Source organism: Apteryx rowi, unplaced genomic scaffold, assembly GCF_003343035.1.
Source record: "Apteryx rowi isolate R43461 unplaced genomic scaffold, aptRow1 scaffold_67, whole genome shotgun sequence".
Lineage (NCBI taxonomy): Eukaryota > Metazoa > Chordata > Aves > Apterygiformes > Apterygidae > Apteryx > Apteryx rowi.
Genome location: NW_020450949.1, coordinates 2,931,594 through 2,992,541, shown reverse-complemented (window position 1 = coordinate 2,992,541; position 60,948 = coordinate 2,931,594). Strand labels below are relative to the sequence as shown.

The 60,948-nt window shown below is 36.4% G+C and overlaps 1 protein-coding gene across 1 annotated transcript; it reads right to left on the bottom strand.

Annotated features, from left to right (window-relative positions):
• Positions 1–3,288: 3,288 nt before the first annotated feature.
• On the bottom strand, positions 3,289–53,715 carry CFAP74 (cilia and flagella associated protein 74). The gene is given in 39 exon segments (XM_026085445.1): positions 3,289–3,432; positions 4,655–4,789; positions 5,506–5,633; positions 6,455–6,593; positions 7,675–7,829; positions 8,153–8,282; positions 9,179–9,331; positions 9,603–9,722; positions 10,460–10,515; positions 10,904–11,013; positions 11,419–11,553; positions 12,567–12,721; positions 13,409–13,513; positions 13,989–14,265; positions 14,942–15,075; positions 16,328–16,501; positions 17,089–17,176; positions 20,370–20,498; positions 25,319–25,440; positions 26,552–26,674; positions 27,396–27,508; positions 28,841–29,000; positions 31,006–31,179; positions 33,154–33,243; positions 33,731–33,797; positions 37,178–37,296; positions 39,504–39,677; positions 40,766–40,951; positions 41,854–42,064; positions 43,999–44,156; positions 44,628–44,730; positions 46,057–46,167; positions 46,726–46,899; positions 48,078–48,182; positions 50,049–50,131; positions 50,133–50,157; positions 50,924–51,070; positions 52,453–52,537; positions 53,583–53,715. Coding segments are annotated over 39 exon segments (5,130 nt in total).
• Positions 53,716–60,948: the final 7,233 nt, after the last annotated feature.

Below are 60,948 nucleotides of genomic sequence, written 5' to 3'. Positions count from 1 at the left end.
TTATGTCCTTTTCCCTCACAGTCCAAAACCAGCTGTTGCTTATGAACACTGGCGTAGCAGCCTCTGTGTGTCTTTTGTTTAGTAGCACAATCTGTTTTAAAATACCTTGTTGCAAGTTCCAAATCACATCCAAGAAAAGTTGGCTCTAAAATCTGCAGTGATGTCTCACTCCAGCTTTAAATTTGTGCTCTGAGTTATCCTTTCAGCTCCTGCCAGTGACTGGCACATGAGTCACTGCACAAAACCAGAACTGCTGTTATTCAAAAGACTCCTTTGAAACCCTTTTTCATTCTGCTTCATATGCTAGAAAGTCTTTGTTTAAAGGAAGTGAATTTAAACTGCATCCAACAACCTGAACAAGCATGACATGGTATTAAGTCACCAATTTTTCTTACAGCATTATAAGTAGTAAAGGTTTATTGATATGTGCAGTAGAGCTCTTGTTCTGTTTCTCTTTCCTTCCTTATGAAACTCTTCAATCATAAAAGACTTATGGTTTGCAACATCATTCCTTCAGAATTGGCCAAAACTGGCCAATGCTATTAGGCAAGCTAAATCTCCTAGAAACTGATAAATCAAAACGGGCAAATCCCTTTATGGGAACTGACAACTCAACATATGATTTTCTTTTGCCCCTTATTTGTTGTTAGAGATTTAACTGTTTATCACAACAAGTTGTAACTTATTTGTATTTCCTCTTCCTTTTAAGCAAGAAACATGCAAAATAAAATGAGTAGTAACCAGCTAGCTGTCTTTGCACTGAAACGTATCTAATAAAGTGCTGTGTATGTAATGGACCTTGGTGTATGACATTCTCTTTCAAGCTGTTTGGTGTGAACACACTACTAAGGAGGCATTACATAGTCCAGAATTCTCCTGTATTCAACCAGAGAGAAACTCAGTGCAAGGAAAAACATTTTATAACAGTATCTCATTCCTTAGACTTCCTCTCCATGGCTTTTTCTAGTGCTTTTTATTCTTGAGATGGTACATCTAATGACTGTATATACACACTTATGATTGCCTTCTTTCAGAAAGTGCTTATTTGTTTAAAGAACCATGGGGCAATGAAGACATCAGGGATTTCTTTTTCTTTTTTATCCAGAGGAAAAAAATATATCTATCCAGGTAAGTGGCTTGAGTTTTGTAACTTAACTGCCCTGCCTGAGTCTTACCCTCATTACTCTTTTGCACTTTGATTATCAATAGAACATAGGAATATTTGCTGTAAACTATTGTCTCATCAGTCTATTACGTTAATTTCATACTTATTGTTTCACTGTTTATCATTAGATGTTTATGCTTTAATAGGTGTGGCACTAAAATAAAATCATTTTTCTTACTGCTAAACTCTTTGTTACATTGAAGAGACTAGAGAAAGATTAAAATTTTGAAACTGTTTTGCAAGAAATGTTAACATACCCAAACTTCATTTGAATCTAGAAAAACAACTCCAAAATTTAAGACTAATATTGTTGGAACTTTCTGTTTTTAAAATATAGTATCAGTCTTGTGAAGCAATTCACTTCTGCTTTAATATGATATACAAGTTTTATACGTTTTAATTCAAAAAAACCAAGATAAAAATAGTGAAACAATGATATTAAAAAATTTAGTGAAATGTATGTTTGTGTAAAATTCTTTGGTTTTGTCAAATGTCATTTTCCAGGGCAAAAATTATTCCTTTGGTGGGTGGGTGGATGCGCGCGTGTGCACACACATCTGTGTGAGATCAACTTAACAAAAAAAATCTTATCTGGATTTCTGGCTCACATTTTACTTTTAGCTTTTAACTCATTAAACTGTGAGTTTAACATTGTTTTCCTCTTGTCATTCTCTTGAATTACTGTTGCTTGGATCTCCCAGTTCTTGCAGATGCTCCTTCTTACTATTTACCAGGCCATCTCTTTTTCTCATCATTACAAGTGACCTCTACAGTGTTTCAACATAGTGACAGTCTTTGCATATGTTCTTTAAATTGTTTGCTCTTTTAATCCACCAGATGCTTTCCCATCTGCAGTTGAAGTTCATTGTACCTGGCTTCTGCAAAGCAGAAGATTCCTAAAATGGGTGTGTTGTTTTCTGGTAGAAAATGTTATGTTTATTTTCAGCACATTATATGGTTACAAGAGTCTGCAGAAGTCAAGTAACTTCTCAGCCATTTGATCCATTATTAAATGGGAACAGATCTGAATGAATCCAACATACCCTGCCTCTGAAAAACAAAAAGCTTTTTCATCAGTGTTATACAGGCTGCTTCTATATAGGTGGGAAAGTAGTTGAAATACTTCTTGTGACCATTGCTTTACTTCTCTTTCCTGCACTGTGATTAACTTGACCCCTTTACCTTAGTGATATTTACAAATGGTCTCACTGTTTTTATTTTCTTACTGCATAATCTAAGTGAGCAATTTTAACATCTACATGGCACCAAATGGCAATAAGCCTTTGGAATGGTGGTCAGGGTATTTTGCCACAGACTTACTATAATCTGTGAAAGAGAGTGACATAAGATTTAACGGATCATCTGTGCTTTTCAGTTTCTGCTGCCTTCCTTCCCTGTATTGTGCTGGCTCTGTACTTTTCTCTTCCCTGAAACGGCTACTGCTCTCTGATAGAAGTTATACCTATGGAGAACTCCAACTCCTCCAATAGCTAGAAAAAAAAAAACAAGTCAGAATTCAGAGGAAAACAAATGTAGAAATATAGAGCTCTTGGACAGCCATGCTAAATGGCAAGTGTCTAACAAAACTGTGTGATTCAGTTACCAGCATGGTCACTATTTCCTTGTTGATATGTCATCAGGAGGACTTCAGAGTATATTATAAAAATGACTTCCAAYAGGATTTAGAGGAGACTTGAATGAAAAGGTTTATTCCAATCTTAAACATAACAGAAAAAAACAAGTATTTTCCACATCTGTTAAAATGCATCTGAAGTTGGAAAAAAAAATACATTGTTTGAAACTCACACTTCTAGAAGTAAAAACAGATACACTTCTTGAAGGAATGCCTGCCTTTGGAAGGCACTGTGATTAACAGCAGATGTATCTACTTAGCCCCCCTTCCCCATGTTAATTCCTCCTTCTACCATGAGGTTAGTGTCACAGAATCAGCTTGAAAGTAAAACTAGTGGAGCCAGAGTTCATACACAATTTTGTAGAGAAAAGCAGAAATATTACATTACCTTCCTTCCTGCCTCCCTACCCCAGTCACATACTTGCAACAATCTCACAATCTTCCATTTTCCAACTGAGATCCAATGGTTTGCCAATAATATAAGCTTCCATCATCTTCCTTTCCATGTAACTTCTTTTCCTTGCTTAGTGGGAGTACATGCAGATGCAACTTTTGCCATGAAGAAGATTTGATAGGATTCCTTAATGTCACCTTTTAATGTCAGTAGGGTTGTCACAATCTGAGGACTATCAGCCTACAAAAAATAATACACATATGAAGCTATCCTGTTTCTTTTGTATATAGAACAAGTTAGTTGATCCAGTTCTAAACAGTGTATTTTTCATCACAGTTGTAAGATGTACCAGTTATAGATAACCTCTCTTCCCACTTAAGTCTTTCATATCTTCACAGAATGCTCATATTGTGATAAGTTGTAATGACTAAGCATTCCATCTCCAGAGTGATACTGATATTGTCACCAGGTTACAACCATAACAACAACTGGGCACGGCACTGACACAGTATGTCGCAGGGAAGGTCAGGAAAGAAACAAAGGCTGTTAGCCATGAGTTAGTGCAAAACCTTGTGCAACAACCAGTTCTGGTTACCAAAAGGCACTGAGTCAATCTCATATGTCATCCCAGGAACACTAGTGCCTTCTGCACATGATGACAGAAGCCTTTTAATTTTGGAACAAGCCACTCATTCTGCCATTCCCACACACAGCTCAAGACAAAGTGTGGGAGATAGAGTTCTTTGAATCACCATGAATACTCATGAAGATGAATCAGGAGGGGCAATCCCAGTCCTGTACTCAGTTGGAACTCATACCAAAACTCTGCAATATAAAAAATGGCAGAAGCAGCCAGGGAAATAGGGTTCATAGAGCAGTTCATAAAGTGGAAGCCAAACAGACCCCACCGAATCCTCGTGGAGAAAAATATACCAAAATAAAAGGGAGCCAACAAAAGAAGTGTGAACACTAACAGAATGATCCATGTACTTAGCTCTGTCAGCAGTATTGCGGGTTTCCTTGCAAACTACTGCATAGGGGACATTAAATAGCTCATTTTTCATCAACGTGATCAAAGCAGTGCCTTTTATTTAACAGCAGCAGCCATGTTTTGGTCTTTTGGTACTATATAATACAATGACATGTGAGAGGTTAAGTCCTGTAAGTCCTGTAAGCAAGTTACTGTGCTCATTCTTCTCATCACACAGAAGACTGGAAGTCTGAGGTGAGATARCAAGCCTCCAACTTATACATGATTCCTGTCTTTTATTCCCACACTAGTGTTTACCAGCCTATACTCCCTTTGGTAACTACACATGTTCTGTCATCCTAATGTGTCAAAGCAGCCCACACTGCTGACATCTTGAAGATCGGCTTTTGCGTTGCTCCTTCAAGTCATGAAAATACCGCTGTCACACATTCACTTCCAGTTTAAAAACATGCCTTGGCAACTGTAACTTACATGAAAGTCAGCAGGTGGCACCCAAGAAACACTGATGCATTTTACTTGACCACGATCAACTGTTCCCTTTGTAGATTCAATGGTGAATCCCTTCTGCTGCAGAAGTGGCAGGTTATCAAAACTGAACTCCACGTTCTAATAGAGAAACACACATACAACGTACCCTCACTAGGACAGTTCAACCCCTTCATACACAATGACTTTGTTTAAAGGCTGCACTGCCCAAATGCTATATAACTTTGCCTATCGCTTGCCAAATGGCTTCTGCCCTTTGAAGCTGCAAACATCCATCTTGTTCACTGTGTCTAGTTGTCATGAAATACTACATTAAAATGAGAGAACATAGAGAATTTTATGATTTTTTTTAAGAAAAATGTACTCTTTACATGAAATTTAATTTTCTGGGAAYGCAATCTGTTTTATCATTGAACAAACAATGCCATTAATTACAAGTCAAATTGAGGTAAAAATTTTTTTTTAAAAAACAACAGACCTCAAATATCAATTAAAGCATTAGGTTACAATGATCAGAGCTGTAATTCAGTTCAGTGTTCAAACTTCTGTATTTAAGAATTAGGGAAAGACTCTGTTAAATTAATTTGTTGCTTACTTTTAATACTATGTATTAATGCTAATAATGCTGATTCCTCTTGTTAATGTGTGGAAAATAATTTTTTTCTCTTTCCAAACACTGATGCTTTTATAATGTAAAGCTTAGCAGAAAACATGAAAGTTGTTTTTTTTTAATTTTAGAGTTCCTAATGCTCAGTTTTGACAGGAGGAACTAGTAGCCATTTGTACTGTGTCAGTGTTCCTAACAGTGTCTGACATAAACCTGCACTTTTCTTCACCTTCTTGGATGAAAACTGAGCTGTCCGTATAGCTCCAACTTTCAGTTCTGTCATTGCTGGCACTACAGAACTCTCTCCCTCGATGTACTCCAGGATCAGGAGAATGGACTTTACCGGTTCTTGCAGCTCTAAAGAGATATGAATCAAGTAAACTTTAGAACAGTCAAAACTGAAGGATTATCAGTCTGGAATGGCATAAGTTACATCAAGATGGTTCAAAGCAAAGGTGATGTTTTGGCAAATTCATTACCTGGCATAGATAAAGATATTAGTTTAACTTACAAAGTTAGTGAAGAATTAAGCAAAGGAGGTTTTTCATGATTTGCAGTTGCAAACTATAAATTGCTTTTAGGTTTCATGCTTATCTTCCAGCCTCATGGCACATACATTCTGTGAGTGCTGTATTCCTAATTGTGTATTATGTGTGCTTGTACTCCTGTATACCTTAGTAACTAGGTGTTGTTTACATACTGTCTCTGAACATAGATCCTGTCCACAGAAGTTAAATAATGAGGATAAATTCCAAGTCCTGAAAGTGTGTCTATTTCTGAATTCATAACAGTATAATCAGGAGAGTCCTGAATATGTTAATATATGTGAGATAATTTTAGAAACATTTAATGCAAGTCAGAGAAGTAGCAGAAAGAAAATAAAGTGTAATTCTTTGTAGTATTATTGGATTTATAGTAGCCTTTTGCAAGGTAAGTTGCAAAGACAGATGATCTTCATTAAGAGAGGACTGTATTAAAATTTAGAGAAAATCTTTCCTTAGGAGAAAGTTTTCTGCATTTTTTTAATGTTGTGATTACAGGCTATACTATAATACTTATTCATTCTGATTCTGGAAAAATTATCCTCAATTTACTTTTTCTTGAAGTAAAGAATGAGGAATAAGCCTATGTCTTATCATTCATTATTTTTCAATAAAATCCAAGTGGCAGCACATTACCTCCTTTTGCTGCTTCCTGCGATGATATAGGTAATGTTACAGCCAAAGACTCTGTGGGCACATCTAGTGGAATTCCCCCTTCCACAAACATCAGATGATATCTTGCTGCACCCTTTAAGTGGATCACATGGGCTATTTCCTATATAAAGACAAGAATGCTGCAAATGGAGGTTACAGCTCAACTACTGATATAACTACAATCCTGACACAATGGCACCAGCTGCACAAAAATGATTGAATAATCTGCCTATACTAATGCCAAGAGGCGCTGCACTGTAATGTAAGAATCCTGCTTCTTCCCCTTGCCTTGTGCAGTCAGGCACTTTCGCTTTAAACAACTTTCATTTTTGGGCAATGTGCCTTAGGAGGGTACTGGACAAGCTATTTACACTAGAGCCACTAAAACAGGCAAAACTTATCTGCTGCCAAACTTGGCTAAAGTTTGTGAATGAGGATCAGCCTCCATACATCTTCATCTTATTCTGATTTTCACTCTTGCTTGCAATTCCAAAAATAATTTTTTACAAACTTCCAAGGGAGAAAAAAAAAAAAAAAAAAAAAACCACACCACACTTATTTGCTCACTACCAGTTTCTACTGTGTTTGCAGTACCTGCTGATGGTCATTAGTTAGCACTCTTCATTAACTTTTGCTCAACCTCTTTGGGAACATGGTGGTAAGCCATCTGTGATGCTACCAGCCAGTATATCCTGATTTTGGCTCTGTCTAAGCCCAGTTGCTGCTCTACAGATGGAAACCTCTTCCCTCATGCGGAGTGACAGCAGAGCAGCTTCCTGGTATTCAGTGCACCTGCCAGTTTGCACTGTGCGGGTGTAGCTCCACTTTCACACTGCCATTAAATGCTATTTGTAGAGACCCCACATGGAGCTGTGCTCAACAGTATGGCAGCAACATAGCTCCCATCACCTCTCAGTTACACAGTGGGGACAGCAGGGTAGAAGATGGGACTGAATCTCAAGTCATTATATTACAAATTAATAAATTCATAAATGAATAACTGAATATTTAAAACCTGAAGAAAGCCAGTGGCCCCAAACCTGCCATCTCCTACCTGTATCAATGAATCTAATAAAGACAATACATTTCCCTACAAAACTTGTCCACTAGATATAATTATTTGAAATTCCTACTAAGATCCATCAGCACAGAGTCATGCATCAGACTTTGATTTCATAGTCCAGATATCTGGATTGTCTCACCTTGCCAAAGAGCACAACCTTCAGACGGTCAGAATAGTATAGACTTTCATGATCAGGACCGAAAGTGACAATAAAATCCTGGCTCTTCCCAGCAACAATTTCTCCTTCTATTGGATAGACACTGAACACGCTTAAACCATTATAGTTCTGTGTTCCTGGTGAACAGAAACAATGATAAGGAGGATGGCTCTGTTTAACTTCATATACATTAAACTCATTTATTTTTGTTGGAATGGCAAATAGATTCAAATATTAGTAATTCCTTACTTGAGGATATTTGCTTAGGCTGTGTAAACTTACAGCTACCCATATTGATAGAATTAGTACAGCTCCTATTGGGGAAACAAAATTATGTCTTTAATTATAGCCATGTGATGACCCAGGTTTTGGTAGCTGATTTAACAGGATTGCTGCTATTAGGTACTTTATGAGTCTTTAAAAAAAAAAACCCCAAAAACCCAAACCCACAGAAGTTTACCAACAAAATCTGTTCTTTGCAAAGATGATGTCATGAAGGAGGGAAGTCTCTGCTGATCTTTATCCCTTGTTGAAGAAAGTGAATCCAGTTGTATGGAGTATCTCAGGTTCAGTGTGGAAGTGTTCTGTATCTGATGACATTAATTTATAGAAGAATATTTCCATTAGGAAAAATGGTTCTCAAGCCTGTAGGATCCACATTCTGTAGACTGGCTGAATTTATTTTTCTGCATTACTGCACTATTTTGTACCCAGAAGCTATACAAAGCATGTGTGGGTTATTGCCATCCATGTGTCATGCCCATCCCTGCCCCCTCCCTATAACAATAGGGACCAGCTTCCTCAGAGTCTTGCAGCAGGCAATGCATTTTGATCATTGCATATTGCTTGGACAAGAGGAAAAAGTTATGCCTAGATTTTGACCCGTTTCTGAGACTGTGTGAATTTGCAGTATAGGAATGAATGAATGAATGAATGAATGAATCAGTTAAACTGTTCCCCAGACTGTACCATGATAGACCCTCATGTGCTCTTTGTAGGACCAGTTTGCATTTCACCTATTTTACTCTTGCCCTTTGTGGAGACACAAAAAGCAGCTTCAATTGGGATAGCAGTAACGGAGAGAATAAAGAAAGAGAGCAAATATTTCTGATATTACTGCTGATGAAGCCATTTCTGGCTTTGCATCCCTCTACATTATGGCTAGAGCTAAGGAAAAGATCACACAGGTGCATTTCTTTTTCTTTTATAGGTGGTACTGCATCTCTTTTATACAGGCAGAATCCTGCAGGCAATGCAAAACCAGCTGAAGAGATCCTCCTAACAGAGCTTTGTTACCTTCAACCTTAAACTGTTTCAGCCTCAAATCACTCTGCCAGATGCACTTTTAAAGTATGTTCTTTTGTCTAAAGCTACTCAGCCTTACATTCCACCAGGGTGGAAACTACAGAAGTCCTCTTCCTACTTCCAAAAATGGCTGGTAGGCTTTCCAGTTCAGCACAGAGTTCACAGAGAGATCAGGATTTACCTTGAATGTGGAAGTCACTTTCTCTTTGGCTATGACGTATCCCATATTGAGTACTTCTTCCACAGAGCAGACAATTGATGGCATCACCCCACAACCAATGATGCTTAGGGTTAGATTAGTTTTTACAGTCCAGATGTCCAGTGTTTCAAAAAACTGCCAAGAAGGATGTCTCCATTAGTCAGCCCATTTGCTGAAGGAACACACAGGCTAGAATGGACCATTACTACAAAACTTCTGTATTCAGTTCATGGACAAAGAGCCAAATGTTCGGAGGGGCTATGTACAGGCAACAAATTTTTGCTTATTATTAGGTAGACACATCTGAGTCAGGGTGTGTGTGTGTGTGTGTGTGTATATATTACACAGCCCCTTATATCTTCGTCTTCCTTCTTTTTCCCCTTACCATTGTATTTCTTTTACTCACCCATTTATTCTCATTTGGACAAAAAGAGATGATAAGAGTTTTATTTTCCCCTGGCTGAAGCATTCCAATTGGTCTGACCAACAAGAAGGGACCACTGGGATTCAGAATTGAGAATCCTAGCTAAAATAGTGCAACTCAAGGAAAAACAAGTTTATAAACAATAATTGGAGGAAAAGATATAAGAACAGATTCTAAGTATTGTTCAAATCAAAGATGGGTGTTACCCAACCACTTACAAGCTTTTCCAGAGATCAGTAACTAACTCAGAGAAAAGAAAAATTAACCTAAGTTTTTTGCACACAATTCAAGTAGCCAAAAGATTCTTTTCCAGTTAATAAGCTCTCCATGGAACTCCATTTCCAGCTTTTGTCCGGAATGGGTCATTAACACCTTAAGATCTGAGATAATGACATTTTCCCATACTATCCCACACAACTTAAACCAGGCAAGGTGAAAGCCAAGGTAGTAGCCTCTTCTTATGAGATATTCAGAAATTCAGAGTATTGTGCACAAATTGAGTTGTTGGTTCTGTTTCATATGTATGCCATATTGTATTGAAGCTGGCTTTGTTTTCAGTAGCTTTTACTGCTTAGAAAGTGCTAAGTGCTCCTCAAATTTGGTTCTATGCAGAGTATTTGCAGTCAAAAGAGTGGAATAGAATTAGCTTTCCAGTGGGTCATCTAGGCTTGTCCAATATATTCTTCACATCACCTCCTGTCTTACTCTGAAAGACGTATATTAAGTCTGAAATATTCTATCTCCTCCCTGCTCTAGCAGCAAACAATTCCTATTGGTACAGCATCAAATTAAACAGCAATTGAACAGCAGATTAACTTACATGTTCCAAACAAGGATACTTCCAGCTGCTCTGGGGAGATATTTTGTATTGTAATTTGCTTAATTCTTCTATGGCCTAACAGGAATGAAAACAACATTTCAAAAACTGTTGATGCTCACTCCAAGTTATCGTTACTCCTTTTTACTTCTGCTTCTACCTGTGTTAAACTTTTATTCCATTTATATGGCTAATACATAGTCAAAGCTCACCAAAGTGTTTGGTCAAATTTGGACAGTCACTAGYAGGGCTTCTGATTCCATGTTTCAGGATCAAGCAGGCTTTTACATGCCTCAGCTGGTCAGATAGGCTCCTAATTTTCCATCTGAGTGCCTATTACAGGGCTAATTTCTATATTGACTTGTGAAAATCAACTAAACAATGTAAAAGAAAATAACAAAACTATGCTCAGAAGAAATTAAAGACAGACAGAAAAAAAAACAAAACTTGAATTCAAATTTCATACCTATTGCGACATCACCAAAATTGACTGTGTTTTTCCCATTATCTGAAGTGACCACAACAGATGGTGCTACAGCTGGACAGTGCAGCTCCAGATACAAGGTATTATAAGGGCTGGGGAGATAGTAAAGAGGTGTTTGCTCTTAGATCACACAAAAAAAACTAGTGTCAGAAATCTGTTCTTATTCTGTTCACGTGACAGGGTATCATTAAACTGGTGTAACAGAACAAATGTATACTTTTTGGTGGCTGCTCCTACTCCTGTGTATGCCTAAACAGAACTACATCTGGTTATTAAATTATTCATACAGTTATTCTCTAAGATGCTTAGATAAGAATCTAACAAATTAATATCAAATTAGTGRGGTGTAAGCATGAGTTTCTACCATAAACAATTAAGATCAGAAAACAAAATTTTCCTCCAAATGAATAAACAACATGCCTACCACTTTCCTCTGAAATTTCTGACCTATCATGAAATATAAATATCTTGTTTCAAGCTATTTGCTTGTAGAATACCTGCAGCTTAGATCTTCAGAGCTTTTCTTTCCATCAGTATCTCCACTTGCAACAAAGCAGGGTATGATGTATTTTTCAAACCTCCCTCTGAAATTCCTGATCAGGAAAGCCTGGGCTGCCTTATAAGCTTCAGAACTAGAAAATCCAGGAGTAAGATTCATCTTAGTAAGGGACAGAACAAAAAAATCAAATAGATATCTGCTGAGCTCTTTGTGTTTACTCTTTCTTATTCATACTTTCAAAATGAAACTTAACAGTAAAACTATGTAACTCTTGATGCACGATAATGAATCTGTTCCACTGAATATGTGATTTGTTTTTCTGGCCAAAAAGAATAAAAATTACAAATTCAGATACTTGATGTCATACTAAAGATGAGAAAGTGCTCAGTATGATTCCCTTACTTTGAATACCTAAGTATTCCAGCATCTAGTACTTCCACATCATTTCAGTGATGCATATACGCACATCACAGATTGCATTTCTATAACACAGTATTGCTAGCAATATTTTAAAATAATTTAAGTTTTCAAATATGGATTTTATTTTTATGACTTGTACTAGGAGTACTTTAAAATTATAATTAATGGGTTGCAATGAATATGAGATTTTAGTCAAAAATAACTAGTACCCAGTGCAGCCAAATGCCTGGTGTTTAAACATGTATTTACTTTCGAACACTTCTTCCAAGTTCCTCAAATTCAGCAAAAATATGGTTCTAAAAGTTGAATTATATGCTAAACCAGGGACCTCAAGTATCAGATTTTGCATCTAAGAATCCAAATTGCTAGATAACATGTGCCATTAATATTAATTCTCAGTGAGCTATGCATATTGTAAAATGACCATTTAAAAGGTTTATTTTACACCATTGTTACATTTCCAGCTAATATGATGGACTCATATTTTCTGATACATTCTCTGAAGTCCTCAATTGCCCTGAAGCATATAAAGGGGTCCTTTGCCTTACTTGAGAGGTTACCATTGGGTGGCATAAATGCAGTATTAAAAGCATTTGCAATATGACTAAAGGTATTTCTTCACTATAGCTTGATTTCTTGTCCACCTGTAGGGTTTAGTAGATCTATTAAACCACTTAAAAAGGCTATTTGTTGCCTATATAGTAGAGGATGCTTTTACTGACTTACTTAGGTTTTTTCTCTTCGGATTTTGGTTGCTCAGAACTATATACAGAAGTCAGGTATTTACTGCCTCTTTCTCTTGCAAGCTGTCTGGAAGACTGCTGTCTGATAGAGGAAATGCTTAGTTTCTTCGTCTCTCTCTTCTCATCTTTCTTCTTTGTCTGTAAATATACATGGACACTCCTCAGAAATTATACACTGTGAGATTTCTAGTGCTGAGGAATTTGTATAACCAGTTCCTACTAAAATTATTAACCTAAGAGACAATGTGATGATGCAGTGAACAAAGCAAGATAACAGCAATAGGATTAGGGTAACAAGCAGTAGACACAGTAGTTGTTACAGTTTTAAAAAGGTAAAATTAAATTAAAATGGAAATGTTTTTCTCCATCTTAAAAAAACAGTTTCCCTACTGCAGCAGATGATTAAAACACTGTATATTTCATTAGAATTTTATCTATTTCTCTTATAAGGAAAGAGGACCATAGATGCTGATGTAAATTAACTGAACCATAGGATTACATATAAATTCCATATACGCCATCAATCTGTAAGAAGTGGGATAACATTTTTTAGAGTACTTATACCAGTTAGCTGCAATTCCCATTTTCAAAAAGTGCTCTAGGAAGGCTTTTGAAAGTCTTACAAAATTAAATTATTGTTCAGTGAATAGACTACACATTCAGTGCAATAGTGCAGTCATACTTTGTCCTGTATACACGGGTCATAGCTCATGAGTTTGCACTTAATTAATATGCAAATAATTTTGGGATAAAAATACCACCCGGAAAAACAAATCACTGGAATTGACAGACCAACAGCACGTGCTAGTTCTTAGCATTTCTTACTTGTATTTCTGCCCTTGTCACAGCTGCTCTGCCAAGCCGAATTGCCTCTTCTCTGATTAGCTGATCTGACAATGTTGGTCTGAAGGACACTTGAATCAAGCTTTTCTGGGAGTGTGAGAGCATAGACAAGAATGAAGGGCAGAATTCAGCCCTCATACATGTGTTATACCTAAAAAGCTCATTAGGAACATATATTTGACAGCAAACTTTGATAAACACAATTTTGTTTTTCCAAGTGAATGAGACGAATCTAAGAATAAGGTCACTTGCAGCTTTTTAGAAGCACACTGTGTTAAAGTGCCTTTCCATTACCACTACTTTTGTTGTTTAAAGGTTCTTCAAATAAATCAATGATAACACTGGGAAAGAACATTAAGGGTGACGACTCCCATAAAGCATTAGCCAGATTTGATGGTTAACCCCTTGATTCCAATTTAAAACATTATTTCAAACAATACAAAATATTCCAGCTATGCTTAATACAATATATGTTTTGCTTCATTTACAAGCTACAGCATTTGTAGGGATGTAGATGATCAAAATATTTGTTAGAAAGTTTGACATCTGAAAGTGAATTTACCTTCCCAGGCAACACAGTCCCAACAGAAGGCGTAATTGTCACAGGACAGTCTTCTGGCACATGGAATTCAAAGGAAGTGGGTCCAACATGGGCAATTTCCCCATTGCCAATTCTTGGGACAGCATGAGTAAAGTGGTTCACACTTACATGGGAATTTATTACATTTAGTGTTGCTGTAGATACACCATTTAAAGCTGTTGCAGCAAACTGAACTAAGGAATGAGACAATTCAAGAGGTGGGTGGACTCCAACTGCTTTGCATGACAGCTTGAATTGTCTAAAAATAAACACATCATAAATTGTCTCAGCATAAAATAGGCTCTTAACCAGCCCAGAAACTAGGGAACCAATCCTATAGTCCCTATTCAAGCAGAATTTCTCTAGGCAAAATTCCCATTGCAGGCTTAAGATGAACAATAATACTATCTATTTTTAATGCACAATTGGCTAAAGATTCCCTATTTGAATTCTTCCTCTGTGAACTTCTGGAAATACATCCAATTAAATCACAGAGTTTTTGCCATCATAATTTTAGTAGCACTGCTAGTCATTAATGAATGAACCATTTTTAGGAAACAAACAAACAAAAAAAACCTTTCGATAATTCTGCTGAGAAAGTAAACAGAACATTGCAGGTTAAGAAAACTTGAGGCAAACTCACAGCTTGGATCTGTAACATGCATAAACTCCAAATGGGACAGGAAAAGAAAGTAAAACGCAAAATTCATCTCAGTAAAGACAGACATGGAAATGAAGAATGAAGCAACCAGGAATTGAGCAACTCTTGTGAACTAGAGAATTCCTGCCTGCCTCACAGTTATATCCTACAGATAATGTCACTTTTTCAAAGTACACAGTGGATTTCATTACTGGACTGGCTTATCTTAACTGTGGAAATCCACTGTGATTTAGACTTCCACATTACCTATTACTCAACCGGTTTCTTAACATACCTATTAATTTCTGACTTGCAGGTAAGTTCAAAGTTGTATTCTTTTGCCTTGTTGGCTTTAAAGATTATGTCCAACGTCAGGCTTTCAAGGGGAAGAAGAATTCCAAGTCCATCATTGGGCTGAATTTCAACAAACTTAAAAATGGCAAGATAAGAAAAATATTATTAAATGCATAAATGTCAGGAAAGCAGAAACTTCTTCATTAGGAGCTTTTGTCTGAGTTAGTGATTAGTGTCTGGCTGATTTGCAAGATTCTAATTCCAGAATAACTTGACAGGCAGAAATTTAAATTTAATAACTCAGACTTTTGTACAGTCTTATCCCTTGACTTCTTACCATCTATGGTAATCACCTTTCTCAATGATGTTTGTTTACTCTTCATAAAAAACTGAATGAAATATGATAAAGATCTCAACTGTTCCCCTAAAAATTTGAAAAGCTGATGGTTGTGTGATGTGCAGATACCATGGTGACAAGTACCAGCTTAGTACCTAGAAATGTACATTGTCTTGTGTCTATATGAGCTGATAGAGATTCAATAATGTCTTTCAAGCACAGTTTAAGCTAATCATGAAGCACATCCTGTGAAATAAAACTCTGAAAGCTGAAGATTCCAATTTCTGTCAGCTAACTCCTTGGGTTTAGTCCTTAAAGCAGCAGAGGAAGGGAGAATGCCTAATTAAATGTCAGGTTCCTTCTACCTCAGATTCCAACACGCTAACCAGTTTATGTGATCATCATGGTATTGTATCAAGCTTGAACAGCTGATTTTTTGAAGAAAAATAAACTAAAAAAAATCCTAGCCCTCTAGAAACTGGCGTTTCCCATGATTACTTTAGCCTACATGGGAATACCTAGGCACAGTTCAGGAGATGTTTCTCAATAGGCAGTTTGGACATGGCCCCTGCTTTGAGAGCAAAAAGAGTTTATGCATTTGAACAAAAACTATGCCATATMCATCAGCCTCAATGCCAGAGCAATGTCCCTTGGCCTGTTTTATTTAGTAGCATATATGCAGCCTATGAGTCTGAAAGAAAAATGCATCAAGTATTCTGTTATTAGATCTCCTGGTAGAAAAAATAAGCATTCTAATAGGATAAAGTTAACCTATTAATGTTAGGTAGGGGAGAAGAGTAAAATCTCCTTGGAGATGTGTACTGCTGTCATAAGATAAACTGCTTGGAAAATGCTTATACTACCATAAAATGGAATTTACACAAATCAGTAACAGAACAAATCTGCACGTCTCCTCAGTGCTGCTGGTAGGAGTATTTCCACAGGTTTGCAAGAACCTTCTCAAGATTTATTTACACTTACACTGAAAGGCAATTTCACAACAATTACATACATTTTAATAGAAGATGTGTAGGAGGGATAACCACATACCTCTGGAAGTCCCACAAATCCAAACTCTTGTGGCAAGATGGATTTGTTTGTTAGTGTGACATTTGTTTGCACAGCTTCATAGATTGTGCAGTATCCAAAATTTATTTCTGCTGGACTAATTTCCAAATCAGAAGTAGTAACAATTGCATGGACAGTAAAATTAACAGGTTTAGTCTGAAACAAATGCAAGAGCGCTGGTAAAAACTGTATGTGTAGTATTGTAAGCAGAAGATTTAACTGAAATGACATTCAAAAAGAACTACAAAAAAAGATATTTCTACCCTATTCCTTGACAGTAATGTAACATATCTATTTTGAACTTCAGACTCACAGTAAGAAATGCCTCTTTTGTAAACAAAATTGCCAAAAAAATCTGTATTTATCATCTTAAATTCCATATGCTAGAACAGAATCAAACCTGCATCTCCAGGAAATGTATGCCTTAAGAATATGCTACTTCTACAATACAATACAGATCAGAATAAAAAGACTGTGCTGTGGTATCTTAGAACTCACTGGTATGAAAGAAATCTCTAGGAAATAAATGAGCAGTAAGTAGACAGGATTTAATTTTCTAAGCTTTACATTTTAAAGGAACTACCTATTCCATATTATCACTTTAAGCACCTTTTACTATTGTCATAGGACTTCAACTAGTAAAGGACTACGCTAGGATTTGATATCATTAAGTGAATATTCAACTAAAATAATAGATTTACATCTATTGTCAGTCTGATAACCAGCATAATAAAATCACTAACCTTATCTGCAATCAGTATTGTCATTGGAACTTCCAGAACTCTTGTCTCCTCATCAAAATAGCTCCCTGCATCTTCAGGAAGAGAATGCCTAAAATTGAAAAATACACTCAGTTTCATAAAAGTATCTTGACTATTTTCTAGCAAATGGGAATAATAAAGTTTTGATGGATGCATTCCTGGACCAAATAAAAAAAAAACAAAACAATTCTATTAAGTAAGATCCAAAAGTTTTATTCTTCAAGGCTCATACTCTAACACAATATTTGTGCTCAAATAAGGGTATTTGCATACTTGTGGTTAAGCACCAAATCCAATGCTTCACTGAAATGAAGTCTAATTAAAATCTTGTATGCCCTACATAGGCAAGTATTAGGCAAAACGCTACATGAAAACGCCAATCAAAAAAATCAGTGACCTATGAAGATCTGCCTTCTGTCCAAGAAAGTGCAGTCATATTAGAAATATTGTGGACTTGTCATGGATTTCCTGGAGAATAGCATACCTCCAGACAATCTGCTCTGAGCAGGTATGCACTGATTACAAGGATATCTAGCCATGTAGTTAGAATAATTGACCTTGTATATTAACGCTGGAATTTTTAAAGACAGGTTTGCGGACACACAGGAGTTTAAGAGAGTTATTTACTGGGGGCTGTGCTCGTTTATGCTCTTACCAAACACCCCATCCAATGCCATCCGAACACTCCTTAAAATTCTGAAAAAGTTAAAGCTTCCTTTATAATCAGAATGTAAGCCTTCTGCATCTTTGCTGCAACCACAGCTAATAACCAAACCTACCTTGGCAACCTTTTGACACTGATGACAATTAATTACCAACCCATTTGAGACATTACCAGTTGGATCACAAGATACCAGAAAGACGTAAATAAAGGCAAGCTGTGTAAGGGAAACAAACTTGGAGACCAATAGCGTCTGATTACATACCAGATTAGTCATTTATAAGGAATATGTGGGTTTTCTGTTGCTGAAGCATCTTGCTATCCTAAGCTCAATTTCAGAGCTTCAAGCCAAGACAATACAAAAGCTCTAGCATTTTTAGCTCCACTGGTCTATTTATAGTGCCTTACAGCATCAGAGTGAATTGTTTCCTGTTCTTAGGTCTCCACAGCAATACTATTCTTGCTACCAATTTTGTAATTGCATGTAATTTTGTAGTGTATTTTTAAAGAACAGTTAATGAATAAATTATACTCACTCATAATCACGGTGATCTGTAATCTTATTGGCTTTTGTTTCACAAATCTGAAATGTGGCTTTAGAAGATCTGTGATCTTCAAATGGATTGCAAACTTACTTAAAGACAGCAACTGAATTAAATATAAGGAAGGAATGAAGTGTCGGTTTTCACTTTGTGACTGGACATTACAATAGCAGAAGTTGTTTGCGTATTGCAGAATAATCCAGAGAAAAAATAATCATAACTATACATACAAAGCCATGGGCTCTAAGTTAGCTGTTATGCCTTGGGAAAAAGATAGTGAAATCCTTCCTATAGTTCTCTGAAAGTGTCATTAACAAGACAATTAACATGACAAGCATAAGAGACAAATCCGATTTAGGCTACCAGCATCTGCAAGACTAGTTCCAAATTCAGAAAAACTAAAGGACACAATATCTGGGAATTCTAAAAGTCAGAAAAATGGAGAACTTGCTTTCAAATATGCAGAAACTATGCCTTTGCTTGAAGCAGTCATATAGTTAAAAGCATAGCATCATCTGACCAAGCATTTCAATGTGCACAAAATACTTGGGAAAGCTTCCCAAGCTACCAATCTTTTCACTTAGCCTGGCTCAGTAAGGGTTTCTTTTTTATTTTGTTTTGTTTTTAATGCAGCAATTCTTTCTCCTGAGAAAAATGAGCTTGCAGTACTAAGTCAATTTCCAGAAACGTGTCACTAGCTCAGTGCATTACATCAGGCTTGTTACCAAGCTCATCTTTCTTTTTGTTGTTTTCTCATACACACACACTCCCCTTCTAAAATTGATCTATATGCTAAAACAGCTAGATACTTATTTTTGTGTGTCAGAAATATCTTAATGTCATCAATTCTCCTTTCTGAAGCTTTCTCATTTTTCAAACAGAGATTAAATGTTCTAAATCTAAGCTATGCTTCTATCTACTCAATAAGTGTAAACGTGTTTTAGAGCATTGAACTTTAGGAACTGAAAAATATCATAACAGTTACTGTTGTAATCTGATAGGATTTGAAATGTTGGAAAATTTGTAAATACTTGTATTTTCTTTGAATATTAACCTGGTGATAACATTGATGTCAGTGCTTAGACTCATTTTAGAATATAAAGGTCTGATTTCCAGAGATGTTGAGCATATTAGTGAAAAATCCAAACATACTTATGTGGAAGGAGCTAGATAACCTCTACGAAAAAAGCAGCAGGTGTGCACCAGCAATCACTGCACCTAATACTTTGGTTTTTGTCCATATGAAATCTGGTTTTAATTTGAAATAACTGGAGCCACTGAAGTATTTGGCTGTATATCAGTATTGAGATCTAATCATTCAGTTTATATTTCAAAGGAAATGTCTCATTAAATTATTTAAAATAACAATGATAAGGTTAGGATAATTAACAATGGTCAATAAGAATCTTGCATTTAAATTGAAAAAAATTGGACTTGTTAATTTCTATAGGTGAGTTGTTATGCTTGCATACATAGATGCATTATGAAGTGGAATAGAGAAACTTGCTAGGATAGGGCTTTTAGCATCTTAGAAGACATTGTTATGTAAAATGACACATGAAATATAAAATCAATACATTCATATTTTAGAGAAAATGGTACACGGGTAGGAGGGATACAAACAAGAAGTCCAACTGTTCTTACCTTACTTAGCAAGCACAGGAGTACTTGTCCAAAAGTGATTTCATCAGTGATCTGTGAAGCAGCCACCTGCCTAACTAACCTCTCTTTTGTATAAGAATAGGTTCCCCACAGAAACGGAAGCAAACTACCAGGAATGCAACTGTTAAGATTTTCACACTGCTGCTGTCACCACAGGAAAAGCATTTCCTCACAGGAATGTGATCCAAGTTAATTTCCTCCTTGAGCATCTGGCATCTTTTACAAGGGAGACAGGAGGGAGACTGGGACTACACTGACACCAGCAGTGTGGAGTCCAGCCTACTCCAGTCAGTAAGTGTGAAGGAAAAAAAAAACCTTTGACTTGCTCAGATTTTATGCTGACAGCCTCTTACAGATATTGTCTTAAATACCAAAAATGATTAATATTGTTAGGTTACCTGGGCAGAAACTTCAGCTGCACATTGAAGGATGACTGAGCTTGAATGTAACCTGTTTTTGGAAGAAGCTCCATATGCTTACTCAATTCTTTGCATACTTCGAACTTCAAACGCAGCGCAGCTTTTGCTCTGCAAACAGATCAGACATGCTTAAGTGGCTTAGGGGCTACGCATGTTGCCAGATCAGCAACTACATTTGCTCTGGGAGTTTGTTTTCCTTCCCCCTCTTGCATCGCTCCTCTACATTAGGATTGCAACTATTCTCAGCCTCCTTTGAAAATGAAGGGCATGTAAAACTGTTATGGCAAAATCACASAGTTTTATTCTCTTTTAAGCTAAGTATAGAAAGCAAGATTTTGGAAGTACTGTGAGCAAACCCAGCTGTATTTCAAGCAATGTATACAGCTGACGGGAACATAATTATCAAAGTGCATAGTGATAAATCAGGTCAGTGGAAAGTCAAAATCAAATTATTGTGAAATACCAGCTAATTATTTGTTCCTAACATATATTCCCTCTATTTGAATCAACAGGAATGATTCATGCAATGTTTTTAAGACACCTAATTGGTCCTAGCTACAGCACAGAACCTATTCAAGATGGAAAAGGAATAGTCCTCCTGTAATGCTGGGTCTACATTTTGTAGTGATCAGTGGTAGGTGGGATGTAGCAAATGAAAACCTGTTATCCTTTTGCTAGAAGTGGAGAAGTTAAGACCAGCCACCCCTAAGTGGAGCCAAAGATATCTAGATGCTGCGTAAGCTGCTAACAAGCACTGAATGTTCCAGTATGGAGCCAGAAGAATCAAAAGAATGAACCTGAAGGCCATAATACACCTAAATAGAACATCAAAATGTAGCCAGTTTGTGAATTCTGCTCATCCACATTCTTATCATAATAATCTCAAAATCTTCAACGACAGACAATTAAGCCTGTATAGGTAGGAAAAATACCCCATTTCAGCTGTGCTAGGGGGAGTTTCTTATGCCAGCAAATGTAACGAGAGCTTTTTTTTGTTTGTTTTTCTTCTCAAAATTATGGTGACCTCTTTTTAAAAAGATGTCAATTCATAAATCTCTTGCAACTTCTCTTCCACAACAGAGATTCTACAGGCCTAGAAGCCATAGTGGGGCTGAGCTGATGTGCCAGTTCCTCTGTTAGACAACTTGTGATCAATTTGCCCTATGAATGGTGTACTGGAAGCTAAGGAAACATCTCACTGTTTACTGAATTCTGGCCATACTATAATATGGTGATAGTCACAAACCATATCCTGCTTTAGAATTTAATGTCTATGTGCAAAATAATTGCCAAGCAATTTACAAATATTTCAGTTTGTCATTTTCCCTCTCTCTGACTGGTTAACAAGCTGTCAGTCCAGATGGCCTGCTCTCAGTCAACAACTATAGCATAAGGTATCAGGAGCCTGGAATGATTTCTGACCATTGACGGACTAAGAACTACATAGTGCTTCATTAAATCAGTGCAGATTAAAACCTGCCAAAGAAATTACGTTTCAAAGTCATTTATTTTGGACAGGATTCTGGTGAGACACTTTCACCCTCTACGTTCCATATTTATGCTTCGTGATTACCATATTCTAAGTCACCAGAAAGAAAAAAAGATAGTGTTAACTAACAACTTGCCATTCTGCAGAGCTTGCTGGGACACTAAGTGCCTGAGATATCTAACTACAGAAAACTTGATCTCCTACTTACATTATAGACTATGATGATAAAAATTACAGCAGCATTAAGAACAGAAGTTCTTTCTGCTCTGTTGCTGTTGGCAGTTTGTGTATRCTTGTAGCAAACAAAAAGCTATTCTAACAGAACATCCCTCACAAGTGCTGGGTCAGATTTTGCCCCCAAAATCTAGAGGATCATCTCTAAAAGTTTTATGTGTTTCTTTCTATAACTAGTTAAGGATGGGAGGAGACATTTGTAAGAACAATCCGGAATTTTAAAGCACAATTTTTTAAATATCTAATTAACATTTAATTAATCTGTATTTTAGAAGTTATGCTAATAAGATTTCAGAACTACTGGATTCGAACCTTAATTCTCACTAGCTAAGACATTTCAGGAATTGTTAGACAAGAGCCTTYTCAACTGGGTTACAGGTAACCATAGCTTTGGTCTCCTTAAGTGCGTGGTTGCTATGAACAAAAGTTTACAGACTTCAATATAACAGCTCTTTAGCTGATGTACAATTTGCGCGTGTAGCTGTTATAACAAACTATTGTCTTGGTTCGTATGTTGACAGCAGTTTGGACACTTCATTGCTAGCTTGATAATTGTCCTTGGCTCTGGATCCTTAGTCTGTGCATAGTTCCAGACCATAGACCTTAGCAAGACTACCTTTCCTCAGTCTTTCACCACTGCAATGAAAGTACAGCTACTTGACAGTCCAGCCACTACCTTCCTGAGAGATTATTCCCAATTAATAGGAAGATACAGGCATTTTCACCAGTTTTAACCCATTCTGTTTGACAAGTGGTTTGACATGTACAAGGAAGAATCTTGTTTCTGATACAAGCTACAGAGTAATTTTAACAGCTACTAGAGAAAGAAGGCTCTCAGGCATTCCACATTCAGCTGAGAGATTAAATGTATCCATGTTGGCAGGATAAAAAGCTGAGGCATGATACTCTTGCACACGTGATGCTTGGAATTTCATCCCTGATGATTACAGAACAAAGATAATTCTTCCTAACGAGTCAGAACAGGAGATCAGATTTGCCAAGGTAAACTGGCATATTACTGCTACAGATTAAGTGCCCTTAATATAGCAAAAGTTGCCAGAAGTTCAGAAGGATGATTTTTCCCATGCTTAAGAAGTTTTGGCCTAAGCTATATGACAGCTTCTATCTCTGGAATACCAAGAAATCCTAAGGTTTCGTTAGGAGAGTTATTTTGTTTCTATACTTCTAATTTTTTCCCTGAGTTATATAGGCCTAGTGAAATCTCTTACATAACTTGTGCTTGTCACATTTGTAAGCTGAATTTCTCAGATAACAGCTCTAGTCATTCCTTTCCAACTGCAAAGAATTTCTGCAGCCTGTGATTCTGGTAAGATGTTAGAATGGATGACTTTTAACAGAAATAGTAAAAAGCAAAAAACAAAACAGAAAACCCTCACATACCCCCTAAAAACCTCATCCTAATCCTAACAGCATATATTTAAATAGAATCTAAGATAGGGAAATTGTTGTTAAAATAGGAATGCTAAGCATCTAGCTGATAGTTACACATTAGACAGAGAGAAGACACCAAGCACCCACAAGACAATTAACAAAGTTTGTTCAGATAACCACTTTCTAATAGCAAGAAGTCTCTGGGAGCCAACGAATTAAAACAATTTTCACATTACAGTGCAAACAGAACCAGTCTTCAGATGTTACTGGTGTGGATTATGGAAGTACCTACACAGACTTTTTCTTTAAATTGCTATTTGTTCACTATCTGTGTACTTGCATAGTATCCATCACTCCACTGCAACATCTATATGGATTAGGAAAAGTTGCATCCTTCCAATTTTACAGTAAATGCAAAAAGATTGAAGTGATTTAACCAGCCTCTTATCCCTAGTCTGGAAAGACTGGTGATTGAATTTCCATTCCAGTATTCCCGATTACTGGTGAGTCCACAAGGCAAAAGGCAAAGCACATCAGAAAAAGTTCCCAGATATCCCCAGACAGAACACTACTTAATAGTGCTGAACATGAATTGGTTTATAAACAATGCCAAGTGCGCCAAGAACCTCGAACTCCTACAGTCTCAATAGTAAGGCTTTTTTCCTTTAAAACTCTTACTATACTTGCTAAAGATGGGGGGGGGGGGGGGGGGGAGGAAGGGGAAGTCATCTTTCCCCACATCAGCGACCAAATACACTTTACATGTTTCTAATACAACAGTACTTTCAAGTAACTTTTTAGTAATGTCTCATCAGGATATTCTGCTGGTTCCTCTCACCATCCTTCAGCAGCAGTGATTTTTCAGTGGAAAGTTTTGATGAAGTTATTGAACAAAGTAGTCAAAAGACTCCTTTAAGAGACTCCTTTGAGAGAGTAAAAGCAACAAAAAAGTACCAATATACATACTAATGAGATGAATTGAGGTTTTCTATTATCAAAAATATCCTATCCTATTAGGATATCCTATCCTATTATCAAAAACACACAACATGCTGGTGTAAAGACTTGCAATTAATTAAATGTCTAGCTCTACCTACAAACTCTGGAGTTCACAGTGGATAAGGGGAAGGGGAAATGCAATTGACCCTTTCAGCTTTGAACATACTAGCCAGGTTAGGCTCAGTAATGCCATCCAGCACCTAACAGTACTTTAAGTTCAACAAACGTTTGACCTTAATATGATAGCCCTAGAATCTTGTAAGAAAAATTTGGCATGAAGCTGGCTTCCAGATCATAAATCTCTCATGGGCTTTAATTAAATATAACTATGAGAAATTACAAAAATATTCTTTCATGAGATTTCCTGGCTCAATCAGTTGTACCCTGAAGTGCACTTAAATAATAACTTTAGGCACATTTACCTACCTAATATTTAGTGTTTGAATTCTGCACTGATGAAACCCAGTGGGATTGTTATTCCCTAGGGCCTTAACAGTTGCATGACAGAACAGGCACAGCATAGGGAATCTTGTAGAAATGGAAAGGCATGTTGTAAACCCACATAATTCATAGCTACTGCTGGTCCCAGGGATTTAGGATAGCAGAATATCCAAGWCCAATTTCTACAGTGAAGAATTCAGAGGGCTTGCAGCCCTCCTGAAATGCCAAAGAAGAAAATCCCTGTTCTTCAGCCTCCTATGGGAAATTTTTTAACAAATGGTTCCACCACAATTGGACTTCACCACATCACCTAGTGACTTAAGATCTCATTATTAAGCTATAGAATAAGACTGATAATGAATGGGTAGCTCACCTGCTTTGAATGACAATGCAATCCTGATAAAGTCGGTCATACATACAGATCTTTAAGTCGACATTTGGATTGGGCACCCAAACTGGCACATCAATAGAAACTCCAATGGCACTAAAGCACAGCTGTTAATATACAAATCAAGAGCGTACTTGTTTTTATTAGTCTCTGAAATTCTTACCGATCTAGGCAGAGCAAGAGTTTCCACTATGAACTACAGTTGAGTAAAATATTGTTTGTGTTAAGGGTACTTTAATCAGACAAAGGTAGGGAAGACATTTATAAAATAAGTCATAGATATTCCTGTGCTCCAGCACAAATATATGAATTATACTTGGGTTTGGATTCTTTGACAGAAAACATGAAGGAATATTTCTTTTCAACATCTTGGACAGCATGACATCTAAAGTGCATCTAGTTAAGTGAATGTGTCACAATTCAGAGACTCAAGGACACTGCTACTTGTTTATCCAGTAAAGAAATACAACCGTGGCAGGAGAGTGCACTATGCCCTATATTGACCTTAAATGAGATTTCAGTGATGAAATAGCTCAGACATGGAGAAAACAGTCCTTCCCTACCAGGCTGAAAGGCTACCCACAGGAATCCGCAGTATGCATTTGCAGCTCTTTCTATAGTGTATTCCATCTGTAGATCTTGGGGAGAGCCAAGACTAGCCTACTGAGCATCTTGGAAGTTTTAAGTTTTTTGGCAAGGTTCTGTGAACTGTTCCCAGGCAAGATTTGACTTCCAGTAAAATGTGGAATTAAAAAATGCTGCAAGGGTAACTAGAGTTGTCATCTGTTCCAGCTTTCACACATCAGTTTCAGTATTACATGCTGAATAATTCCAATGCTGATATATCAGAAAGAAAATAAACTGTGTGGGTTGGTAATAAAGGAAAATACTTTTTTATTTGTTTCCAGGAAATTAGTTTTCTAATATGATGTTTGATAAAATGGGAGTACCAGGATAGGGCTTTTAGAAAGTACATTACAAAGATAAGGGCCATGGTTTACAAAATTACCGAGACCTGCCATCAGGTTACGTAATACTGTGCTACCTCGTTGTTATTTCTTAGAATGTCCATAAACATATACTTTTCATCTACCTGCTTTCCTAGTTCTAATCCAGCTTTCTGAGCTCTTGTAGTTCTTGTCAGAAGCATAAGCAGGAGGATTTCAAACTATTTTTTCTACCGTGTTTTGAGTCAAGTCTTACACAAAAACACTCAACTGGTTTGCAGGGTGAGTCGTCAAACATAATCACAAACTCTGCCTGTACATCCCCAGGGACAGCTGGGATAAATATAATCTGAAGTTTTACTGAGTTGAAGGGTCCAATTTCACCTTCAGTAACCTAAAAAAAAGAAGTAACAAATTTCATGAAAACCTGGCTTATTACTGTAGTTGGCTATAACTTGTATTGAAATAGAACAGTATATATTCATACTATACAAACACAACCAGGGGTGGTCAGAATCTTGCAAGATGAGTTTCATTCTGCTGTAAAACTCTGTATGACTAGATTATGTGGTTTACTGAAGAGTTTCCATCATATTGGTGAAAATATAACTAATGCACGGAAAAGCTGTCTTGWGCTACCATCCAAAGATTTGCTCTACTGAATTAAGCACAAGTTTTCCTGCCTTCTGTACAGATGAGCAGAAGCCACGAAAGCTTGTAAGAGCTAGCATCTGGATTTTCATACCCAGATTCTTTAATATGGCTCAAGTCTCCCCTTTCTCAGACATTCTTCCTGTCCCTGCTTTTGTTGTGTCACCAGGCTTCCTATAATCATGAAATGACACAGCAGAAAAATATATTCTGACCAAAAAAGAAAAAGTTTAAAATTATGGGAAATTTAAATGTATACAGAGTCTCTTTGGACCAAATATTCTTTCTAGGTCAAAAGAAAGGGCAAATGCATAAGGCGATTTCATTTTAAGAATTAAATGTGATACACTGAAGTCCACTGGGCTTGGCATTGATTGCATACTCAACATTTATTACCAAAGCAATTTGCTTGATATAGTCTTAGAACACTGAAAATCTTGTATGCATCTCAGGCTATTCATTACCTTGCCCAGCATAATTTCAGTTGATGTTTCTTCAGGAGAAGGTTCCACTAAGTTCTTTGCATTGTCTGCTTCTAGATCTGATTTGGAGTTTAATGCATCTTGACTAAGCTCTTCTGGGAAGAAAAGAAAAAAAAAAGAAAAAAGCTGAATGTATGCATCTATACACTAACAAAAATTTCAACCAGTACAAGCACATTGATTTTGGTCAATACCACAAATCAAATCATGTATCCCAGCATAGGGGAAGGAAAGGTCTAGAAGGAAATTTCTGTTTGGACATACAAATTTGTTCCAGTCGAGAAGTCGTCTCTCAGACACCTGAGCCTCCCACTGCAGGCTATGAATATTAAGTTTTCAGTAGGATAAAGTACCTGCAGGAGATTGTTATGTCAGGCATTACAGATTCAGCTGCAAGCTTAAACTGGGCTTTAAGAAGGATTTCAACAGGACAAAACAATGCAGTCAGGAGGACCTGCAAAGCAAGTGGAAGTGCTGTTGCATATTGTACCATTCTTCGCTTCATTTTAAAAACAATTGCAAAAATAAATACCTTTTAATTAAATCAACTTTCCCTGGGACTCAAAAATGCCTTAAACTAATATACCACCAAAGAGATGTGGCTAACTCTGGACTTTATGGCAGTAATCAACTAGTGACCACATGCTTCACGTTAACCAAGGAAAAAGATCAAAATGTCATGAGATATTTAATGTGTTAAAGCAAAGGAAACCTACAGATGGAAAGGAAATCTAAGATATTTTTAAGGTCTGAAAATAACTTTAAAGATATGTATGCTGCAGAGAAAGCTAAGGTGATTTATGGAATCACTCTATTTCATAATACAGAGAAGAAAAAAAAAATCCACCTTTTCATGGGACTTTATATTGATCATTCCAATAGCAGAAGAAGAAACTTCACTTCCTAGATATGTATATTCTTTTCTCCTATAAGACCGGTTTTTATTAAGCACACAGGAAACATGAAATGGGGGGGAAAAAAAGTGTCTGAGGAGATTCATCTTCCTATTTCTTTGTTCTTAAAAATCACAGATTATAAAAATAAACTTGTCACATGGTTCTCTCTTCTGTGAGGTGGGTGTTCAGTTGTCGAAACAAGAATGATAACAATTTCAGTTTCTACACTCTGGTTAGCTTTTGGATTCTTCTGAGGCCAAATTGTTGACTGCGAATGAGGAGAGAGATTCTCCACTGATTTTGATACAAGGGTGCTGGCACATTACTTTTAGTCATTTTTGTGAGCTGCGTAGGTGATTTAGAGTTGAGGTAGCATACAAGTAAATGTAACATTACTACTAGAACGATTAACTGAGTAACTTTGCCAGCTGAATTCCACAGTTCATCAGGAAACTATACACAGACAATTCTTAGCCTGGGAATCCACACTGTCAGTTTTTTTTTAAATCATCATCTCACCTGTAGAGCTACCGCTCAGGCTTGTCTCTGTCTGCTTCTCCACCTGAGTTACACAGTGAGTCATTTCTTCACTATGGTCATGACAAGTTTGATCCTTTTTCTCAAACACAGATTTCACAGGACTATTACTGACTTTCTCTTCAGGGACAGAGTCACTGAATTGCCGACTAATCTATTACAAAACATACATGAAAAAAATTTCAATGTTATCTATCATCTAGCTTGCATCCAGCTCTAATTTCATCAACCAGTTTTCAAAGAAAAGCAGACTTTGTTTTTGTGCAATTGTTTCATGTTGCAAATAGAGATATGTATCATACTTCTCAAGAAAAATACACACTCTTCTAGAGCTTTATCAATGAGMTGATGTAATTTTTGCTGGTTGCTCAAAACAGGCAACTAATATAGGAGGAGTAATAGAATATGGTGCTAAATATTTTACAATTAACAGAACATTTCTCCAGTGGAAACATAGACCCCTCTATAGCAAATTTAAGCCTGCTAAAAGTAGGTTTCTGTTTATTACACACCTACAGATGTAGTTCATGAGCTGCCAATGATTTGGGACACAGGTTAAAAAAAATATGCTGTCTGAATTAAACAGCAACCATGTTCAGAAGACTGAACAGGACAGAGCCCAGTTCATGCCAGTTTTAAGCCTTCCTGGGTTTGCAATGAATTGTAGAAAGGATTGGAACAGAAGAGTAATTAGCTATAACAAAAAATAGAGAGAGAAAAATGTGGATACAGGTGGTATCGTTTGTATACACTCATCTTCCTTAGTTGAGCCATGCTTTAGTGTCATGATAGCATGAGAGTTGAAATCCATGATGAATAGTCAGTTCAGTTTTGCTGTATGTGCTATTTAATGTAGTCTTTCAAAAGGGAAGTCAAACTTTTTCTTAAAGCTTACATATGGATTAGATTACCTAGTAGGGAATTTTGAAAATCTGAGCCACTCATACTTCAAAAAAAGAAAAAAAAAAGAAGAAAGAAAAGACTGCACTGATGAAAAAAGATGAAGTATCTGCATTGTCTCCATGAAGACATTTAGACACTTTGTAAAGATATCCTGCAATCTAGTGGTGACATTCTCTTCAGTCAAGCACCTGTGAAATCTACCTGTGGGGTATTTTTTACATAGCACCTGAGGAAAAAGGAACATTTATGATAATGGTATTCATCAACACAGTAGTTACACAGCACAACTTGATAGAAAGTTGAGACATTTCCCCCCACCCTCTTTTTTTTAATCTGAAGATTTTCACCCTTCAAGAATAAAACCCATAGCTTCTTTAGAAAAAGAAGTCAGTTATGTCTTCAGACTTCAGCCATTCAGTCTTCTCAAAATATAAATCCACCCCATAATGCTGACATACAAAGAAGACTGTATTCATGCTTTCTCCATAAACTTTCTTCACTTATAAAAGTATCTACCAACTGGAGCAGGAGAGCTGTTAGGATTCCTGGGTTCTCTGTCAACTTCTGCAATTGGCACAGTGTAGGAGTGATCAATATCAGATCTGACACCACACATTGTCAGCTCTACACCAAGTGTCTCTGAGTTTTTGTGAATTTCTTCAATGATCTATGCTTCATTCCCATCAAGGATATTCCACAGGGCACAATCACTTACATTCATTCTAGTATTGATTTTAGAGATCTCCCCCCMCCACGCCAGTTTTCAGTCAACAGACCTGAACGTAATTCTTAGTTTGACTAAGAAGCCTTCTCCTCTAATAATAGTTTGTCAGTAACTGTTGTCCTTCACTAGGAATTTTAAATGAACAGCTCAATTTTTAAAGGAAAAATCATAGGTTAGTACTGCCAGCTCTCATCACTTCATTGCTAGTTTTGCAATAGCTGGCTTTTTTTCTGAAGTCCAGGAACTGGGAGTTTAAATAATTGTGTCAGAATCTCTGTTTTTAACTAAAATTTTTTTCCCTAGTTTTCACAGATGTCAACAAAATAGGAAATGTGGTATTTCAGCATAGACTGAAGTGCTTCAAAAATGTTAATTGTTGAGGGTTTTTTCAGCACCATTTAAGTTATCTTGTGATATTTGGGGTCTAATGCATTATTTGTGCTTGGGTTGGCAATATTGCACAAAACAAAAGCTATTATGCTTTACAAAGCAGAATGTCTTGATCAATTCAGAGAAATGCTTTTGAACCTACCATTCTTCCAGGAGAAGATTTTGCTATTGTGCTGCTTATACTACGGTCACCTGCTGACATCTGAACTTTGAATCTTGTTCCCAAAGCTCCACAGTTTGTCAGTGTGACAGTCCGTGAAATTCTCTCTCCCACAACATGAGTGCCAAAGTCAATGAGCTCTTTATCTAGTGCCAGCTATAAAAAGAAAAAACATAATTACTACTGTCCTAGATAGTCAGTAATGCCAATTAAATGGGCACCTACCATTTAAAGAATAAGGCTTTAAAGTTCTTATTACCACTTCAAAGACGATATCAAATAATGACATAAATTACAGAGACTCCACCTTTCTGGAAAAGCGAACTAATTTGAACAAAGTCTTCTTAAACTGAGCCACTTCTATGTCAGTCCACTATATGACTGTGGAAACATGTCAAATTCTGATCATGGTAGCAGCATTGTGTAAACCTGAGAAACTTCAAGTAGTTATTTTGGATTTAGACATCAATTCAGCATTGCTGCTCTTGTGTTACACTAAGATGGTCTTACTAGCATCAGGATGATAAACAAGCAAGCAGCATTTAATGTCATATAGTGACTGCAGATCAGTTCATAACATATCCTATTCTGTTCTTTGAGCCACCATAGTTTAAAAGCAGTATAACATTAATATGCTACTTCATATGGATTTTTCACCGACTTTGTAGCTGGGTTTAAGATAATGAAAGTCTTGCAATTCAAGTTCAAGCATCAAGAACACAAAGACAACTTGGCTGCTTGCTAATATCCTGCTTATGGCTGAATTCTTCCTGCTTTTAGAGCATAAAGAACAAGAGACACTGTGGAAAAGTTGCTCACAATGATTGTATGGATTTTCTAGGTAATGAGAACTACTCTGATCAAAGATCTAGTGTGTTGGCTTTTATTGCATTGTGTGTTCTCATCTTCATGGTCTTTTAACTGAAATCCTTCAGAAAGGCTTACATACCTACTCAGATTTAAGTTCAGAACACTGATGTGATGCCAGTCAAGCTTCCAGAAGTGTTTAAAATTAAGCACATGCTTAAATACTTTGATAGATTGCTAACAAACTAATTACAGTGCACTATCTTTCAGTTACTATTTTATCTTCTGTATAACAGTTTATTCTTAATTCATTTCACAATCTTCCTGTGCATACAAGCTTCAATGTGCAGTCCAGTAAAGAAATTTTACATGCAATCATATTTATTCAATTTATAGAAGCTTAACATCACAAGCTCAGGAAGACTTTCACAGGTCCAAAGCCTTTTGAAATTATTATTTTTAAAATTTTATTACTAGCTATGCTTCCAATATATTCCCAGTTTTGCATTTGGCAGTCTCATTCCTGTATTGGGAAGGTCACCTTGCATATTATTTTCATAAGCATCTAGACCTCTATCTGCTGTACATCTAGCATTTTATATTCTCATTTACAATTTCTTTTGGCCTCTACAGCCACAGCTCCTTTTAGCTGTGAAGAAATTCTTTAAAAAAAGCTGTTTTGATCAAATACTTTCTTCAAGTTAGTTCACAGGGTGTTAAAACACTTCAAAGTTAGTGCCATCTGTAATTTCATCTCTTTAAAGTAAGAAAACTATGTTCTCCACTTAAAATTTGGTTTAGAATTCGCAAAAAGCTTTGAGTTATTGAAAAAAGGAGAAAAACAATAAGCCTTTTATAAATACCTTGAAAGATACAAAGAGACTGTGTGATTTTTTTTTTCCTCTTTATATAGACAACTAAAATTAAGAATAAACTCCTGAAGATATGGGATGGAATTTCCAAAAATTCCAGAGGAAAAAAAAAGTTCATATCCAGCTATCATTGGAAATATTTTTATTCCCTCCATTCACAATGTCCCATTCTGTCATCAGTTTCTAAACTGAACTACTTCAGTTAACTCCACTTTGAAGTTAAAGTTACAGTTCATGACTAAGTGTATCCATTAACATCATTTTGTACAAATCTAATCTGGGAAGCTAATGAATGAATCGTTTTATGGAAAGAGACTCTGCAGCTAGAAGGGACATGGAAAGAAATATAAATACTTCTTGCTAAATATTTTCAATAATGTCTGTTATTTCATGTTTATTACTACTACTGTTACACTGACTTTGATTAAAACATTTAAACAAAATCACTTACAGTGCATTTCTTGGTTGTACATTTCAATGGAACAGAAAAAGAACCTGTCTGTGCCATAAATGTGATTTCTCCTTCCAGAGTTTCATTTATCTAAAACAAAACAAAAAAAACCCACCACCACACAGGCAGAAATAAAAACAACAAAAAAMCCTACCAACTAAGTTGCAAAGACTTAGCCTGTTTAGTTAGCCTGCTGAAAGATATTTTTCCTCATTCTTTGAGTTACATATTAAAAATGTAACTCTGTAGGTTCTATATTTCCACATTAAGGCAGTTTTGATAACTGCCTGGCTAACTTTAGCTAGCTAATACCATAAACCTTCTAGTTCAGAGCAATTTTCAAAACATACTCCAAAAATACCTAGTGACAAGCACTTCTCTAAAATATGCCCCTTTGCCTTATTACAGTGTAACAGAGCCTGAATGTATGCATAGTTCTCAAAATAGAGCAAAACCTATTTCCCTTGTTAACAGTCAAGAAATCAGACTAAAGATGCTTTTAATTGAGCTGATTAATGAGAATCATATAAACTTTGTACATCTTTTCACTTAAAATTAAAATATATAGTGCACTTACCATTGGCTTAAAGGTTACCCCTACCTCACAGGACATTCCAGCAGACATTTGGCCAGGTGGGTCAAAACTATGGAAATAATTAACATAAAACTCAAAATTAAAGCTACATATGAAACCTCCGGCTCTCATTCTGATAACACTAGCAGAAAAATTACATAATCTTTTTTCACTTGGATTAATTTATTACTCAAGAAAGTCAGAATGAGTGACAGATTAAGGAAAAGCTAGAGAAACTTGGTACAATTATGAGACTACAGAGGTTGATTCTTTATAGAGGTGTTAATCAGAAAGTCTTAAAATGCTTTTAAGAGGCAAGAAATGTTCTGTTCATGTTACAAATGAGGAGACTGTAACCAAATAGGTAAAGCTGAAAATCAAAACAGTGCTAACAGTAATATCAAGAATAGGGACCAATCACCAAGTCTAACAGCTAGGAAGCACTCTTCTCCTGTTACCCGTTGTGAGTATTGACTTGTAACATCTCCACCGTCCAAACAAGAAATGAAGGAAAAGGCAAGTGAAAAAATGATTACAGAATGTACTGCTTGTTACCAAGTATCAGCATTATCTTGAGTAAAAATATCTCATTTCAAGTTGTACCTCTTTTCATGGTCTCTGCGATGCACACAAAATAACCACCAGGTGCTTCAATGAGATTGTTTAAATCCTCCTCAACTATGACCAAAACAGATTTTGTGAGACAAGTTCTCACAACTGCATTATAAATTAAATCATTAAGGTACAACTGGAGATCTAATCCACCTGACAGAATCAGAAAGGAAGCTAGACAAATTAGATAACTAGATATTACTAGCCATAGGAATACCTAGGCAAACTGGGCCACACTGAACCATAGAACATATACATTAATTATGATTTTATCTAAACAGAAGTGAAAATAAACACAACTAAGATGAAACATTTTCAAACAAATGAAAAAAGGAAATGGTATTCAGAGTTCAGGGCATTAAAATGCAAAGTAGGCAAATAGGTCTATAAGCTTCTGCATACCGAGCTCCAGAAGAGATCAATATAGTTTCTCTTGAGTAATTTATTACCTTAACAGCTCTTTCTATTTTGATTGTTACCTTCATAAAACACATATTTATGATGTAGAGCATACACTGCCAAATGCCATGGGCTATATACACACACACACACACACACACACACACACACACACACAGAACCACTATGCTTAGAACAAATTGTGTTTTAGAGGGGTTTGCTTGGAATTTCTTCCTTGACTGACTCCCATTATATGGAGATAAAATAATGCTCACTTTAAGCATGAGAATATAGCTTTTCATTGTCAGATACAGTATTTGTAACTGAAATCAGTTCTCAAACATTATGGATGTAACAACCTGTGCAAGTGATTCAAGAGAGAGCAAACACCATGACAACTTGGATATATTGGGTATTCTCCAAATACTTGGCCAAAATCTTTTGTTACAAAAGATTTATTTATGTTTTTACTTGAAAAGAGATAATAAGCATTATATGGCATAAGATCAATGTTTACAAATCAGTTCAAATAATTAGTATATGATCATCCCTTGTGATATTGAAAAGATCTATAGATTATTTTTTGCTAGCTATCTGGCAAATGTAAGAAGGAACAACTTATTTTTAAAAACATGAATTAATTCAGACTTCACCCTCTAGTCTGAAAAAAAATTAACTCATTTGTTCACAATATCTGACATTTAGTTTGCATTTGGAAAGCCCTTTGAAAGACAACCATATCAAGGAAAGAATTAGGCCTTTCAGAAAGGTTTGTTTAATTTTCAGCCACAAATCAGAAGTGCTGATTTAAAAGAAGCAATTCTCCAAATACATTAAATGAAGAGGAAAAAAAAAAAAAACAACCTTTGAGGGCAGAAAAAAAAAAAGGATCTGTTTATCAAGAGACTGATAGCTTCAGACTTTGTAATAAAAGATAAAACTTTAAAATAGGGAGGTCAAAATTCATTAATACACCTGACTTCAAAAATAAGCAAAAAAGCTAGTCTCATTCTGTTGAAAACTTGAGCAAGTTTAAAAGCTTAAGTGCTCTGCTGTATTGTGGTCAAATATGCATCTCTTCGTCTGCGACTGAAGTGCTAAATATTCACTGAGATCTTCTAGAGCAGTTGGATTCAGACCTTATACTTCTTGAGTGATTATATTCAGTCAAGAGCTGTAGTATGTTCATATTCCAATGTACTCTTATAGAGAACAAACAGGCAGGAATGGTTTGCTGTGTACTATAACTTATCTTCTTATCAAGCTAGCTAGAAATTCAAAGTGCAACCTATCACTACAAAGTAGCAATGGGTAGTGAGCTGTAAAACAGAATCTCTGGAGTATGAAATCAGTTGCTGTGGTAGTACAAYTTCTTCATTTCATTGGGGTATGACTAGAAGTGTCAGAAATGTTTTTTTTTTTCAAGTTAGTCAGCCAGAAGAGCTAAAAACTTAACTTTATGCAAGTCAAATAAATTTGCTCTGATGTCTCCTATTTGTCAATAAGCTTTGCTTACACACAAACAAGAGCTTTAGCATTTTTTCCATTTTTAGGGCATGCTACAATTGATTTTGTTGGTTTCACAGCGTTCCAGATAAATATAATATTTCCTTGGCTCTAATTTTTAAGAGAATAAAAACAAGTTATGGAAATGAGTATATTTTATAGTTTTAAAGGCTTGAAATGTCTCCAAAGAAAGCTAAACTCTGAATTACCTTAAGAAGAAACATTTCAAGGCTAATTCCATTTACTTATTTATAAACACTCAAATAATATGATCCATATAGTTAAGTTGAAATTAATTTGCAATCTGTCCCAGCTGGGCAAAGTATTTCACTATACAACCTGTTGTCAGGATTATGCAAAAGGATTGATAGGAAACTCCACCAGATTTTTATTTAAGTGCTCTTTGCTCTGAGATCAATTAATTTCATTGGCTGCTTTTCACTTAAACTTCATATGAACAACAAGTAATCTGGAAATTAGTGTGAAACATTCTATGAAGGATGGCAGCTGTTAAAAGTGGTTTGCCTGGGCTTCAAGGCCCTTATGGTGGCCTAGGGAGAACTTTGGGTCCTCTTTCACTAGATAGAAACGGGTCCTTTTCCCCTCTTTCCAAGTGTCTGACATTTATGAAAATATGCTCTCAGCTTGCTCAGGGCTGGCAGTTACCAGGGGTCTGTATATTGCTTTTCACAGATTAGGGGCTGGTCCCTTGCTATCACCACTACAGAAACCAGTGACAGGCAGCTCAGGCTCAGCAAGTCCCTTATTTCTCAACTCAGACACAGTTCTTTTTCTCACTGCACAAGGATGGGATATTAGTAATTTAGACATATCTGCTGAAATCTGTTTCACTGGCTACGGAATTTGGTTACGCCTTCTGTTGTGGTACAAAGGTAAAAAACAAACAACTAATATACAGTTAATTTTACTTACTGAATACTGATGAAGTCCTTGAGCCATTCACTGATTCCTGCTAGTCTGCAGAAATTAACTCTGTAAGATGCATTTGTCAAAACAATCTTCTTTTTGTAGATTTTACCAACATCAAAATCCTTAGAATACCAAACATATCAGATGGTCTGAATTACATATGTAGCATTTACACATGCAATTACAAGTGCAACTAATTTACTGCAGTTGTCCTCATAGCCCCTACTAGAATCGTGGGCTAATATAGTTGTCAACAACTTATACTGCATGTGGCAAAGACAATACACAGATTTTGAACACAGAGCTAGGTGCCACTTTCTTCTAATGGAGTTCTATGTTTTCTGCATGAAGCATGGACTCTCAGCTCCTAATGAAACCAAAACTCCATGGATGCTGCATAGCTGGTGACATCCACTAACATAAAGACAAGCAGAGTCCTGCAGGCTGTCTGACTGGCAGCAATTTACCTCTGACAGAATTAGAAAAATAGTCTGCCACACACTTCTTTTCACAAGTTTACCAAGAGATGAAAAATTTCAAGATGTCTTAGAAATTACAGTTAAAAAGAAAAAAAGCCAGATGCTTTGTTCCTGGTCTGTGTTTGCAACTGACCTGAAAGTTGGCATACCTGAACCATTTTGAAGCTGAGCAAGATTTTAAAGCAAATGTTCACAGGTCACCTCAGAAAATTCTTTTTTACAAATGGTGACAGCTGATCATTTTCATGATCAGAACTACAGCTTTTTGAACAAGGGATGCTCAGAAACTCTGTGAAACTTAGTCAAGTTTCCTGGAGCATGGGCTTCAAAACCTCAAGATTAGAGGACTTTTTTCAAAGTATAAATTTGAACTTCCCCAAGCTCAATTTCTCTATCTATAAAATCTGGGAAAGTCTACTACCCATCTCCAACACAGAGAGGATCATGACAATTAAGTCATTAATGTCTATGATGTGTCTTGAAAATTAAAAAGGGGGAGGGGGAGAAAAGAGGAAAGCTTTTATTTTAAAATATTTTCAAGAAGAATTCAGTACCCTAGAATGAGGGCTACTGGATGTTATGCAGTTTTGAAAACCTCTACACAAACTTTTATGAAATATTGGGAACTTTGTCAACTGTATTTTTAACATATGATTAAGTTTGCAGCTAAAATTGAATAAGAAGTTGAAGAGGATGTTTGGCCACAGGGAAAACATGAGATTTTTTTCTTCTTGCCCTCATCTGCTTGTAAAGTTGTCACAGTTCATTCTGTTTTTTTCAGAAAATATTAAGTGATGGCTAAGGTGTTTGCTAAGGAAGAAAGAACACCAAGACAGAGCTTTTGGTCTTGTTGACAGCATAACTTGAGATTTGGAAAGACTTGTTACATCTTGCCAAAAACTTAACATCAGTTTGATAACCCTTTAAAGGGAACAAGTCTACCACTCCATTTTTCTAGTCTGCACAGTGTTTCTCATTCATGCTGTTACTTGGAGAAATGGTGATGTCCACCATGGCAAAGCACTTTGAGATTTCAGAAGTGTGCTGCTGACAAACCCATTTTCCAAAGTATGTAAAAGACATGCAAAATCTTTAGAGTACCTTTAGATCAAAACCAAAACAACAAAAAAAGAAAACAAAAAACCCATACACAACTAAACTGCAAAACCAAATAATTGTTAGAGACCTACAAGTAAGAATCCTGCATGGATGATATCTTTAAATATTTTTAGTCCCATTTTGCAAGTGAAAAAATCTGGAGCATTGTGCCATTAAGTGATATGTTCAAGATAAAAAGTATGAAGAAGAGTTAGGCATAATGTTGTGCTTTTTCATGGTATACTTGTTAGTTACAGCACAGAGATAAACTGCAGCTCCCTATACTGGTCAGGAGTAAACTGATAGTCGCTTGCAGTCTGAAACCTTTACCAAGTTGTATTTCATAGTGGGAGTCACAACTTCAAGGCCATTATTTTATGTTAATAAGGTATGTACAGACAATATAGCAGTAACAGTTACACTGCCTGTTAGGAAGTATGGAACACAATCTAACAAGTTTTTGATTGTGTGCTCACCTTTCTGACAGTGTTTAAATTCCCATAAGTAAATGAAGTACTTTATATTTAAAACTGAGCGGATACTTCATTTAGCCTGACTATTTAACTTCCCTCAGAGACTGCTAGAGAAAGAGGCAAGTATTTTTCCATGTTTGACTAACGACCTATTAAAGTCAACAAGAGTTCCACCCCTACACAGCCCCCTAGTGAAACAGGGGGGAGCAAGACAGTCATATAAAGATACAGTGGATACATACACCTTCTTAAAAGGTCCTGTGCAGAATGGCAACTAACCTTGAAATGAATGACATTTGGTTTACTATAAAAAGGGCATCCCTCACATCCACGACCAGACACTATTTGCTTGTGAACAATTCCAGTTTGGAGTTCACCCACTTTTTTCTTGAAAATCTCTTTTTTCACTATCCTTGTAGCCAACAGCTTTGGTTCTGTTTCTTCTTTGGGTATCTAATAAAGAACACCAATTAAAAAAAAAAAAAATCACCATGACTTGTAAGTAAATAACTAATCAAAGAGTCTATTGATCTAGGTAGAAAACCCTGGGAATGGAATCTTTTAATATCTGGCTGGCCTTTGGCTTGTTTCTCTCTGGATCAAACTCAGCCTCCCAGCTTCTGTTGRAAGTAATTTGTTCTGAACTATCTATTCTGTACCTTGTGCATGCCCAACTTTACAATTTACTGTTTTTAATGGCAGTATTAACTCTGCCGGGTGTTATTTTCTTCACTTTCTGAATGACTAATCATTCAAAAAAACCCAACTAACCTTTACTGGGCCATTTCAGTTATGATCCAGTGTTTCTTTCATGTGAGTATATGGATATGTGCTGATAATGCTCCTTTTTGGTAGATTCTAGAGTGTGTTCTCAAAGGTCTTCTGCATTTTGAGAAAGCAGTATATAGAAGGTATGCCTTGAAATAATATTTAATTTCTTAACAGCATAAGTGGGTAATATTTGCTTGAGTTTAGAGTACTGAATACTGTTACTTTGCCACAGCAGAAGAGATACTTTTTGGTGCCCAGCTCAGGATGGAAAAGTTGTTTCCACATGAAACAATTTGTATTGCCAACTCAACAGAATGTCATGTTCAGTTTTTTCAAAACTCAAACAAGCAAGTGAACATGATGTGATACATGTCATTATGTATCTCTGAACTAGAATGGAAGTATTATTTTCTCTTTAAGAGAACAAACACTACCAAAATAGGTGTCAAACAGCAATTCCTTTGATGATATTCTCACATTGAGCCTTTACATCTAAGTAATAATGGTAAGTCCTCATTTTAATTGTGAATTAGATATAAATAATTAGTTTTAAGCAAGGTTACTAAAACAGTGCCTGCCAATGTCATTACTTTGATATCTAAAACTACTAGAGAGGAAAATAAAACTTTTCCAATCCTTTAAAATACTTTATATATATAAACACACTTTCAAAGTTGTGTAAAGACTTAAAGTTAACAATAAGATAAATACATAAGCATATTATCCACATCTATTTTTTTCTACTTCTAAGAAGATATCAAAACATTTACCTTGTGCAAGTCACATTCCTGATTCCAAAGTCCTGGAAACTCTGGTTCAGCTTGAGGCTTGTCCCTCTCTTTTTCATCATCTTCTTCACTTTCACAGAACACATCATGGCATACTTTTCCAGGAAATTCTTGTGCAGAAGTAGTTCTCTTATCAGCTGCGGAGCAAATTGATGGAGAGTACCACGACTTTTATGAGAGAACATAAATTTTGAAAATAGTTAGAAATTGGTAKAGGACAGTTGCTTCAACAGAAACAGTTTTGGAAGACACCTTTTAAAACAAAAAGTGATAGTGGTCTATAAAGCTCTGATGCCAAAGATCACAACTTCAGCAAATCCCTCTTTAGAAGACTGAGCACAGCTGAAATCTCATGTTACAAGCATCTGTGTTTATTGCATGCTATAGGAGGCCAAAACCTAGCCTTCCGTTTTGAGAATATTCACTGTGTACTTCTTGAAGGTTCTTTATCTATCAAATGATCACCAATGACTTTGTAAGTGGAAATAGGCATAATACAATAAAACAACAAATACTTTTCCTTTATTTTATTTTTTAATACGAAAAGATTGCATGAAGCTACTAGTTTCACCAGGGGATTCAATTCATCCCAACTCCCACTCCCTAAACCAGTACTTCCTGGAATATCATTGAGATCAAAAAAAAATGGAAGTATAGGGGACCTTATGTCTTGAGAGAACCACTGTCTCCTTTCTAATACAGTAGAAATATTTCTCACACAGACAAACTAATCTGAACCCTTAGTCAGGGACGAAGGTGATTAAAGATGAAATGCCTTTTGATCCCTGCTGTGATGTAGGTGTGCGAAAACTCATCTCTTGTCACAAACGCATTTTAATTTTTCTTAGTTTTAGCTGGACAATATCCTTATTCATACAAGTGTCAACAATCAAGAAAAGGGAAATTAACACTCATAAACAGATCTAATGGAGAAGTTACTCACTCCCTGCTTGTTCTGTACTACCTGGTATTTGTTTGCAGCCTGTGAGATTCAAAGGAAAAAAATCATTTGCTTGAGTCTTTGACAAAAAATAAATCTAAAGATGGTTAATGCTTAGACCTTTGTTTACCTGTGGTATTGCTGCAGCTGAATGTTTGCAGGTCTTCTCAATGTATTGCCATGTTTTTATTCTCCACAGTAAAGAATTCTGAAGTTTACCATCCCTCTTAACTGCCTTAGTACAGGATTGACTATTTTTCTGCTTGTGAAAATAAACATTTTCTTGCAAAATTCGAGCTACAATCTCAATTCTTCTAGATTTCTGCTGTTCTCCAAAAGCTCTGTAATAAAATATTATCAGAAATATTAAAGAAACTATGGCTGTGTACTAGTAAAATTATTAGACTCCAGTTCCTTCTGAGCCTTTAAGCTAAATAGTAATTCTTAAACCTTGGGTGCAGTAGTAATTTCTGTCAAGATGCCATGGAATTCAGAGGCATTATACACAAAGGCATACTGTTACAGTGTTTTCAAAGAGAAGGAGTTGATAAAGTGTATCAGTCACCACTACGGATTATTTTCCTAACCTATTAGGTATTTAAAGGAAACTGCCTCTCTGAAATCCAGTGGTTTTACTAAAGAGAGGAAGAATCATTAAAAGATAAGGATGTAAGTTCTAAACTTGGGAGATATGAATTCAAAGCTACGCAATGCCACAAGTTTCCTGTGATGCACTGAGTAGATCAATCTCAGTTTTAATACCAGAATGTTACTACATAATTTTTTGGAACAAATATTATCCACTGTAAAGAAACCTTTTAATATAGTCATTCACCTCCTCAACTAATCCATAAAATGATTATTGACTATTAATGAGAGCAAAGATAATGTGATCTTTCTTATTTAAACACAGGCTACTGCATATTGAAGTACTTCAATGATCTACTACAGCAGATATATGRCATTTTCTTTACTATACATTTTGGGAAAAAATCATGGTACAGAGAAGTTACAAAATGTAAGAATGGTATATTGGCTCCCAGTATTGCCAGCACTATCTGCTGTAACTATAAGACCATCCTCCTTTCCTAAGACAAGTTATTCTCTTCATAATTTTGCTTATAGATTTAGTTTATACAATTAAATTACAGGCTTTGACTAAAGACAGTTGTGGTATTTCAGTTTTTTTTTTTTTTTTTTAACATAATTCAGATATATACATTCAGGCAGAAATATGCTCAGAAAAAAACAAGATCACCACCTTCATGGAAAAGGAGAAAGGCAAAAGCCCTTAGAAAAACTGCTAAGCAGTTCTTCAGCAGATTAGTAGACTGGCAGTTGAAATTAGGAAAGACTTGCTGTGAGAAACATACAATCATGTCACAGCTAACATTAAGACTAACAAAACATATCATTTCTCCTATGCCTGCAATGGGAAACAGTAAAAAGGAGAAAGGAAACAAGGTGAAAAAGAGCAAAGGATTAAAGTTATTTCCAGCAGTAAGATCTCTGCAAGTCCATATGATTATTTTTATTAACAAGATTTAAAAAAAAAAAAAGTGATAGTAGAAGTGGTGTTTTTCCAGCTGTGAAGACTGAAGCTTTATTTATCAACTTATTAAACCTTTACTTATTAAATCCCTAACATTTGCTACAAATTACTGCCCTTGTAGCAGAGGCAGCATGCAAAACTCGTACCTCAGCCACTCTCAATCAGTTTGGTATCTTAGCTCAAATTCATCTTTGTAAGTGGTTAAAAATAAATAAATCAAACTTTGTACTGTAGTAGATGAGACAGACACATATTCCTGGCAATTTTACTATAAAGCAGAACAGTAATTTTGATCAAAAAAGCAGGGAGGAGACCTTGTGCCTCTGATCTTATTACAGGGCAATCTTCCAGGGATGTTCTGTAAAAGCCCTAAGAAAGCTATCTAATACAGACAGTGTTCAGGAAACACATAATTACAGGTACTTCAGGCATCCACTTTAGGTTCACCGAATTACTCTCCTGGAGTAGTCTGTCTTCTCTGCACTGACCACAAGAGAACATGGGCTCCTAACTTTGGTTCTCTGAATAATATCTAAAGCTAGAAGTTCAAGTCACTTAAAGCAGATTGTACAAATATCACACATAAAGAATATAAGAATGAATTCATTCCACTGTGATAGCATCACAGATGTTAAGTTTTCACAATTTGAGTAAGAGATCCAATATATTCCTGCATAAGCATCACTAAGCAGCTGAGAGTTCCATATAGCAATGAATACTTACTGTTTCTCTTTTTCATACTCCAGCAACCGTTTATGGAGAAAAATTTCCTTGGCAACATTGCCTCCTCCTCCTAGGACAGCTTCCCTCATTTTCATCTCTTGTTTTTTTGCCTCAAAGGCCCTTGCTTTTTTCCCTACCTGGAGGGTTCGGAGGTTTTCCTACGAAGCCACACAAATCACAGTTACATTTGATTCACTTGCAGAATATACAACAGAAAATCTGAGTTTGGTACCCTTACCTACATACAAATTTGTGATGGATTTCTCTGAAGTGGAACTTACTGTTTTCAATATATACAGTAGTCAAGTAAGCTGCCAGAAGACTCTGTGCACTGGAGACGCAGAGTATTACTTACTTGTAATATGCATTATTTTAAAGAGCTATCCTACTAGGACAGCTAGATTGCTCACAGAATAAACTTCACAAGTAGAAATGCCAAAATCTGCCCTTACAAGTCTAACACTGTTATTTCTGCAGTTAAATTCTCTCCAGTTTCACCAGAGATTTGGTCAGTGATAAGACAGTGTCACACAACAATTCTTCAGTGAAAACTGAAATGACTCTATAGACTGAAAAGTTTTAATGAAAGTGAATTTCTTCATTTCTGGTCTAAGCTGCAGCAGCAGTACCCTATTGGAAGTTATGCTGTTTTTCAGGGAAAGCACAGCTTGCATCCTTCTTTCCATATGCTCCTGAGTCTTCAGTTCTTCTTCTGCATTTTTCTCATGAATTCTGTAAGTACAATRAAATCCTTCAAACTTACATCCTGGGAAGCTTTTAAGTATTAGAATGTTTAACCTGGCAAACAGTAATTGTCAGTGTCACCCAACATTCTTACTGTAAGTCTCTGTGTTTACTACGATACTGGGTCTGAGTAAAGTGGAACAGTTGGAAGAGTCTTCTATATACAGTACCACTCAAGTTACAAGTGCCAAAAGCCTCTCAACTAGTTTGTTCAACAACATATTTTCTATATTTTGAATATGAAGAATATGTGTTCCACATTATGACATATGTCTAGTTGCTAAAATAAAGTGAATTCAGGTGCTGCTCATATAACCAATACCTAAACAATTATGTGGTGAGCCTTATACAAGCCAACCACTTGTACCCACACTAAAAAACACATCTAGAAACCCTAAAAATTAGAAATGCCAGCTTGAATCAAGCCTGACAGTATCCCAGTTAGTAAACTGGAAAAATTATTAAGATCTGTATATTTTATATATTATTCAGCAAGAAAGATCAATCTGGTTGATTTTGTTTTACTTGATTACTGTAAGCTTGTACATGCTGTCTAAGAAAAAGTAAAATATATTATATACAAACACTCCAATTATTCCAATCACTTTTTCAATTAAGTAAAGTCCTAGTATACAGGTAAACGTAAGTAACAAGTTTTCAGTTTCTTTAGTAGCAAAAAAAATTAACATCACAGTAATTAGATAAACACAAGCCTATATAGAGAACATTTAATTTCCCATTCACCATAACACAGCAGGAGCACAGAGAAATGCACTATGAACCAATTCTACTAGACAATAAGAAAGCTATTTTACCAAATTTTGGAGGGAATATAGAAAGGCAGAATGCAAGTTTCAAACCTGGAATTTAGTTATACCACTCCAGTTAACACCATATACAGTTACACTGTACATATTTCAAACTGTGTATGTAAAAATGTTCCAAAACTTTATTGATGCCTTTAAGTGGCCAGAACTCTTTGCATCACATCAAAAGGGCAGTCTCTTCAGCTACAGGAAATCTGCAGACCAAATTAGGACAGTAAGTCTGCACAATCTCAGAAAGGGAGATGCCAGCTACTGAATTAGTCACACTACTCTGCAAAGCCAGTGGATTTTCTTGCAGGCCTTTTCTCAAGTCCTTTTGCACTAGGTAAGATTTCAGCACTTCACAGTGCTAGCAGCATGACTGAAGATTCTCAGGTGTAACAGAGGATGAATCCAGCAGAAAAACAATTACTCTTAGAAGACTAAAGGATACTGTATCATATGCCATAGAATGCATGGTGACAGAAGAAAAGGAATTAATTATAACCTTGTCATTGTTTTTCTCAGCAATTGGACTGCTCTTCCATGGTTCCTTTGAACATCTTCAAGCATTTCTTTACGCTTTTCTTCATATTCTTTCTGGGCTTCCTCTTCTTTTCTACAAAACACAGGCAAAGAGCTGCAGTAATGAAACCTTGATTCCAACACTGCTCTTCTGTTCAGAATCCATGATCTAAGGCATACTAGGGATGGGGCTGTTGTCATTAGTACGTCCTGAAACAGAGACATTAGTCTGTTTTCTCTCCTCTGAAAATTCATTTTCACAAGATCTATACAAAATTGATTAACTGGAATCCTCTTGCCCTCCAACAAATTTGGATGAACTTGATCATAGGTTTAGAAGTTCCTGGGGCCAACAATAATGCAGACATACGCGGTTTGTCTGATCTAATAACCTTCATTGCCTTAGACAGAAAGTATACACACAGTTTTTGTCTTTAACAAGCTTGTTTTCATAGGTCAGAAGTCTTACCTGCAGGACTGCAGGCAATTCTTATTTTAATTCCATTTCCTCATAAAAATATTCCAGAGCCAACAACTACCTCAAAAACAAAGGCACTACTATCCCTTGAATTAGCTAATCTTCTCAAAAACCAAAATAATGAGTTAGATGAAAATAATGCAGGCAAAGGGAGCAGAGTGAAGAGGTGCTTACTTTTCTCTAGCCTGTTGATTTTGTTCTGCTTGCAGAGCTGCTATTTTTTCCCTCCAAATCCGCAGTTCTGCTTGTTTTTGGTATTGCATCTCTAGCTCCTCTTCATCTTTTTCAAGTTGCTCATGGAAGTTTTCAGATTTTCCCTGCTCAGCTTCTATTTGCCACATCTCATACCTTTAAAATAAAACATGAGCTGTTTTCACTAAAAGTCTGGCATTCTTTCATTTACTTAAGGTTATTAAGCAGGTAAGGCTCGACAGTGAAAATGAAAATCCAGTCACATTTTATTTTTCAAATTATGTTTTAAATCTTATCTCTGCCACTCACACAGGATTTGTACCTTCCATTCATACTAATTCTCATGTCTAATAGTATATCTGAYTTTAAAGACATCAAAAATATTTGTATTGATGCTTTTCCTCTTTCTCAAATTCTTATTTATTGAATATAAAAAAGTTTTCTCTTTTGGATACTAAAACTTTTAAATTTCTTTCTGAGATTGCAGTGACAGGCCTTTGATTTTTACTCTTCTGTTTTGCAGAAGGAATTTAGATATGATAGGGATACATATAAATAGTCTAATACAGTTATCACTAATCACACAATAAATGTGTCAAACATTTTACAGCCGTTATGCAACACTGCAGCAAAATGCACTGTATTCTGGTTAATCACTTKGATAAAAATGTTTATAAGGTCCTGCACATGCTCTCTTTCTGATGCGGTGGCATTAGTAGTTGCATCTCTGGCACAAAAATGTAAACAGGCTTGTCTGCTGCCTTCTGAAAAAGACAGTTTCATTCTGTCTCATAAATCAGTAATTTAATACGTCRTGGGGGGAACAAAAAAAGAAAAAAAGACATTTAAAAGCAGCAATATTAACTTAGCGTAACAATACAAAGTACAACTAGAACTTCTCCATAATTCTTAATTTAAATATTTTCCCTCATGTAATTTAACTACTAAAACTCATAAGTTAGAAGTATTTATGCTTATTCAGTAAACAATATTATTTTCTATTTAAAATTAGACTTCTTTAGATCTACAATTTGTGCACAACTCCAAATAAATCAAAACTTAATTTACATGTGCAAAATTAACTCAGGAGCTGAACCACAGCAACCAGTTTAATTTCCTAAACTGTGACCTGTTCAGGTCAAAAATTGCTCTCAAGATCCCTCACTTTAAAGAAAGCTCATGCAACCTTAAATTACATATTTTAGTATTTACATGCAACTTCTGTAGCAATTAGTATCTGAACAGGAAGAACAAGCATCCATTAAATGGAACATGTACAGAAAACTACAGTAAAGATCAGCTCCCACCACACTGTCTCTCATTCCCTCACTTACACACTTTCTTTCAGTGTCAAAGCAATTTTTGACTCAAGGTCCTTCTTATTCTCTAGTTCAGTGCACAGTTGCCTGCGCGCTGCCTGAAGGTGGAACAGGGCTGCGCTTACATTAAAGAGAAACAATCAGAGAGAAATTGGAACTAATTAGTTTTAAAACATTGCAGGGGGGACCCAAATAAAAATCAACAACAAAAAAATAGTCTTATGGCTGAGATTATGTTTCAGAATTCGACTTACTTATATTTATTTGATGTCTCTTATTTAAACTTCTAAATCTCCCTTCTTTCTTCAAAAGCAGTTTTCTTTCAACTATTACATATTGATTGAAATTACAGAGAAGTATGTATTTCAAAAGCACTGGCCAACAGTTTAAAATGACTCTTCATTTCTCAAGCTGATAAAAATAAAATCAGTCCAAGTTCTCTCGATTTGTCTAGACTTATTTTCATTAATACTACTACTTTTAAAATAGCACTATGGTTCTCCATGTACTTTGGCTATGGTGGAAGCTTAAGTAAAACAATTGTTTATTTTCCTTAGGCTTGTTTACCTGAGAGAACTAGTGCACAATACACTACAGTACCCATGGACAATGAACTGACTACATTTAACATCATAATTCCCTTTCTGGAAAAGAAAATTTGAAATGGATCTTTACCTGAGTTATTACTCTAACTTCATAATTTTTGGATTAGGCATCAATAGTGTTAATGGTAGCTAATATTTTCATTACTGTTAAAACATTCTGTATTTGAGCTGCATAAGCCAGAAATGTGTTACAGATCTTCTTATTAATTTGCTAAATGATGTAACAGATTATTGTGAGAATTGCTATTTTTCTGCATATCTAGACATCATAATTTGACCTGTCATAAGTATAAAAACTTTTACAGTGCTTTTCTGTCTTTGTTAATTTTTATTGTCTCTTTGAGATCATAAAAGATGTACCACAGGAGTACCATCAGTATTCATTATTTTGTTTAATCATTCCACTCATTTTTGTTTAATCAGCCATTCCACTTTGGCAGTTAATCTACCTTTATTATTCTATCATTCATTGATATACTAACTTGAAGATTAATACAGATCATAAAAATGCAGCTGCAAAGTTTGTTCACAACATGCTGGATCTTGGTACACAAGCCACCCACTTCTTTCTATTTAAACAAATGTGAAGAGTACAGTAAATTGCCTCCCACTTTACAGAAGTGTTTCAGAACAGCTCCTGTATGCAGAACTACTCCCGAAACACATACATGCATTGCTCAACGTAAAAACAAACAAACAAAAAAGAAATGGCACATATAAGTAGAATTTCTGTTCACAACAGTTATCACAGCAGCAAATCTATGACTTTTAAAATTACCATAGCATACTTCACTGTCGGTTGATCATACCAAATAAAAGTGATTAAGCAACTGACAAACAGAAACATAACTGACAGTACTGGGCTAGGCTAATCTAACAACCTGCTGGTTTTAGATCCTTCTTTAAAATACATGCCCATTTCCCATCCATTCCTAAGTCTCCTCCTCTTTCTGCATTCTTATTTACCTAAGAAAATATCACCTCTAAACCAGAAAGCATGGAGATAATGATTCCCAAGCTAATGGACTGTTATTCTTTATTTCAAGAGGAGGAATGATTGCTGACTAAATCACCTGGAAAGCAGCAGCAATATTAGTGTGCACCAACATGAGAGTGAATGAAGTGCTCTACTTACCAGCTGAAAACGCATACCCTTGTGCCAGAACAGCCCTCCAAGCTAATGCAGTTTTACCTCTTATCCTGAGAATGGCAATGGCCTTCATCACTGACCTATTAACATCTTGAAATATATATATATTTTTAAACACATATATTCAGCTGTGTTCAGGAACATGAAGAGGTGAAAACAGCAAAGTCTATCTCATTAACTACACACAGATAAACATAGAGGATGACAGTGATCTTTGGTGACCAGAAATACTCTCTACCTACATACTGCCAACCTCCCTCTTTTTCTCTGTTTCAGTCTACATACTCCAGCTGCTTTGCTAGCATTTTGATTTGGCAGCTGGCAGGTACTCAGCTTGTCTCTGAAACAGGCAAACAGYTTATTTACATTTTGTAAGTCCTCTACTCCTTCCATGAAACTCTTTCTTATCAGGGTAAAATTTACAGCTGGTATTCCCTCAACCCTCTCCCTCCCCAACTTTCTCTTTTAAGATTCTGAGTTTCTTCAGAAGCAACTGTTAACTTCAAAGTATTTTCTCCAAGAAAATGGAAAAAATATTAGTTTACTCTAACTTCACCCAGAGTTCTGATATTATATAAAATAATGACAACATTAATATAATTGTTTTACATTAGTCTTCTTCAGATATATTTGCCACTAATGAAAGTCTTTTTGGCCTTGACACAGCAAAACACTTATAGCAGGTGCTAACCTTAAAGTATGTGAGTAACTCCACTAAATCCAGTATAACATTTCTATCACAGTTAAGAACATTTTTACAATGAAGTTTCCACTTGATGGTTTCAGCTGACTGTTGGGCAAGCAGGACTGCGCAGACTTAACTGAAAGGAATTAGTAGCCAATTCTCCCAAACCAAACATCTCTTCTTTAACATTCATTATTATTAGGGTTTCATTTTTTCAAAGATTTAATTCATTTTTACCCTCTATTCTTTTTAATTCTTTAAAGAGGTTCTGAAATTTGAATACATTCCCATGAACAAGGGTTTTTGTCAGATAGCTTTCATGAAAAATTTATATAAACTCTAATAATATTTAAACAGGTACAGTATCCCAATATTTGATGGTGCATTTATGCTGATGGTTTATGTAAGCTTAAACAGTAACCTGTTCTTTTCTACCACACGTTCCTTTTCTTTGGCTATGTTATTCAGCTGTTTTAGGTTCCCACGAAGGGTTAATATGTGAATTCTATCTGCATATTTCATAAGCGGAATATTATTAATGTTGTCCAAATAGTGTTCCAAGCTTTCCCTTTGAATTGAAACACACTATTAATAATGAAAACAGGACTGAGAAGTTTAGAAGATATGTGAAGTCTTTACATTGCACTTGTACTGTAGTTGTTCCATTCTTTTTGTAGCAATACTGTAACAAGTATGGTGACCATAAATGAGGGAAAAAAGAAGGTAATTTGTACAAAAGTACACTTAAGCCAAGATGATCAGACTTTGATATCTAATGTTGAGCACTTACACCCACGTTTAGGGCATTAAGTATATTTCTTTGTTTTGAACTACCTGTGGCTCCTCTTGCTTATACCCAGGGTCTGTGAATTCTAGTTTTCCTGAACAACAGGAACTTTAAAACTTTAAAGGGAATATTCTAAACTAGTTTAAAACACTTTATACACAGCTGATCAAACAGTTTGTGGGGCAAGTTAGTCTCTTGTCATTCTAGACTATTTAAATACACAGAAAGAATAAGCCTGTTTTTTTTTTTTAATCATTTTGGTGTATTTTGAGTTTCTCTGTTGATAACAGAGACACTGTCAACCTTCACTGGCAGCAGGCATACATGCCATGCAACTTCCCACATACATACGTTAAAAAACTTTGCTTTGTTTTTTCATCACTCCTTGTCTCCCTATGCCAGGTAAATCCAGGGCAGAGATAAACAGTTTTATCAAGGTAGGCAGAACCAGGCTTTGATCTTTCTGAAGTCAGCAGCAACCACTCAAGATCACATTCAATCCACCAAATCCCTTTTCCTGTGCAACCTTTGTTACATATAAGGTCACATGTATTTCTCCAGGAATAGAGCTGCTGTACCACCTACTCGTAAAAACAAAGTAGTACTGAACTATCATTACACTGGTTCTGTGCTAACTGACTTTACATGGTGGTATTAATTCTATTTATTCAAAAATTGCAATCCGACACTGATACTCCTTAACAGAACAACTTCTCTTTTCAACAACTCCCCATTTTCTACAAGTAGAGAGGGACATTAACACAACACAGTACTGCAAAGAGCAGGCTGTGTTTTAGAAGCAGTACAAATGTGTTAGTGCAGCACTACCCAGGCTAATAAATTCTCTTTCAAGGAGAGCTAATTAGCCCATGTTAATCTGGTACAACCACTGTTACGTGCACATACCTTCAATGGCTTCAGATTAAAGAGGGCCCAGAGTCTGTCTTTAGTTTACTATGATATAAATAGTTGTTCTAACAGTGGTAACCAATTTTGTTTATTTTTAATGAAAAGGCCATATATCACTATGACTAATTTGCCAAAAAAAACTCAAACCACCCCCGCAAAACAGAAGATGAATTAACCAAACCTTCTCTTGAAAATGTCAATTAACACCATCAAAGAAATTACTGTTAGAACTGATAACAAATTAAGTTATTTACATGCTAGAATCAGACTCATCTCCAACTCCTTCAGAAAGGTCCTTGTTTCCCATCTTGCCACCATCACCTGATTCTTCAAGTTTGTGTTCTAACAGAAATCAAAGCACAACAACAGCTTAATAAAGACAGTCTGGGCATGAAAATGCAAAGCTCTTGTACATTTGCTGTCAAGTCAGAACATGAGGAGAATCAAAGATGACATTTTAAAAGCTTTACTGATGTGTATGTTAAAAAACTTCATGTCACACACAGGAGTAAAATTGTACACCTGCAAACCAAAACAGAAGTACATACTCTGTCTTCACTGTAGAGCTGTCACCAATGATGACACCACCAATGTGCATGCCAAAGGAAGGAGGTTATTATTAGCCAAATGCCATATAAAGTGCATGGCATGGTTCATTGACAGGTTTTGGCAGACAGTCTACTCAAGTCTTGTTAATCTTATACTCACTTATCACACTCTACACGCATCTACGTATTTTTCATTCCTCAGACTTGCTGCCATAGAGTCCATTTTTATTAAATGTATATGGGATCACCAAAAATGACAATTAAAAAAAAGCCTAAACTTTTTTTTAATTTAATGGTCAGTACTCAGCACCACACGATACACAGAAACAGTAATTTGTAATATGGTAGTTATGTTGTCTCATATAACCTATTTCAATATAATTTTGGATACAATTAGAGAAATCAGTTGCCTACCAACAGGTATCAGTTGCCATTTATGATGCCTTAGGGCATCCAACAACTTCACAGAGTTGGATCTGTGGAAGACCTATGCCTTTCTGAAGCCAGACGGGAGACTCTAAAGCACCTCAAGTGGCACTAGGTGCTAATGTACAACCAACTGAATCAAGTCCACACAGTCAAATATTAATTTTTACTGTCAGTAACTCTGAAATTAAAAAGCCTTACAGAAGTAGAAAGTATGGAGTTTACTGCTACAGAAATAATGGGTTAGATTTGGATGTTACACCTGTTACAGCGAACCTCTAGAGAAAAATCTTACTCAAATCATTGCATTTACTTGGAGTATCATCCAACCCTAGAACTGTACCATTCCCATCTACTAAATTAGTGCAAGTATTAAAGACAGCTTTCTGTAAGTTATCAAAACGATTCATAATCTTTGCCTTTGTGGTGGTCTTTCAYATTAGAGAACTGACCAGCTTTGTCTTCTTTTTCTTCCTGTCCCAGAAACAGTAAAAGAGTTGTTTTCTGCTCTTCACTACTATCACTGAACTCAGCATCTTCCATATTGATGGTTCTTTTAAAAACAATCAAGCTACCAAAGAGAAGAGTGCATGTTTTACATAAAGCAAAAGTGCTGGCTATTGTTTGAGATGCAGTAAATATTTTAATAAATGATATTACTCCATGTGAAATAACTGGATACAATCGCACACCTTTGTACTAGTCACACAACTGGAGTATCAGTTTTAATTAATCTCCAATACAGAAGAAAGGACATTTCTAAAGAATTTGTTATAATAATCAATTCTGTAATAAAACAGCTCTTCCAAGCGTGTTTTATCTACTTGGGCGACCACTTTACCCAAAAAAGGGAATGACTCAGACACTACAGACCCTTGCTTCTTATGCAGTTCTCCCTTGTTAAAGTAAATTCTTCACAAATTTTGATGCAATTTACCAGAATTCAGTAAATGCTATGTGTCATCTAGAATGACTTATTACCACATGGTTGATCGTTTCATCAAGATCTTACTCATGTAGAGACTTGTACATATGATTAATTTTATATCCAAAGCAAGGCCACTGACTCCCATATTTATGTAAATCCTTTTGCAGAACTCAGATAAACATAAACTAGAAGAGAGTATCTATTTTTCCAAGTTAAGGAACAGAAAGGTTATGCTATAGAATTTAAAGGATGGGATAGGCTTGAACAGAAGTGATAAAAGCCACTTTAAAGCCAAAACAGAATTCCTACACAGGGTTATAGCTGATTTAAAAATACACTGTTACTTAAAGGTACAAAGTTAAGACAGACAACGTGCCATGAAACAAGTTGGGCTAAGTAGGACAAAGAAAGAACGACTTCTTCAGCAGCTATTCCAGGTAAATATGGGTTCATATGCACATAGCCCACAGTCTGTACTCAGGCTCCTCAAAGGTATTTAGGCACTTGATATGCAGGCAGTCAGGTAGCTACACACCTCTGAAGATCTGGGTCCAGATCAATAGCCATTCATGCTGGAATGCATACAGCCCAGCAAGACATGGTGTCCCCTTTCCCCAGATTCCTCAGAGCTCTTCTTTATCTTAAAGCCTGAAAGTGTAGCAGCCTGTCCAAGCTGCATATTTTGATGAACAGAAAGAAGTGTATTTTCCAAAGAAACACAATTATACATGTGGAAGTGATATTAAGTGACCAACAAGGCAGTGGAAAAATTCTTAGTAGCTTTGATGAGTGCCAAACTGGAAGCTTATTTAGCAGCTACAAGGTGTTATTTCAAACAGTTTCAGAAACAGAAACCAAACAATATTTAATGGGAAATAACATGGGRAAAGAAGTTTGGAAACAATATCTACACTGCTTTATTTTACAATCAAAAACATAATAAGCAATTTTTAGATTCTGTGTAGGAATGGTAATGAAACCTTCTTTACTAACATACTCATGACCAAGAGTCACTGTCAACTCTTAGATATCTCCTTGGGGGGGAGGGGGGAAATCACACCACCGCCACCACAAAAAACCCACACTGTCAAGAAACTATTCTCTTGCCATAAAATATTTTCTTTTGCTGTACCAAAATCATCTGCAAATCAAAGCCTTTGGTTACCCAACAGACCAGAAGCTTCCTGCAACATTTATGTTACCCAGAAATCTTCTCAGATGCCATGAAGAATTTACTCCAAAAATCTTCACTCTCTGTGAGTACTGCTGTAAGAACTTTAGTACATAACATATATTGAATTTCAGCAACACACAAGAAACAGGAGCAAATGCAATAACTAACAATTTGCACTTTTACATGAATCTCTCTGATGCAGGGGTGTTAGAATTATTTACAGAGACTGCTTTTCTGCAACACTCAAGAGTCGACTGCCTTCAGTAATCAGAGAATTACAAAGTCTAAAGGCTACAGAAGCAAATCTGTTTTTAAATAGCACGTTTTCAGCTTTTAATAGTGCATTAACTGTTTCTCTAAGAGGCTGAAGTCACCACCTCATCTTGAGCAGCAGGTAAAGACCGCATCACACAATGACACCAGGTAACAAATCCAGCAAAACATTTAAACTCCAACACAAAAATAACACAAAAGTACATCAAGCTGTCAATGTAGTGGTAATAGTTGAATACCTTTTGATAAGCCACTGTCTTGTCAAGAGATGGAACACAAATTTAAATGCAATATAGCTTTGGTTAAATTAGGCCAAATCTACCATGTGGTTTTGGGCCTCCTGCAAGAAAAAATAAAAAATAAAAAATCACAAGCCAGACAGTGAAAGGCTTCCAAGCTTCACGCTATAGAACATTTATACTGCATCTGAATATTACGTTGTCAAAACATTATCATGACACTGGATTCATGTCATATCCCAGCAACATCACACACAACAAAAAGCTACAGGGCRCACTTCTACAACCGCCCTCCAACTGCTGTAAATCCGCCCCAGGGCCGGCAGTGGCACTGCGACAAAACCTCCTGCAACGGAGCACGTCTCTGGTAACAGAGGCTCAAGGGTCAGCCCAGGGGGCGAGACAAGATCGCACGCGGGGGGCACCCGAGGCGACCCGCATCGTCTCCCGTGCCCGCCTCCTCCGGCGGAGGCTCACAGCACCCTATGGTACGGTAGGGCACGGTACGGCCATCCGCGCGGAGCCGGGGCCAGCCCGCCCCACCGAAACGGTGTGATGCCGTCAGTGCGGCCACGGCACTTCCCAACCGCGGAGGCCGGGCAGCACGTCCGTGTCCCACCAGGGCAGGGCGGCGAAACGGCTGGCCGGGAAGAAGCGCGCCACTCCCGCAACCCCTCCCACCTTCCAGCACGCGGAGAAGGGATGGGTTSGGTTCGGTTCGGTTCGGYTCGGYTCGGCTCGGCTCGGCCCACGGCCCTGCCGCTGCCACCGCGGCGTCCGTTGGAGCCGCTGCCACGGCAACGGAGCGAACCACGGCTAGCGTACGGCAGGGGAGCCGGGGGCAGCAGCTCCGCGCTGCTGCTCGTCTCCTGTCCGAGGCGTGGCTCGGCAGTCCGCGGTGGGCACCGCCGAGCCTTCTGCAGCAGCTAAAGGAGCCGGTCAAGGAGTCCTGCGCTTCTCATGCGGCTCACCGTACTCCCCCCYGCCCCGTGGGGTGGTCCGTGCCGGCGTGCTCGGGAGGGCGGCGCCGCGGGGTTCCGCTGCACCATACTGTGAAGGGACAGCTGCGCTCGTACAGTGCCTCACATTGACAAAATACCAAATAAATTTATCGTGAGCAAATTCTTAGTTCTAAATTTGCGCTCTTATAAACAACCCAGAATTACAAGATGTAGGCCGGGTATTCATAAGTTTATTCAGGCCAATGAATTACAAAGATTTGAATCAGCTGAGCAGCTGATCAAGTTTTTTTTCTAGCTTGACAATTATTTTATTTTTAGTAGTGTAGGTTAAAATGTGAGCTCCTATTAAACGCCAGCTCTTTCCCTTTTTGACTGACAATTTTTATGATAAGTTTTTGTGAGCTTTTAACCCTGTTTCTATTATATGTGTGTGTATGTATATATATATATACACACACAAAATGAAGACTGATACTTTTAAAAATGCAATGGTATTAATACTTTAATTAAATTAAGGTGGATAATTACACAGAGGGGAGTACTCATGCCATCTATGTTAGGCTTCTAACACAGGTAATTTCAGTCACCTGAAATCCAAGAGAATCAGATTTTCAGAGAGGTTCTTGGTATCTTTGTCTCTCATATTGTACTATACTTACAATTTTGTTCTTTGATTCTCACATAGGCAGAATGCCCACAACAGAGAATGTGAATATTCTCATTAATATCCCTTTTATTACAAAAATTAAATAAAACTATAAGACTTAGAATCTAATGCAAAAACATGTCTGAAATGTGCATGGTCTTTTGCCTTACCAGCAAATAAAGTAGACAGTTCATTGTTGCATAACTTACACCAAAACCTATATGATTATTATACTTGCTTCTGAATTTGGACCTGCTTGTGCCTGGTATTACTGTTCTGTGGGTCTTCTAGGAACATAGGTTACGTTCTGGCTTTCTTGTCCAGTCATGTATGTATTATTTTCAGCTGTATTATTTATTCCACATATACACCTACAAGTTTTAAGCCACTTGGTGGCATTACGTTGAAAAAAAAATTTTTAGTGAATTCACACAGCTTTCTGCAATGCAGGAATGAGAGATTTGTGTTTGTAGTACACATTTTAGGATAGTGAAGAATTCAGAGTTCCAATCCAGGCGCTCTTAAATGGCTTTTCAGAAATAAGCACATACATGTCTGACAATAGGATTTCACCACTAGTGTCTAATTAAAGACTATTACAACAAAAATCATGTGTACTGATCRTGCTGCCTATTTACAATGTTTCACATTCTGAATCCTTCCTCTAGCTTCAGCATAAAGGCCAGATTTTGAGGGGCTTCCTTGTAACACTTTAATAATAGTTACAAGTATGCACAAAATCACTAAATGAAAAAGTATTTAGATGATATTTGAGTAATTTGCATAGTAAAGATAAATGACCRCATTCATAAAATGCAACTCAGCTGGAATACTGTGTTCCTCGGAGGAATGTTCTGAACCTGCATGTTTGCTACCATGCATTCATTTAAGAGAATTTACCTTTTATTTAGGTTTTCTTCCTATTCTATTCCATGTATTACCTTGACAAGTTAAGGAACAGTGCAGCTAAATTCACAGAAAAGCAGAATCTTATCCCATTATTCTTGGCACTAGGTCTAGATGGCATGCCACAGAAATTCAGTTATTCAGAGATTCAAAGTGATTCAGATACAAAAATATTGGGTCACCATTTTTTAAGCAGTGCTGTATTGAAATAAACGTTGATCTGTACACAGAAACTGAAGGCATTTTTTAAACCTGCTATTATTTACAACAATGGCCTCTTCATTGTCCTACACTTACGTTATAGGTCCTCATTCTTTCAAAATATGTGGATATTTTTAGCTCTGTACACTAAGAAATCTTGACTTTATGTCATCTGTTCATGTTGCATAAAACTAATAAAATACAGACATTTGCAGGATTAAAGCTATAAGATATAGGATTAAAATAGTCTGTGATTAACTGTATAGATCCCTCTGCAGATCTAGAATAACTATAATTGTTGTTGACTAAGAACCTGCTTGTGCTCTCACACTGCTAAAATCAGGATGCAAAAGATTACTGATAAGTAGCCATGTAGATTTCTGTAATCTTGATGCACAGACTCTATACTAATCAAGGGAAATACAGGTAAAATGTAGGACATGTTGTTTTGACATGGTAGAATTGTTCAAACAGGGTTTTTTTCCTCAAGAAAACACTGGTAAAAACACCTTGTAATAACACTGAATTGCAGTTTCTMATGATATTTTTATTCAGAGTATTTATTCAGTCCCATTTTAGAACTGTTTGGTCCACTTTCATAACAACAAAAAATAGTAATTTGTAGTCTTAGCGAAAAATAAATGTGAGTTTAATCTCTAAATTTCCTAAAATATTTACCAGCTCTTTAGTCAGAAAGACAAGCTGATCTGTAACTTTGCTATAAATCATAATCTAGTGCAATGGATTGTTACACCTGATGCAGCCAGGGACAGAGTATTCAGAGCTGATTAGAAATTGTCATTCTGTAGGAAATATTGACATAGCATTCACTCTGAACTGGAACAAAATTCTAATTACTAAACCAAGTTAATACAGAAATAGCAGAAATTTTGGTACTGAGGTTTTAGAACAACCCCCTGCCCTCTCAGTACCACTCATTTCAGAGTGCACACTATCAGTTACATCTGATTGCATGGTCTCCTAGCTGCACTACTGGTCATGATTTTATGTGAGATGAATAATTTCTGTCACTAGGGAAAGATGATCTAGATTTTTAACTCTCATATAGATGTGAGAAAAGGGAAGATATGTGCAACCCCACTGAAGTTGCTAAATTATGGTTCTTCAGACAAGGTCATATCTCCCAATTCACAATTTAAATCCATCAACTTAAAATCAGTGAATCCATTCCAGCTTTAAGCTGCAGGAGATTTACCAAAAGTCATTTGTAGATGTTACTATTCTAGATCTTGTAGGCACTGACCAAAGTCATGCATCTCTGAGGTACTGGGTAACCAACTGAGCACGTATAAATTAAAAACCTGCTATTTTCTTAGTATGGAGTTGAATTTAGAGACATTTCAGTAAAGTTGCTTTAGTACCAACTCATGATCAGTCTGAAACTTAATAGAACCGGACAATTAAGTTTGCTATATGATTACATACTGTGCTTCTTTTGGCAGTTGGTATTTCTTTTCTGAACGTTTCCAAGGTGACAGTAGCTCATGTATGGAGATTACTAGCTTTTAGGCAGAAAGAAATGCCAATAATAAAATCTTAATTTTTAGTGTGGTTCATGTCAGATTTCAAAAAAAGAAAAAAAACCCTTCTCCTTCCCTATTCTATAATACGGATCAACATTTGACTGTAAACAGTGACAAAACATTGATAAGTGTCGTATCAATGAGTCATTCCTAGAGATGTAGTAAGAACAGAATGAGAGGGGAATTTGCTATCAGAGCACTCCAAGGTGGAATGAGCAGAGACAAGCTTGGATGAGATTGCACCTTTGAGAGCAACACATCTGGAATAAGACAGTCATCTCCACTCCTGGAACTAGCCCTGASTCTGGGGCAAAGCAGTGAATTTCATCCCAAATCTATTGCACAGAGAAGAGAAAAAGAGAGCAAAGTGTCTGGCCACACTGCACGTCATGATTACCAAAAAATACATACAGAATGAGGGAGGAACTAGATGTTCTGCAGAACATTTGGAAACGGATAAAAATTAGATTTCTCACCCAAGCTTTTAAGTGAAAGGAACATTAGTATAGAGGCTATGCTGATGTTTAAGTACAGACACATTTGTTTTGGGGCCAGGGGACATTGATACAGTACAAGGAATCATTTTTGTACAACCTCTGAAATGAGCTAAATATTCCTATCATGTGATTGCAATTGATATTTCCAAACCTCATTTATAAAAATAGACATATGTGTGTAATTTATATATCTAGAGACATTTGGAGACATTGCCACAACAGAGTCTTTCACGAGCTGTTTATGTGGAACCGTGGGAGAGTGAAACTAATTATCTGTGTGGTACATTTTTGCCTCTAAAAATTTTATGTGACAATAAGCCATGCTTACTGCGCTGGCAGTAAAATCACCTGCCATTTTTAGAAAATGGTCTATTCAGAATATCAGATAATGTAGATGCAACTTTAA